At 43.5% G+C, this 56,295-nt stretch overlaps 4 protein-coding genes across 6 annotated transcripts; 1 reads left to right on the plus strand and 3 right to left on the minus strand.

Annotated features, from left to right (window-relative positions):
* Positions 1-5,456: 5,456 nt before the first annotated feature.
* LOC118382902 (T-box transcription factor T-A-like) lies at positions 5,457-9,583 on the minus strand. Its single transcript, XM_052470267.1, has 8 exons — positions 9,246-9,583; positions 8,545-8,809; positions 8,086-8,220; positions 7,898-7,959; positions 7,737-7,798; positions 7,297-7,470; positions 6,944-7,067; positions 5,457-6,633 (listed from the first exon to the last, which is right to left on the minus strand). The coding sequence occupies exons 1-8, from the start codon at positions 9,425-9,427 to the stop codon at positions 6,369-6,371; spliced, it is 1,269 nt and encodes a 422-aa protein (XP_052326227.1). The 5' UTR covers positions 9,428-9,583; the 3' UTR covers positions 5,457-6,368.
* Positions 9,584-21,534: 11,951 nt separating this feature from the next.
* LOC118398047 (nuclear migration protein nudC-like) lies at positions 21,535-28,826 on the minus strand. Its single transcript, XM_035793024.2, has 9 exons — positions 28,607-28,826; positions 28,205-28,282; positions 27,731-27,943; positions 25,857-25,955; positions 25,331-25,444; positions 24,819-25,013; positions 24,628-24,711; positions 24,109-24,227; positions 21,535-22,179 (listed from the first exon to the last, which is right to left on the minus strand). Exons 1-9 carry the CDS (start codon positions 28,676-28,678, stop codon positions 22,128-22,130), a joined length of 1,026 nt encoding a protein of 341 aa, XP_035648917.1. The 5' UTR covers positions 28,679-28,826; the 3' UTR covers positions 21,535-22,127.
* A 1,110-nt stretch (positions 28,827-29,936) lies between these two features.
* LOC118398048 (nuclear receptor subfamily 0 group B member 2-like) lies at positions 29,937-31,469 on the plus strand. The gene is made up of 2 exons (XM_035793025.2): positions 29,937-30,851; positions 31,104-31,469. The coding sequence occupies exons 1-2, from the start codon at positions 30,236-30,238 to the stop codon at positions 31,355-31,357; spliced, it is 870 nt and encodes a 289-aa protein (XP_035648918.1). The 5' UTR covers positions 29,937-30,235; the 3' UTR covers positions 31,358-31,469.
* A 1,063-nt stretch (positions 31,470-32,532) lies between these two features.
* LOC118398049 (keratinocyte differentiation factor 1-like) lies at positions 32,533-40,370 on the minus strand. Of its 3 annotated transcripts, none has more exons than XM_035793028.2 (5): positions 40,263-40,370; positions 37,993-38,892; positions 37,623-37,738; positions 37,396-37,473; positions 32,533-34,093 (listed from the first exon to the last, which is right to left on the minus strand). In XM_035793028.2, exons 2-5 carry the CDS (start codon positions 38,868-38,870, stop codon positions 34,026-34,028), a joined length of 1,140 nt encoding a protein of 379 aa, XP_035648921.1. In that variant the 5' UTR covers positions 38,871-38,892; positions 40,263-40,370; the 3' UTR covers positions 32,533-34,025. The 3 variants fall into 3 exon arrangements, with proteins under 3 accessions (XP_035648921.1, XP_035648920.1, XP_035648919.1); XM_035793027.2 differs by lacking the exon at positions 40,263-40,370 and adding an exon at positions 39,184-39,377; XM_035793026.2 differs by having other exon boundaries at positions 32,636-34,093; positions 40,088-40,343.
* Positions 40,371-56,295: the final 15,925 nt, after the last annotated feature.

The following is a 56,295-nucleotide window of genomic DNA, read 5'->3' on the forward strand; positions in this document are numbered from 1 at the left end:
CTGTCTGTCTGCAGCTACACACACATCCCATAACATAGCAGACAGATGGCCTAACTCAGCAGGACTTATTTACCACTGGAAGACTGAGCAAAGACCAGTATGTGATGCCCAATCAGCAAACATCCTCACCGAGTATCCAGAAACACTCACACATAAACAAATGCACAGGCACAGGCACAGGCAGGCACGCACGCACGCACGCACGCACGCACGCACGCACACACACACACACACACACACACACAAATATATATATTCAACACAAAAAACTTGGACATCCCACTCCTTTCAATCATAAGATGATCCAATGTCAAGGCCGATGCTACTTGAAGCCGCCATAAAGTTTATAGAGTTTGTAGTTATGTGTAAAGGTATGGAGGTATTTTGACTGAGGGGAACCTTTGCTCCTTGCTCCAGCACACAGGGTTGCAGTCCTCCGGCCTGCTGCAGTCCAACCCTAACTCGGCCAGGCCCTGCCAGCTGGATGTCACATTGCTGCTTCATTACTGTTTGCTGGTGTCCCTGTGACCCTGCAGTTTTCATTTACACCCTGGTGTGGAACCCTCCATCACTTTCCAGTCCTGGGACAGGTCCCCCGCCCTGCTCTCTGAGCCTTTCAGAGAAAGAACGCAGAGAGAGAACGGTCATCATTCAGTACATATCAACCTTACCTGATGCCTATCATGACAAAAATGGAATATGAGAGTTGAAAGTGTATACCTATGATAGGTGTTCATGGTATTGTAGTGATCCTCGCTATACAGTGCATTCGGAAAGTATTCAGACCCCTTTACTTTTTCCACATTTTATTACGTTACAGCCTTATTCTAAAATGGATTAAATTGTTTTTTCCTTCATAATGACAAAGCAAAACCAGGTTTGTAATCATTTTTGCAAATGTATAAAACATTTTTAAACTGAAATATCACATTTACATAAGTATTCAGACCTTTAACTCAGTACTTTGTTGAAAATGCACATGAAAGTAGGCTGTCATGTGTCTTTTACTGAGGAGTGGCTTCTGTCTGGCCACTACCATAAATGCCTGATTTGTGGAATGATCCACAGAGATGGTTGTCCTTCTGGAAGGTTCTCCCATCTCCACAGAGGAACTCTGGAGCTCTGTCAGAGTGACCGTCGGCCAAGGCCCTTATCCCCCGCTTGCTCAGGTTGACTGGACGGCCAGCTCTAGGAAGAGTCTCGGTGGTTCAAAACGTCTTTAATTTAAGAATGATGGAGGACCTTCAATGCTGCAGCATCTTTTTTGGTACCCTTCCCCAGATCTGTGCCTCCACACAATCCTGAGCTCTACAGACAATTCCTTCGCCCTCATGGCTTGGTTTTTGCTCTGACATGTACTGTCAACACTGGGACCTTATATAGACAGGTGTGTGCCTTTCCAAATCATGTCCAATAGATTGAATTGACCACAGGTGGACTCCAATCAAGTTGTAGAAACATCTCAAGGATGATCAATGGAAACAGGATGCACCAGAGCTACATTTCGAGTCTCATAGCAAAGGGTCTGTATACTTATGTAAATAAGTATCTCTGTTTCTTATTTGTAATAAATCTGAAGAAAAAAATACATTTTTTACTTTGTCATTATGGGGTATTAAGTGTAGATTGATGAGAGAAAAAATGTATTTAATCCATTTTAGAACAAGGCAGGAACGTAACTGTCACGGTTTTCATGTGGTGAAGGAGAGTCGGACCAAACTGCAGCGTGTATATTGCGATCCATGTTTAATCACACAACGTAACACGAATCCAAAACACAAACTCAACAAAACAATAAACGTAGTGAAAACCGAAACAGCCTTAACTGGTGCAAACTAACACAGACTAAGGACATCAAGACACTAAGGACAATCACCCACAATACAACCAAAGAATATGGCTGCCTAAATATGGTTCCCAATCAGAGACAACGATAAACACCTGCCTCTGATTGAGAACCACTTCAGACAGCCATAGACTCTCCTAGAACACCCCACTAAGCTACAATCCCACTAAGCTACACACCACATACAAAAACCCATGTCACACCCTGGCCTGACCAAATACATAAAGAAAAACACAAAATACTTCGACCAGGGCGTGACAGAACCCCCCCCCCCCTAAGGTGCGGACTCCCGAACGCACCTCAAATCAATAGGGAGGGTCCGGGTGGGCGTCTGTCCATGGTGGTGGCTCCGGCGCGGGACGTGGACCCCACTCAGTAAATGTCTTAGTCCGCTCACCTTGCGTCCCTAGATAGTCCACACTCGCCGCCAACCATGGCCTAGTATTCCTCTCCCAGAACCCCACTAGACTGAGGAGCAGATCGGGACTGAGGGGAAGCTCGGGAGTTAAAAGAAGCTCAGGAATGAAAAGAAGCTCATGAGTGAAAAGAAGCTCATGAGTGAAAAGAAGCTCATGAGTGAAAAGAAGCTCATGAGTGAAAAGAAGCTCATGAGTGAAAAGAAGCTCATGAGTGAAAAGAAGCTCAGGACAGAGGGGCTCCGGCGCCTCTGGGCTGAGGGGCTCCGGCGCCTCTGGGCTGAGGGGCTCCGGCGCCGGACAGGCGGGAGACTCCGGCGCCTCTGGGCTGAGCGGCGCCGGACAGGCGGGAGACTCCGGCAGCGGCGCCGGACAGGCGGGAGACTCCGGCAGCGGCGCCGGACAGGCGGGAGACTCCGGCAACGGCGCCGGACAGGCGGGAGACTCCGGCAACGGCGCCGGACAGGCGGGAGACTCCGGCAACGGCGCCGGACAGGCGGGAGACTCCGGCAACGGCGCCGGACAGGCGGGAGACTCCGGCAACGGCGCCGGACAGGCGGGAGACTCCGGCAACGGCGCCGGACAGGCGGGAGACTCCGGCAGAGGCGCCGGACAGGCGGGAGACTCCGGCAGAGGCGCCGGACAGGCGGGAGACTCCGGCAGCGCAGGAGAGGCGAGGCGCACTGTAGGCCTGATGCGTGGTGCTGGCACTGGTGGTACTGGGCCAAGGACACGCACAGGAAGCCTGGTGCTGGGAGCTGCTACCGGAGGACTGGGGTGTGGAGGTGGTACTGGATAGACCGGACCGTGCAGGCGCACTGGAGATCTTGAGCACGAGCCTGCCCAACCTTACCTGGTTGAATACTCTCGGTCGCCCTGCCAGTGCGGTGAGGTGGAATAGCCTGCACTGGGCTATGTAGGCGAACCGGAGACACCGAGCGCAAGGCTGGTGCCATGTAAGCCGGCCCAAGGAGACGCACTGGGGACCAGATGCGTAGAGCCGGCTTCATGGCATTTGGCTCGACGCTCAATCTAGCCCGGCCGATACGCGGAGCTGGAATATACCGCACCGGGCTATGCACCCGCACTGGGGACACCTTGCGCACCATTGCATAACACGGTGCCTGCCCGGTCTTTCTAGCCCCCCGGTAAGCACAGGGAGTTTGCGCAGGTCTCCTACCTGGCGTAGCCATACTCCCTGTAAGCCCCCAAGAAATTTTTGGGGCTGATTCCTGGGCTTCCATCCACATCGCTGTGCTGCCTCCTCATACCAGCGCCTCTCCGCTTTTCCCGCCTCTAGTTCTTCCTTGGGGCGGCGATATTCCCCTGGTTTAGCCCAGGGTCCTCTCCCGTCGAGGATTTCCTCCCATGTCCAGAAATCCTTACTACACATTTCCTCTTTGGGCTGCTCCTGCCTGTTGACACGCTGCTTGGTCCGTTTACGGTGGGTGATTCTGTCATGGTTTTCATGTGGTGAAGGAGAGTCGGACCAAACTGCAGCGTGTATATTGCGATCCATGTTTTATCACACAACGTAACACGAATCCAAAACACAAACTCAACAAAACAATAAACGTAGTGAAAACCGAAACAGCCTTAACTGGTGCAAACTAACACAGACTAAGGACACTAAGGACAATCACCCACAATACAACCAAAGAATATGGCTGCCTAAATATGGTTCCCAATCAGAGACAACGATAAACACCTGCCTCTGATTGAGAACCACTTCAGACAGCCATAGACTCTCCTAGAACACCCCACTAAGCTACAATCCCACTAAGCTACACACCACATACAAAAACCCATGTCACACCCTGGCCAGACCAAATACATAAAGAAAAACACAAAATACTTCGACCAGGGCGTGACAGTAACAAAATGTGGAAAAGGCAAGGTGTCTAAATACTTTCCGAATGCTCTATGTGAGCCACATTACAATTCTCACCAAGTGGGTTAACGCTATAAGTGTGACTTCATGCCAGCAACACAGGTTCACTTTCCTGCCCTGCCATTCGCTACATTGGTGTTATTAGTGGGATGGTAGCCATTGGAATGCACGGCCTAGACATGTAAGGGGGCTGATTAGTCGAGGCACGGGGACGTGCCTTGCTGTTCAGAGGGGAGGTGTAGCGATTCTTGCTACATAAGAAACATTACAATTCCCAACATGTGGGTTAACCCTACTGGCAAATCTGCGATGGGTGTTTGCCTTTCACACTAGCGACCCAGGTTTGCTTCCCTGCTCTGCCATTAGCTACAGTATAATACAAATGGTTTATGGTTGGGGAAATGAGGGGATGATATGGTTCAAATTCATGGTTCAAAACAACCATGAAAATGGAGAGTTAAAGTTCTAAATAAAGCCATGTTGCTTTGCATTTTATTTCTCTCCCTGGTGCGAGGCGGTCTGTCCTCCTGGCATACTGCATTTGGGGTTCATCTACTTTTTTAGTTTAATGACAGACAGGGAATTGTAAACGTGTTAGCCGTGTGTCACACCTCCATGAAGATTGTCACAGAGACACGTCAGCGATGGAAGCCCCTCAGAAGGATCCCTCAACCTGAACCGTTCCATCTCTACGTGTCATATCAATTACACAATTCACTTAGCATAGCTGTGTTGTCACTGGTATTTATTCAACACTCTATGCAGCAGCCCCAAAAGAGGGTGGAATTTGGGTGCAGGAGACCACAACACCAGTGTGAGCATTGTGTGACAGGTACTGTGTACGTTGTGTGATAACCATTGTACTTTGGCAGGGACTTTATTTTCAACAGTTACTTACTCACAATTTGTCTCTCTACGGGAAAACTGTCTTCTCGTTTGTGTGGACTGTGTGGGAGTTCTTTTTGAGTTGCGCTGGCAAAGGTTATTCAGCAAGACTTATCGGTGCCAGTTGGAATAGGTTATGTATTCACCTTAGCCCTGAAAAAACATGATTTATTCTTTCATCCCGACATGGGCCTCAGTCTTTGGCTTGCAGTTTTATATTATAAACCTTAATAGGCTGAAATGTATAGATTCAATCCCTCTTCGCCTTTTAGGAAATGGAAATGATATGATTGTAGACACTGTAATGTGGTAGTTAACGCAGAGCATGCCTAAGTTCCTCAGGTTAGGCTAATTTCATTGACACTGAACGCGACTGTAATTGACACGCTGAAGTCATATTTGAGAAAACAAAGGAACTTTTAATTTATTATTAAAATGACATAAATAAACATAAACTCCCAATGAGTCCAACAAACACAAATAAAATAGATATGTACATATGATTGCCAGGGAGGGAATGTACACAGAGCGAAGGAGAAGAGACATCTGTGCTTTCTCCTGGGCTGCAGTGGGAGGATACAAGGCACTTCTTCTTGCTTTCCTTCTTTCTTTCTTTTCCTTCAGGCCACAAAAAGCAACACACTGACTGACACTGGATCCAAAACAGTTCCATGTAAACGGCTAACAAAGAAAATGGACGTTAATTTATTTTATATACACACATATACATGTTTTATGTTAGATCAACAGATTATTTCATCCTATTTATCTATTATAATAATAACCAAACTAATTGTAGCAATAAACAGTTAAACATAAGGATTGGCCCCTTTAATAAAGTTGAGGGGGTTACTTCACAAACTTAGCTTTGTGTAGCTAGTGATCCTGATTGTCTTACGCCAGCGTACGATTGTCTTGGAGTACTCTTGTCTGTACTGAAGGACACAACTACAGTAACACACCAGCAACTGGAACAATTGTAGAGGAAGTATATTCAGATTGTCTTAGGCTTGTAACTGCACCTTGGAGAGAGTGAAGGAAACTTCCAATGGAAAAACACATGCCTCTTCCACTCAGACTAAGCTTAGAATGTCTCGGGTGTTTGGAATGGAAGATCAACCATGTCATGTTGGTAAAACACAAGGCCTGAGAGGACCCTACATCTCTCTGCTTCAGATAGATCTTCTTCTGAGTTGACTCTGCCTTTCAAAGGCGTTGCTGCTTCAACCCAAAAGTTTCCTAGCTGATGGTCAGGCAGTAGAGTGGAGATGGTGGTGATGTGGAACAGGATGGTGGTTGAGGAGAGTCAATGGCTATGGAAGCATTTTGCTCAGTAGCTCTGAGCCACAGGTGCCCAGGAGGCGGTGAGCCTGGCGATGGAGCTTTCGAACTGGGCCTCGCCCACGCCTACACCCACCTCGCTAAGGCTGGGGTCGTACATGGAGGATGGTGAGGATACGGGCAGGGAGGACGTCAGGCCTGTGTAGGAGGAGCCTCGCAGGAACTGGCTGGTCAGGCCACCAGAGATGGAGCCAGAGGAGGAGCCGGAAGGAGTTAGGGCCGTCCCGGCAACAGACCACAGACTGGGATACTGGCTGTAAGCGAAAAAGAGACGGAGAGAGAGAGAGAGAGAGAGAGAGAGAGAGAGAGAGAGAGAGAGAGAGAGAGAGAGAGAGAGAGAGAGAGAGAGAGAGAGAGAGAAAGAGAGAGAGAGAGAAAGAGAGAAAGAAAGAAAGAAAGAGAGAGAGTTTTTTTCTAACCAAGAAGATATCTGGGCCTGGTAAGGGTCTAAGCCCAGAACCCAGAATTGTTCCTGATAACATCATGTAGTCAGGTACATACAGAAAAATAAACAGTGATATCAGAAACATATATATGATCAACTATGACCATATGTTGCCATACCTGGAGTTGGATGTGGAGTTGCTGGTATGGGCCAGGGTTCCCATCCCGGTGGAGTTAGGGATCTGAAGGGCTGACCAGCTGTCATGGGTGGGCAGGGCTCCCGACGAGTTGTCCATGTAGTTGTCTAAACAATAAAGTACATGGAGAAATGACTAACAACAGCATACAAACATTTCTCTGATCAAAACAATGCATTTCCTTCAGGGGTAATTTCTCAAACATATTTTAACCAACATCTTCAAATCTGTGAAACCCCCATGCTGTATTCTATACCTATGAGTCTGACTAGTGGTCACAATAAACAGTAAACAGTGCATTCACAGACCGCTGGATTGGGTAGAGGAGGTTCTTACTTGAGCTGGAGGAGCGGTGTGGGTAGTGGCTGGGGTAGGGAGCGGCCCTGTGGCCCCTCAGGCTGGAGTACCTTTCACAGTAGGACCCTGAGGAGTGGCCAGGGGCCCCGGTGAACGGAGGGGGGCTGCTGCTGGGGCACATGGGACCGTTACCAGGTAGAAACCAACCACCAACTGGAGGGAGAGAAGAGACAAAATGGTTTGGTTAATACACTTCCTTTTTTCATACTGTTCTCTATGTACAGTTTCATTGGGGACATGGAAGGCCTTGAAAATAAAATGTATGATGATGATAATGATTTTCGGGAACATGAATAAAAGTGTGTTGGAAAATGATGTCTCATATAATGACTTGGTTTGATTGTTGGAATTGAAAGGGAGAGGTACAGAAAGAGCTTTTCTAATTTGGTTGGTGTTGTGAGACTTAAGAGAAGACTTACGTTGGGAATAACCAGACTGTTGACTGTCTCCAACATGGTCTGGCATGTCTTTATGGTCGCTTCTAAAATTGAAAACATAATATCAAAATTCGCACACAAAATGAAAAATACAGGAAAAGCGTTGTCATATTGCCGACACAATATCAGTCTCTTCCTCTTACCTCTCTTTGGCATCGAGGAAAGCTTTAGCGAATGGATTGTGTTTGATTTTCAACGCAGTTATCTAAAAGGTACATAAACATGACAACTAATATTATTTTCTTCCGTCATTGTAAGCAGAACACAATATAATGTTTTTTTGATTGTGAACAAGGATGATCTCTGTGACTGTGTAATTAAGGCCACTGACCTCTTCGTTCTGGTAAGCAGTGACAGCGATGAACTGAGTCTCGGGGAAAGACTGGCTACTGATCATCTTCTGGAGCCCTCCAACCTTCACAATGTGTATCCTGGGCTCATACTTGTGCAGAGAGTTCAGCATGATCTAGATCGAAATTAAACATTATTTTAATAATATCACTATTAAGAATCATCAAAAAAACACACACTCAAACTGAATAAGATAGAAATATGAGCCTACAGAGCCCTAACACAAAATTGTGAAGTTGATTTGCCATGAAATGAATAACGTTTTCCCGCAGAAAATGCCTACTTTTGTAATTCAGCACAGCAGGGCAGAGCATCATTAGCTCTGAGAGAGCAGGGTATGACCAAGCCTACCAAGTTGGCTTTTAAATGATTTACATAATAATGAATATGCATACTACAAATACGAACACAGAAGACGACAAAGAAATCAGGGCATTACTTGTCCTCCCCCGTTGAGTTTATTGGACAATTTGACTTTGCTAAATGAGACGGGCGCTTTCATCCAGTGCGCTCCGAAGTTAGGCGAGTCTGGGTGGATGTAGACGCAGCTAGGACTCTGTGGCTCGGGCTTGCCACCGGGAACCCACTCGCCGTTCACGTACTTCCACCGGTTGTTGTCTGCAGCCACGAAGTCCAAGAGAACTGAGTACATAGCGTTCGGGTCCAAGCCACTCACATTCGCTCTGAGCACTGGAAACATCCGCCTGTAGGTTCAAATAAAGTTGTTAAATAAACATATAGCCTAAGCAAGCCCAAATATTATGTTATGTTGGCTCAGCCGTTGATCTTTATAAATTAATTATTTGACAAACATATATATTTGCATCAATAATAGGGTTTATAAGATTTGACGACCATTGCGCGTTATACCTAATTCTTGACATGGTATTCAAGTTGTAACAGGAAAGCATATATGGCCTATAGATATGGCCTATAGCCTGGTCAATACCCTACACTATATTCTGAAAGGCTGAACATGCCTGTTGCCGATCTAACCTGTGCGCATCAGTTACGTTTAGCTTCGTTGTCGTGCGGGCTACGATCTCTCCAGATAAACTTTGATTTTAGCTAGGCAGGCCAGTAGGCCTCGAAGGCCTCATTTTGATCCGTAGCTAACAGCAAAAAACAACCATAGCCTACCTGCCAGTCTTGGTGACAATCATTTCGTTGGTTAGTTCTTTAAACTTGGTCCATAATTCTGCATCTTCTAGTCCCAGTTTAATATCCCTCTCTGAGGCGTCTCCTTTCTCGCTGCCCTTCTGAAACTCGCTCTCCACCACGCTCAGAAGGTGGTCCAGCCTCTGGTCGGAGTTTGAAGTCATATTTCCTATAGGATGAGTTCGTGTGGAGTTCCGTGAAATGTACCGTTAGAATAGGATTCACTGTTTCAAGATTAGTTTTGACAGTGAGATAAGTACTACTGGCTTCGGAGCCCAAGGCCTGATCATATAAGGCCCCCCAGGGACCACATGGGGACAAGGGCGTGGCGTTGCGTTCTAGACCACGCCCCGATGGCCTAACGGTCTGGCTTCGAGCGTCTCTGCGATGTCCACAATGCAAAATGGCCCATCATAACTGCGTCAATGCAAAATGGCCCATCATAACTGCGTCAATGCAAAATGGCCCATCATAACTGCGTCAATGCAAAATGGCCCATCATAACTGCGTCAATGCAAAATGGCCCATCATAACTGCGTCAATGCAAAATGGCCCATCATAACTGCGTCAATACAACATGAATAAATGTACCTATAGGCCTCTAGGCCTCCTTTAAACAGGGTCATGTTTGAATAAGAATAACTTTCCTTTATGTTTATAGCCTTCATGACCAAGGCCTATACATGTTCTCAAATTGTTTGGATATTCGTTTACTTTTGCATAGCCTGATACATTTTTGGAGCTGTTCATATTTCATACATTCGTTATTTATCTTAAACGACCCTCGAACGAAAAAAATACACGTTAAAATATTATTAGGCCTTATTGCCAAAACCATACAATATGTTTATGGAATTAAAAATAGTTTATTTGTATCCTAGTCTATATCATCTATCTGTCAGATAGGAAAAAACATCGTTGGATGATTAGGCCAAACTAATGTTTTGAATATTGAAATAGAAACCAAAGAAAGGAAGAGACAGGGCAACAGGCTGCAGCCACGGTGCCTTTGAACTAAGTTGTATATTTGCGAATAATGCTAATCTTTTGTTGTCCCAAATACACACGTGAGAAATGTAGTGTTGACTGTGGCCGGGCCATTAGGCTGTTCCTCTGTTCCTGTACTTGGCGAAGTGTGGATAGCCCCGAGGTGACATCGGAGATCTGCATAATGGGGCCGCCTGTCTGTTTCTGATCTCACATCCACTCTCACTAACATCGAGGAAACATTTATTCACACTTCATTGTAAAAGTATTAGAATTCTTAATCATCGGGGATTGAGTTTATAGGGAATTACTAATTGTATCCTATACCAAATGATCTGCTTATGGATGATTTTTTTCTCTCATTCTGATACCATACTCTTGAGCAATGTCAGTAGCTTAATGTCTTTTATATATAGGCCTACTTTTAAATTCTATACTAATTATCATCATTTCATATTTTGTTCCAGTTTATTTTCTTCTTATCCATTTCATTTTTTTTTACATGTGGTTTCCTGAAGATTACTCCAAATGTTACATGTTCATTTCAAGGCAGGTCAGGCCTTGAACCTGTGTCCCTCCCTATAATGTCAGAAGATTTAGGAGGGAACTTGTGTGGCTAAAGTCTTTCCTGATGAAGGTTATATTAGGTCTAACAGTTACCATTGATCCTGAGGGGAGGCAGAATACAGTGGGTCTGTGTGTTTCTGTCTGCTCTGTCTCAGGCTCTGTGATGTACTTGGAATTGAGTGGGTTCTGTGGAGCGTGACTCCAGTTTACTACTCCACTTCCTGCAGCTCTACAGAGGTCATAAATGTAAAGGGGTTCTCTCACACCTTTCCATCCCATATCATTCAACTGCCTCTTCCTTTTCCTCTCTTTATTTTGAGGCCTGAGAAGAGAGAGAATTCCACCACCAGCTACAAAATACAGGACTGTTCTCTATCCCGACCAGTCCCTCTGTCTCAGTCTGAATTTAAAATGTATTACATTTCGATTTTTGGTCACTGGCCTACACACAATAACGCATAATGTCAAAGTGGAGTTATGTTTTTAGATTTTTTTAATACAAATTAATAAAAAATAAAAAGCTGAAATGTATTCAACCCCTTTGTTTTGGCAAGCCTAAATAAGTTCAGGAGTAAAAATGTGCTTAACAAGTTACATAATATATTGCACGTATGCAATAATAGTGTATAACATGATTTTTGAATGACACACATCTGTAAGGTCCCTCAGTTGAGCAGTACACAGTTTCAACCACAAAGACCAGGGAGGTTAACCAATGCCTCGCAAAGGGCACCTATTGGTAGATGGGTATACGTTGTTTTTTTTAAAGCAGACGTTGAATATCCCGTTGAGCATGGTGAAGTTATTAAATACACTTTGGTTGGTGTATCAATACACCCAGTCACTACAAAGATACAGGCATCCTTTCTAATTTAGTTGCCAGAGAGGAAGGAAACCGGTCAGGGATTTCACCATGAGGCCAATGGTGACTTTAAAACAATTACAGAGTTCAATGGGTATGATAGGAGAAAACTTATGATGGATCAACAACATTGTAGCTACTCCACAACACTAACCTAATTGACAGATAAATAAATATTTGTTATTTTTTATTTGAGTGAAAAGAATGAAGCCTGTACAGAATAGAAAATATTCCAAAACCTGCACCCTGTTTGCAGCAAGACACAGGTAATATTTTCAAACATATTTGTGGCTGCAGCAGGTTATGGGTATGTTTGTAATCATTAAGGGCTGGGGAGTTTTTCAGGATAAAACAATTAATGGAATGGATTAAGCACAGGCAAAATCCTAGAAGAAAACCTGGTTCAGTCTGCATTCCACCAGACACTGGGAGATGATTTCACCTTTCAGCAGGACAATAACCTGAAACACAAGGCCAAATCTACACTGGAGTTGCTTACAGTTTTGACTAAAATCTACTTGAAAATCTATGACAAGACCTGAAAATGGTTGTCTTGCAATGATCAACAACCAATTTGACAGAACTTGAAGAATTTTGAAAATAATAATGGGCAAATGTTGCACAATCCAGGTGTCAAAACAAAGTATTGACTCAGGGGTGTGAATACTTATATAAATTACATATTTCTGTATTTCATTTTCAACACATTAGCAAACATTTTGAAAAACACGTTTTAACTTATTTTTTGGTTCTAGGCCTATGTATGTAATTACAACTTGGTGTTGAGTTGTACTGTATGAGTGATGTTCTACTCAACCAATAATACATCTGAAACTAAGATCAATGTAATTCCTTCATTTGTAATGTGTATCTCAATGTTATTTGTCAAATTTTGTTTCCCATAATCTCTTTGGCCTGGTCTGTTGGTGACGTGAGGGTTAAACCATCTAGTCTCCTCAGACATCGACACACGCTCACCTAGGTGAGAAATATTACAGAGGCCTGGTGCTTCACAAAGGGACAGTTATAAGGCCAGGCATATTTTCCAGAGGACTTCGTCTTCATCTTCGCTGGCCTAAATAAGTAAATACAGAGACGAGGATGAGTCAGCCCTGAGAAAGAAGAAACAACACACTAGACACACACACACACACACACACACACACACACACACACACACACACACACACACACACACACACACACACACACACACACACACACACACACACACACACACACACACACACACACACACACACACACACACACACACACACACACACACACCCTTAAGTTTGAGTCTCACGTGTCCTATGCACATTAACGTCTAATATCCTCAGCATTATTTTCTATTTGAAGACACTTTACTATAAGTTAGTGTAAACACCATTGAATCCATCTCTCCTTTATCACAGATTTCAGACTCAGTGGTCCTCTTATCTCATCTCTTATAGTATATCTGCTGTGACCACAGACTTAATTTTCCCATTTGTGTGTTTCATCCTCCTCTCTTTGTCTGTTTCAGCATATAAGGTAACATTCTACCAGTACGGTAATGACATGACAGAACATGTGACTTCCCATGCCCCTGTCATTTCACCAGCCTCTTCAACCTCCACCATAAAACTATCTGTCTGTGTTTTCCTATTTTGTTTATCACCGATAATTCAAGGTGGGTTTGAGTGGAGCGAGTGTTGGGTTTCTATTGCGGTCGTTGTATTGTATTTTAATGGTACTTTATTAGTGGCTGGTGTAACTGTGGCTCTGTGTGAATAAGCAAAGGTGTTGTTGTCCATAGGGACAGATAGTACCTGAGTGAAACACACCAATAGCCACTTCCCTCTCCCTCTCCCTCTCCCAAACCGTAACCCTCCTCCTACCCCTGTCCCTTACCCCCTCCCCCCTCCCCTCTCTGATGTGGATTGAGCCCAAAGATACGTCTGTCGCTTTGAATTTTGTTACAAGTTCAGGAAATCTAAACTTTCATTTTCTAATCATTAAGGCCTTTGAAAGAGATACAAATAATTCGTCGGGACAGTAATTTCCCCCTCTGCCCCCCTTATCGCCCCCCACCCCACCCCTACCCCCTCATTCCTCTATAATCCTTGTGGAGGTGGAGGTGCCATAGAGGAGACCCTGGGACCTTTGGGATGCTAATGCCAGCTCAACTAATGCCAGCTCAACTAATGCCAGCTCAACTAATGCCAGCTCAACTAAAACCAGCACAACTAATGCCAGCTCAACTAATGCCAGCTCAACTAATACCAGCTCAACTAATGCCAGCTCAACTAATGCCAGCTCAACTAATACCAGCTCAACTAATTCCAGCTCAAATAATGCCAGCTCAACGAATGCCAGCTCAACTAATACCAGCTCAACTAATGCCAGCTCAACTAATGCCAGCTCAACTAAAGTCAGCTCAACTAATACCAGCTCAACTAATTCCAGCTCAAATAATGCCAGCTCAACGAATGCCAGCTCAACTAATACCAGCTCAACTAATGCCAGCTCAACTAATACCAGCTCAACTAATGCCAGCTCAACTTATGCCAGCTCAACTAATACCAGCTCAACTAATGCCAGCTCAACTAATACCAGCTCAACTAATGCCAGCTCAACTAATACCAGCTCAACTAATGCCAGCTCAACTAATACCAGCTCAACTAATGCCAGCTCAACTTATGCCAGCTCAACTAATACCAGCTCAACTAATGCCAGCTCAACTAATACCAGCTCAACTAATGCCAGCTCAACTAATACCAGCTCAACTAATGCCAGCTCAACTAATACCAGCTCAACTAATGCCAGCTCAACTAAAACCAGCACAACTAATGCCAGCTCAACTAATGCCAGCTCAACTAATGCCAGCTCAACTAAAACCAGCACAACTAATGCCAGCTCAACTAATGCCAGCTCAACTAAAACCAGCACAACTAATGCCAGCTCAACTAATGCCAGCTCAACTAATACCAGCTCAACTAATTCCAGCTCAAATAATGCCAGCTCAACGAATGCCAGCTCAACTAATACCAGCTCAACTAATGCCAGCTCAACTAATGCCAGCTCAACTAAAGCCAGCTCAACTAATACCAGCTCAACTAATTCCAGCTCAAATAATGCCAGCTCAACGAATGCCAGCTCAACTAATACCAGCTCAACTAATGCCAGCTCAACTAATACCAGCTCAACTAATGCCAGCTCAACTTATGCCAGCTCAACTAATACCAGCTCAACTAATGCCAGCTCAACTAATACCAGCTCAACTAATGCCAGCTCAACTAATACCAGCTCAACTAATGCCAGCTCAACTAATACCAGCTCAACTAATGCCAGCTCAACTTATGCCAGCTCAACTAATACCAGCTCAACTAATGCCAGCTCAACTAATACCAGCTCAACTAATGCCAGCTCAACTAATACCAGCTCAACTAATACCAGCTCAACTAATGCCAGCTCAACTAATGCCAGCTCAACTAATGCCAGCTCAACTAATACCAGCTCAACTAATACCAGCTCAACTAATGCCAGCTCAACTAATACCAGCTCAACTAATACCAGTTCAACTAATGCCAGCTCAACTAATGCCAGCTCAACTAATACCAGCTCAACTAATACCAGCTCAACTAATGCCAGCTCAACTAATACCAGCTCAACTAATACCAGCTCAACTAATACCAGCTCAACTCAGGCTCAGCTTTGACACGACAGATGCTGAACTTTCTCTGTAAAGTGTCTGCTTCTGACTGGGGATACTGTCATAGGATACTGTAGTAGACTTTTCATGTTCTGTCATGTTATTGCAGAACTGTTATATCTGTTACCTAATATCCTGAAACAGACCAAGAGAGGAGGGAAAAAAGGGGAAATAAAGTCTGTGGTCACAGCAGATATACTATATGAGATGAGATAAGAGGACCACTGAGTCTGAAATCTGTGATAAAGGTGAGTGTCGTACTGTTACAGAGTTGACACAAACAGAAATGTATTTGAGATGTCTCTTATGCAACACAATGATACATTGACATGTCTTTATACAATATTTACAGTAACAATGACTTTTCTAGGACTACTGTCCATCCCTTCCCCTCTACAGTAGGCCATTTAAACTGGAACAACCATTTCAGTAAAGGGTCCAAAATGTAACTAAATGACTGGATACGTTTAGAAATGTCACGTATTCTCCCTCTCCGGCATCTAGGTCATCAGGCTGCTGATTATCCCGCACACCTGTCACCATCGTCTTGCACACCTGCGCCTCATGAAACTCACCTGGACTCCATCACCTCCTTGATTATCTTACCTATATCTGTCCATCCCTTCTGTCAATTGTGCTGAAACACAGTTTCACAGATTGTGGCTTTGGATTGATGATTTAGATGTTGACTTATGAAGTGGATAGCGCCAGGGGCACAGTCTTAGTGTATCTCTGGTTCCTCTAACCTAGAAGGTGTCAGGATCAGCAGGTCAGGTACCCAGGGTGACAACATGACTGATTTACTACTTGTTGTAATGTAAGGTAGCCTAGCAATACACTGCTGTTTCATGAGATGTTTTCATCTCATGTTTAATCAAGAAGTGTTTGATATATAAATAGACTAATATTTTTTGAAGTATAGTAGGGCTCCAGACAAACGTTTTCCTCCCGGGTGCCACTGGAACTAGTTTGGGACTTGAATACCAGTAAAGTAGTTCACTGCTGGAATGTGAGAGCGAACGTCTGATTATATTTTGATAGCTTCTATACTCTCACAGGCCTGTATACTAGCTCAGAGGGGGAAAGTACAATAATTACAGGTATATGACTAAGGAAAATCCTTGTTCTACTGATATTTACATATGTATAAAAAAATGTTTTTACTTTGTTATTTTTACTTTGTAAGGCTATAACGTAGCAAAATGTGGAAAAAGTTAAGGGGTCTGAATACTTTCCGAATGCACTGTATGAGCAGCTGAGGTCAGCAGACACTAGCGTGTGAGAAAACAGTTAAATCTGCTCAGTCCAGCCCCTAGCTGTGCCATCTCTCTCTCACACACACACACACACACACACACACACACACACACACACACACACACACACACACACACACACACACACACACACACACACACACACACACACACACACACACACACACACACACACACACACACACAATCATTGGTCATGTGTGGGTAAGTCATAGTCTGTATTTCCTGACTGCATTTTCTAAGAACCCAAAAGCCTTTCCACTCTGGATATTAGGTGGCTGTGTTATATACTGTCGGTAAGGAAGGAAGGACATGAGCTGGCAGGGTTAGGTATGGGAGTAGTGAGAGAGTTGGTGCAGAGAGATCAAAAGGACAGAAGCGCAGACACACAGACAGATAGTTCTGACAAACATTCAAATGTGGTAACCACCACCATGCATGTATTAATGGTGGCAGATATCAGGACCCCTGAAGACGTTATTTACCCAGAAGAGTGATGGGGCGGGAGCCCACAGAGCAGACACATCACTGAGCACTCTCCTCCTGTTGCATCACTTCCTCTTCATAAATGCAAAATTACATGTTCACACGATACAGTGTCAGCAACTGATTAATGTTCTATGATCCGTTAGGATTTCTGTTAATCTATTAAGACGCCTTTGTCACCACTGGCATACAACCGACTAACAACACCATTTATTTGTATGGTTTTCTGGTGTTCATCCTGGGACACACATGGTTTAAGATAGTCTGTTGCTGAGTAGTTGAATGGAATCTTTAACTCATCTTTGTTTAAAGAGAAAGTGCTGTAACACACAATGCTGATCAGCTTCCCTATATGTGTTCAAGGTTTTCCACGTAGGAAGGAGCCCCTCTCTGGGTAGCCAGAACCAAAGCCAGGACAAGAGCCAGCCAGGGCACCAGCCCAGCGTCTTGTCTGTCCGGCCAGTCTGAGGGGGCTAACCAGAAGCTGTAGGCCAGCAGACTATAAAATGGGGTAAACAAAGGGGTTGGGCTGAAGCTGGGGGATTTTTACTGCATTCCCACGCCAGCAGCAGCAGCAACTCACTGAGAAGTGCTACCTGGAAAACGCAGGCACGCAGGCAGGCAGGGAGTCAGGCAGGCAGACAGACAGGGCCCCCTCTCCCCTCTCAGTCTACACCCATCTACCCCCATTCTCTACTACCAGCTGCAGGAGTAGACAACCAATCCAAGGCGAGTGCTGCAGCCCAGGTGTACAAACACTAAACACAGACCCAGATCAAAGGGTCTCATTAAAGGATAATAGATAGACCCCCCCCCCTTCAGGTTTGTACCACAGCAGGAGTCTTCTCTATATCAATCCCCTTCCTTAGGATACACCTGCTAGAGCTCCCCCTACTGTCTGGTCAACGCAGGGGCAAGACAGTCACTTCGAGTCAGGGAATCTATCAGGATCGCAACACTGCCCCTCTTGGCCAGTTATTATAGGTGGTTTGCTTGTGAACAACAGCTATACAACTCTACGTTACTATCACCCAGGACTTTACGTGTTGCATTTGTATACACACAAATAAAGACACACAGCAGTACTGAGCTAAATAGATTGTCCGGAACGATTATTCACTCTATCCAGCAATTTTGGACAGCAAATGCTAACTGGTACTTGGCAGCAGTGGATTTCTGCCTATCCATGTATTCACCCACACTTGTGAGTGAGCAGTGGAACTGTATAGGCCTCTTATAATAAGATAAACAAATGGAAAAATATAATCAACCAGATGCTGTGTCACTATTACCCAAATGTGCTGGGTATTACATCAGCTTTACATAGCAATGATAAATATTCACAAGAGGGTAGATACTTCATAGCAGAATCATCCTTAAGAATGTGTGTGTCAACTCAGGCAGGCTCTCAAAAACAAGCTGTAAACAATTACAATCAGAACACAAAAGAAAGAGGCACTGTCGCATCGTTTGATTTAGATTCAGAAAGCTTTACTGATAGGTGTCAGTGAGTCAGTCAGGTCAGGCCTGGGAAAGGTCTGTCTGTCTGGACTGAACGGACCTCAGAGGCCCATACCAGCTCCTGTGTGTCTTTGATGGGGAGGCCCTCTCTTTGTAGTCGGCGTGTTAGTCAGTAAAAGTAAAGGGCTTAAATGGTCCCTAACAGGAAGCAGTTTACATGGTGACGCTCAAGCTGCCTGTGGCCCCTATTGTTCCCGGGCCCCTCACCACTTCATTACTATTTCCATAAGAAAGGAACAGTAATTTACCCTTTTCTTCTGGTCTCCCTTCATCTTGGTGGAGTGCACCTCTCTCTCTCTCTTCTCACTTTTTCCTTCTCTCGTCCAACCTACCCATTTATCGGGTGGAAATCTAAGGGCTGGTTACGTAATCTGTAATCTAATCTAATCTAATCTAATCTAAAGCATTTCAAAATCACGGAGACCAGTTATTAAAGATTATAAATCAATCAAACTGTATAATGTAGAAGCATTTGTCTGTTTTGGGATGAGAAGTAGGACTAACTTGTAAAGCACATTGACCTGAGAAAGTCAGCTCTGTCCATTGATGAAAGAGAGGTTGTTATGTGAAACTTGATGTCTTCTGAGGAGTTTAGCATAACTGAGCTGTACACAGAGAACAGTTTCAAATCCTGACTGACTGAAGGGACACTGTGACCGACCACTCTGTCCTCTGACCATTCTGTCCTCTCACCTGGATGGAGAGAAGGCTAGTGTAGAGAAGTCTACCAGCAGAGTTACAGAGACCATTGTGGAGAGCGTTCATAGGGTTTCACAGAGAGAGAGAGAAGGAAAGATACTTTCAAGACAATATAGAAATATTGGTCATCCACATTATAAGGCATGGATGGTGTTCAAAACCAGAAAAGTTGACTATATAGTGAATCCCAGCTGTGGCAAAGCACATGAAGGAAAGAAACACCCCCACCCCCCCTCAAACACACAACCCACCCCATACTCCACCCCACCATCCCCTTCCCCTGCCCCTTATCCCACACTTTGAACTCCTGAAGTGAGAAGGGGAGAAATGCAGCGAGAGCAGAATTCATCTATGCGTAGAAAATGATGTGTAACAGCTCCAGTTAATCCCATCAACCTTGGCGCATGGACACATCCTGGGACACATGCAAACACCGATCAAACATGTCCTCTCTCGCTCACGCCTGGTAGGATCCCCCAGGATCCCCATATATCCCACTGGGTGGGCAAATACCCCTGAGTCTCCTATGGTAGCCCTCAGTCCTGTAAACCTGTGAACGACCTTAGTATTACCCACAGATATAATGCATGACACGTTTGGATCACAGAATGACATGTGTTTAGGAGTGTTTGCATGGTTGAATGCGGCAGATTCTGTTTTCAGCCCAACAGTAGCCCTGTCCTGCCCTGCCACTCTATTTACAGGAGTAGGTGGTTCCCCCTCACTATTGAATGTTACTTGTCAACATGAGGTGAAACAGTCTGTCATTATACCATCCAGGGTGGTTCTAATTCCAGCCATAACACCTCTATGGTTCTATCTCTCTATCTCTCCCTGTTCTCCGAGTGTCTTAGCCGGAAGGCTGCTTGTTGTTCCTCCAGTCTGAGAAGGGGAGAGCGGCCGGCAAACGGACCCCCTCAGTGAGCAGGGCTGTTTTACCCACGGCCCCATGCAGACCCTGACAATAGAGCCAGGCTGGAATCCTCATCTGACCTATTGTTGCAGGGGGAGCCAGAGAGGCTGGTTGAGGTCCAGAGTATGTATTCAAAATGTGTCTCAGAGAAGGAGTGCTGATCTAATCATTATGATCTAAAAGGCTTAACAGATCCAAGATCTGCAATCCTACTCTGAGACGCTTTGCCTCCACCCGAGCAGGCCTCCTTATTACTCTGTGACTGTATTTGCTTTGGAGATGATCTCATCCCAGGTGACCCTTTATAGGTTACTGGCTCCTCTTAATGATACTCTATTCCTTTACAAATCCATCATTTTTGGTTTGACATACTACTTATATACACTACCGTTCAAAAGTTTGGGGTCACTTAGAAATGTCCTTGTTTTTGAAAGAAAGACACATTTTTTTGTCCATTAAAATAATAACAAATTGATCAGAAATACAGTGTAGACATTCTTAATGTTGTAAATGACTATTGTGGCTGGAAACAGCAGATTTTAATGGAATATCTACATAGGCCCATTATCAGCAACCATCATTCCTATGTTCAAATGGCTCGTTGTGTTAGCTAATCCAAGTTAATCATTTTAAAGGGCTAATTGATCATTAGAAAACCCTTTTGCAATTATGTTAGCATAGCTGAAAACTGTTGTGCTCATTAAAGAAGCAATAAAACTGGCCTTCTTTAGACTAGTTGAGTATCTGGAGCATCAGTATTTGTGTGTTCAATTACAGGCTCAAAATAACCAGAAACAAAGAACTTTCTTCTGAAACTCGTCAGTCTATTTTGGTTAGAGCCAGTTTGCGCTGTTCTGTGTTGTATGAGATCACCAGTTTCTTGGCAATTTCTCGCATGGAATAGCCTTCATTTCTCAGAACAAGAATACTCAACACCTACAAGTTTCATTTCAAACACAGTGAATATGTCAGTCAGTTGGGAACCCTTGGGCCTGAGGCTTGGAAGTCCTCCAAATTCAATACAACTACCTGTTAACCTGGCCTTCAACTACGGTTTACAATTGTACACTTTCAATTCATGGGTAATAAAAACATGAGAACAAATAAAAAATGTGACATTTGCTGCATCTCGCAACGTCTCTGAAAGCTCGTTACATTTCACAATGAACTAAATGCCTAATCTGCATCGTAGCTAATCTCACATGGTATTTCAGTTATTTTTCTCTTACATTAAAGTACTGATGATGCCAGATTTCAATGAATGTGGTTTGAATTCATTTATTTTAAAAGAAAAAAACTCCAAACACTTCTTTAAAACATCCAGAACACAGTAACAAATGCAACACAACAAAGATGGGAGTTATTACAGTCGTCAAGTTTCTGTCAGTCACAGGAATGAGACAAATAAGAACCCATCACTTTAGGACTACAGAAATGGGAAGACACAGAGAGCGAAAGGGCGATGAAGACAGAGAGCGAAAGGGCGATGAAGACAGAGAGCAAAAGGGCGATGAAGACAGAGAGCGAAAGGGCGATGAAGACAGAGAGCAAAAGGGCGATGAAGACAGAGAGCAAAAGGGCGATGAAGACAGAGAGCGAAAGGGCGATGAAGACAGAGAGCGAAAGGGCGATGAAGACAGAGAGCGAAAGGGCGATGAAGACAGAGAGCGAAAGGGCGATGAAGACAGAGAGCGAAAGGGTGATGAAGACAGATAAAGAGAAGAGAGATTCAATTCAAATGTAAGATCCGCGCCGGAGGTTGGTTTTGATGAGGATTCATAGTCGTCGTTTTCCTGGGCAGAGTAAGAGTGCAGAGGGGTATGGAGGGCTGGCTGGGGAACGACAGTGACGTCTCTTAGCTGAACTTGGCTTTAGAGAAGTCCATCTCTGGGTGCTGCGACATGAACCTGGAACACAATGACAGAGGGGGGGGTCACATCCTAGAGTTTGAAAAGTGAGAGTAGACTGGTTCCAGGCTAAAAGGGTTTGGCAATGACAACGATCATAGGCGTTTGCAAGACTAGCCATGTTTAATAGTCAGATTACACTGGATAAACTCATCCCAGCATTGAGCCCAGTAAAATGAGTGGAGGAAGCCAAGCTGGTACCAGCACAGTGATGTCCACTTCAGTGCATGTGTAACTGACATTGTGTGATACCGATAGGTCAATATTTTCTTCGCAATATTGACCTCTCCCTTCGTTTTCTCACCTCCACAACAGGCCGATGCAGATATATTTTAAGGCTTTTAAATCGCCCGATACCGACATGGTTAAAAGAACACCTTACAAAGTAACCACATCAGACTCTAACGCCCATTTATAAAGGATCTCCTCTATTGTGTCACACAGTAATGAACAGAAGTCTAACCATAGTAAGTGTACTAGATCGTTTGAATAGGACACTTTCATAAACAGAGGAAGTGTGAGACATGGCAGAATGACATCACACATATAACCAGCCAACCCATCATTGGCCTCGCCTCGTCATGACCAGGACAGGGGGTAGAAGGGATTAATAACATGAACTTTGATAAGAGTCTGTCCTCAACATCCATCTCTGATGGCTCCTTCCCTTAAATAGGGTTTCTAGTAAGCCACAGGTGAACATGGGTAACCTAACGCTGGCCTTGCTCGTGACTAGGACTAGAAGGGGTTAATAATCTCCACAGTGATAAGAGAATGTCCTGTACATCCATCTCCAATGGTTACGGCTCCTTCACTCTATCCCGTACACACCCCTTATCACTGTGTAATGGTTCTTCTACCTATACTAGTCTAGTGAGTCATACAGAGATCATTCAGTCAGTATTTGCCAACTATCACTAATGCACCTCACATTGCTCAGTCACGTCACTAGGAAGGACATGGTCATTGTCTGGTCATGCAATCTGTCGAATACAGAGCATATTCATAAGACGACGCAGTATGTAAAATGCATAGAACTTTGTTATTGATTTTTTTTTTTAAATAACAGGGCACAAACTATGCAATCCACCTGCTCATAACAAAAAGGTCAACAGTGGGAGACATGCACATTGAGACTGACTGTACAATGATGGCCGAGCACTACTCAAAAAACACACTGCATAATCCACCTGCTGAAAAGGAGTGCACTGGGTGACACCGGGCATTATGATGGTCGAGGAACAAGTAGTGAGGTCAGCTCTAGTCCCGGACTCAGTTGGGAAGCTGGTACAGACGTCTCACTATCTGTTTATGGCTGCAATGATTGTGTGACCTGACCTTGACAGGAAACAGTAGGAGGCAGCCGCTTTTACATTCACCTTTTCCTCGTTTCTATGGCTGTTAAACTATCCAGTATATTGGAACATGTTTCACAATAAAAATAAATGCACCAAGTAAACCTATAGAAAGTAAACAGCAGACAGAACATTGTCTTGTCAGTAGGTATATAACATGACGTACTTTTCTAATTTTTATTTTTCAATTCTGTCAGTAGATTACCAGTAGTTAAGTCCCAGTGATTATTGGGATAGGTCAAACATTTCACTGTCTATGTTTTTATTTTCTTTATTTAACTAGGTAAGTCAGTTAAAAATAAATGCCTTATTTACAATGATGGCCTACCCCTGCCAAACCCGGACGACGCTGGGCCAATTGTGTGCCGCTCTATTGGACTCCCAATAACGGCCGGATGTGATTCAGCCTGGATTCGAACGAGGGACTGTAGCGATGCCTCCTGCACTGAGATGCAGTGCCTTAGACCACTGTGCCACTCTTGAGCCCAATGTTAAGAAAAGTACTGCACTACTTAAACTATGTCATGATGGACATGCTATATGATGGTGCTATAAGCAATGTGCTGAAAGCTACTTTTTGAGGATGTCTTGTTTCTTCTGCTCTTCGGAGGTGGGTAGACCCATGGACTTCTGTCTCTGATCGTACATCATCTTCTCCACCATACCACGGGTCTCCCCATCCAGATCTGACAGCTGAGACAGCAGGGAGAGATAGAGGGAGAGATAGAGGGAGAGAGAGAGATGGAAGAGGAGTGATAGATGGAGAGTGGAATATAGAGATAGAAGAGGAGCGATAGAGAGATGGAGAGAGGGAGGAATAGAGAGATGGAAGAGGAGAGAGAGAGATGGAAGGTGAGAGGTTAGGAATATAGAGAGATGGAGAGAGAGAGGGAGGAATATAGAGAGGGAGGAATATAGAGATGGAGAGAGAGGGAGGAATATAGAGATGGAGATGGTGAGAGATGGAGAGTAAGGGAAAGAGCTTTAGTAAGTGGGAGATAAATTACCCTTTAATCTTTAAATAAAGGAGAATAATCACATGTTCTCTTGCAATATACAGTGAGCCTCGCATCGGTAGCTTGGCATTGGTTACCTTCGAGTTCTCTGGACAGATCTTCTTTGTATTGAGTTCTGGATCCGTGGTCACCATCTTATTCCACCACTCCATCTTGTTGATCTGAAACAGACGCAAGGCATGATTTAGTTTATTAAAAGGTTTCAGAGTGAAAGAGATGTTTAATCTCAATGAAACCCCTTGTAATACAAGAGAAATAAAAGCAGTACCTTCTCCAGGTGAATGGTGACCACCTTGCCGTCCTCAATGAGCCAGGAGCTCTCCTCCACCTTGACGTGGTTGTAGAGCTGTCCATCAATCACAGGAGGATGGCCCTTCAGACCCACCTTCAGCATACCACGCTGGATGTCCACCACCACATCCTTCCCCTTCATACGGAACTTCACATCAAAAGGCACCATCAGCTGGGGGGCGGGATAAAGGGGAACAACCAATTAGAATGAAGGCACCATCAGCAAGCAAGATAAAGAAGAACACACAGAATGCCCGATTACCTTTTCTGCCCAGATTACATCTTGCCCAATACTAACCCAATCCCTAGCAACTGGGGGCAGAAAGATAACCATCCGCTCTGAAATAGAGGAGTTGCCCAGCCCATGCATAATGTGCAAAATGAACAGAGAGCACAAAATACCCCCTTCATAGTTAAACAATCATGCTCCAGTTAAACTTTAATATCCATGCACTAGGGGATACTAAAACCAAAGGCAAATAAACTCACGTCCACTTCAGACAGGGATTGTGTCCAACGATAGTTGGCCAGGTCAGCTCCATTGCCTGCATTAGGTTTCATCTTGTCCTTGTCTTTCTCATCTTCTTCTCCATCGGAATCAGTCTGGCAGAAATCAACAAGTTATGAATTAGCTTCAATTGCCTTCAACATGCATAAAATACCCTTGTGCTGTTAAGTACAGTGCCTTGCGAAAGTATTCGGCCCCCTTGAACTTTGTGACCTTTTGCCACATTTCAGGCTTCAAACAAATATATAAAACTGTATTTTTTGTGAAGAATCAACAACAAGTGTGACACAATCATGAAGTGGAACTACATTTATTGGATATTTCAAACTTTTTTAACAAATCAAAAACTGAAAAATTGGGCCGAATACTTTCGCAAGGCACTGTATATGCATACGTTTTCTCCCCTAGTTTATTTCCCAAGTGAGATGCCCCGCCTATATGATAGCAGGGGAAACAGTCTCACTACAGCTCATTTTTCTACTGAGGCATCCCAACCAAATCTCTTACCTCCTTCTCTCCCTTCTCTCTCCCTTCCTTCTCAGCTTTCTCAGGTGGAATTTCTGCATTTGTGTTTGTGGCCTCTTTCTTCTCCTCTTGTTTCTTTTGCTGAAACCAAGAAAAGAAAAAGACAGACATCAAGCGTCATCAAGACAAAGACTAGGATGGTCCCCGATTTTAAAAATAATTGGTTTACAGAGAGTTGTCTGTTCTTTACCAAGAGTTGTCTGTGTTTTGTGCTCATGCACATAATTACCCGACCTTCCCCGGTAAAACTAACCCTGTCTGAATTGGGTACAATAGAGCCTGACCTATAGCATATCATAATAACATCAATAAACTGGTTATAACAAACTCTGAACACCATAACACGTGACAGCAAAATGGATGCAGAGGACGTGACGAATAAAATTGAAACTGGGGGATGTTTTCTGGTTGCTCAGGAGGTAAAGGGAAAATCTGATGTGTGGAATAAATGTGACTAGTTGTGTAAAATCCCAGAGATCAAGAAAAATACGGTAAGGAGCAAACGCTGCATGCATATTATGTGTGTTAAACAGGTGCTGTATCGATTACAATATGATTTTTCTGACCGTTTGGAACAGTGTAAACACTAAATAAGGTAAAAGCGTACCAGAGAGTCTGCTCTAACATTTTTATGTTAAGCCTTTATTACAGTAAAGACTAAAAACAGTCGCATTCATTCATGAATGCAATTTCCCGAAAAGGAAAAGTTTATTTATTGCATAAGCTAATTATTAAATGCTCGCTTTAGTGTATTTAAAAAAATGTAATGCTTGATTGCATTTCAAATCATGAATGACTCGTATGCTGTGTGGTGACATGAACAAATGAATGATTGATACAGTAGCCTATAGAAGTATTGAAATATAGGCCTAAGTTAATTACAGTAATAAGACTAAACAGGATGCCCTAGAGCTCGATGGGGGTTATACAAGGCTGCTATATTAATCCTACATATGATAATGACATTACTTATCATCATAATAATAACAATGAGATCAAGAAAAAGGTGGGGTTTTATTATAAATATAATTTCCCCAACAATTTAGAACAGTGTAAAGACTAAATCAATTATAAATAATACTATGAAGGCTGTTCTAACTAAAATTACAGTGAAGCAAAGATTAAACACCGTCTAATTTGTGAAATTGTTTACTTGACATGTTGAGTGAGGCTTGGTAGTCACGGAATCAGTAGGATATTAAACAAACACTCAAACAGGCAACAGAAGCAAGATCTGTCTTATTTCTGTAGATATATTGATGATTTATAAAGACAGGCACATTTAACAGTTAGGCTATTGATTATAGACCTAATTAAGTTGGGGTTTCCTCTCTCCTCACTTTTCTTAGACAATAAGGGCTGTTTTCTTCTCTCCTCATTCTGCTGCTGTTCTCCACAGCATTGTTCTCAACATCAATATGTTGGTTAACTTTGCAATTATACACATAGCAACATGGTCTAGGAAAAGGCACCAATTCAACAGCACATTGCTGTGTTTCAGAACCATGGAAAGCAACTGGTAAAACACACATTTGTTATAAAATAATGTTATTTTTATTAGTGTTGCACCATTGTTCTTATGTAATATAAACATATACAATTTCAGTTTAATATGTCTTAGACTGATGGACTGTGCCATCTCCAAGGCCTCCACAATGGATCAGTTCACTCAGTGTGAATCAGACGGTTGATATTTTCTGCTACTGCTCGACTAAAGAATTCTCAGTCCCCCAACAGCCTATCGACCAAACAATTGACCAGTCGACTAAACGGGGTCAGCCCTAACAAAGACAAACCGTTAAATCTAATGTGTATAGCACATCAAACATTCATAAGTGACAACACGTTTTTCTTACCTTGTCGATTTCAGACTGAAGTCTCTCTGCCTCTTCGTCTGTCAGTTCTTTGATTTTGGGCTCGCCGTCTGCTATCTTATTTTTCTCCTCTTCTTCAGCTAGCTTAGCAGCCCTCTCTGCCTTCTCTCTCTTCTCCTTCTCCTGTCTCTTCTCCTTCTCTCTGTGGGCCTTCAGGGCAAGACCGCTGTGTTGGGCAAACGACTCCTTCACCAGCTGGGGACAGAGGTATTATTACTAGGTAACACAGCCACAAAGTCATAAACCCCTCTTATTTCTACTTATTTCTTATCCCTGCAAATCTAATTTTAAAAACGGATCCTAACCCCAATCCTAACCTTAAAACACCCTTAAAATGTTTACTATATAGCCAATTTTGACTTTATTATTGTGCTAGTTCATAAGATTAGACATATTAGTTCAGCATCTCTTGATGTATGCATTTTTGTTCTGTTAGGTATCCAATTTTGGACTCACCTTCTCTGGTGCACCTGCCTCGCCACCCGTGAAGAAGTCTGTTTTACGCCGGAGGAAGCTGAAAAACGTGTTTACTAACTGTTGGACGAACAAATATTACATTAGAGATGATATATAGCCAACCTGCGCCTTATATGACTCACAAGCCTATTTGTTATGGCTTTACTAACGGTACCACACCAACATGCCTAAACACAGCCAACTAGCCTATGGTTAACGATTGCGCTACTGGTTTGATATTTAATATATGCGACTAAAATTAGCTACATGTTTGTGGTGTTATATGCATGGTACAAACGCTGGACATTTTCCCATCCCCATATAGCTAACTTAATTAGCCGGCTAGCCAGTTGTTGATGAATTTGTTAGCTAATGTTAGCATGCTATCAAACTGTAATTTACCTCTTGTACACCTCCTTCGTGCTGTTGTGCCATAACAAGCAACATCCCGTCATACTTTTCATCATCACCCATTTTCTGTTCTAATATATATATATATATCCTTATATATATATATATAAACTTGTTTGAAAATATAATTTGAAACGGACAGGCTAGCAGCAACAGGGAGCAATGTAAAGTCACGTTGCTGTACTACTTCCTGGAAACAAGCACCGCCTTGTTTCTAAGAGAATGGAAAGTTTGATGCAATGGGAGGCCAAGCTTTTAAATGACAACCAAACAGCCAATTAGATCGTGTTACATGAACGGATATGGGCATATTCAAATTTTGACGGGGGGAAAATAGGAATATTCTAGATGAGAAATTAGTGTTTGATTGATGGCAAAAATATTGCTAATTAATTATGCCATAATTATCGTATATTCATTTTATTTCACGATTGCATATTATTTCTTCGTTAATCTGTTAGAACTGTGCATTTGAATAAATTAAAATGTATTTATGGAAAGACATTTTTACATGCAAACACATGATTTGTATGCTCAAGGATAACATTCTGATTCTGAAATTCTTTATTGTAGCCATTATAGCTCATTTCCCCACCTCTGAATCAGCAATGATCCTATTGAAAATGTTACATATAATAGTTGTAGAACATCTTTCTAATTCTAACCCTCATTTATTGTCCATGATAGTGATTTAGCCGGAGATATCGCTGATGAATAGATGTCATTGACCAACAGCTCTTTGACCCAGATAATATATCTGTGGCGCCATGACTGAACTATTCAAATAAAGTGAAATAAGGGTCACAATGGCCATCACACAGAGTTATGTTGAGTGATATGCAACATGAGTGGAAAGATTAATGTTTTCTATGTTGCATAGCCTATTTGCAAAAACACATGCAAGGCCAAAAAGAAAGTATGCTATTGATCATGATAATAAAATTATATCTATCTATGTGATTAGGATCTAGGCTACTTCTGTTGTTTTCCTAAAATTATGTTACTCTTTGTCAATACCAACATTAATGCTGCTATCCTATGATTCCAAGTCTGCATTTACCCCTTAACTAGCACGTAATCGAAGGCTGAACCAAGGCTGTGTGTTGGGGTAGCAGTCTGTATGGGAGCATTGACCCTGTCCTTGGTAGCCTGGTACAGGCTGAGTTAGTAACTGCAGGTAAACATGATAAATGTCATTGACACCATAGCGCAGCCGGCTTCCTCACGTCTCTCCCTCCCTGCAGGGCAAATGTCACAGTTGTTATGAATACGCCCTATTACCTCGCTCCACGTGGATAGAACCTAACGCAGCGAGCAGAGCAGTCCAGGGTCACTCTGTTGTTCTCGGGTGTGTGTGTGTGCTCTGAGGGGGAGGGGTCAAGGCTGACTTGTCACACACAGATCAGAGAAGCGTGTCCTATCTTCCTATAAATAGGACTTGGGCTACTGGAGTTGTTTGACAGTCAGAGCTGCTGATCACACTGCTGGACAATATTTCAAAGAGAGAATGTGGATATTCTCACCTCTGTAGCATAGCTCTGTAAAGCCTCCGCACTGGGGACATCTTATCATCTACTGATTGATTGATACTTTATTGATCCTCAAAGGAAAATTTATCTCATGTTTTCACTTGAAGAGATGAAGACCACCTGTCACTGTTCAGGTTACCGGGAGCAACAACATCAGCCTCACACCATCCTGTACAATATCCTGAGCTGGGCGGAGAGTAACTACAACAACAACAACAGTCTGATCAACAACAACCACGTGAACCAGTATGACTACAACATGATAATGCCTCACAACTGTCATTGCGAGCGGCGACGGGCAGTGTGTCTGAAGAACCCTGAGGGAACCTGTCAGGTGGCGTCTGATGTTCTGGTCAAAACCATCCGCTTCATGAAGAGTTTACCCTCCTTCAGTCAGCTTCCAGTGGAGGATCAGCTATCTCTGCTGAGAGACTGCTGGGTGCCCCTGTTCTCTCTGGGCCTGGCCCAAGAACGGACTGTGTTCGAGGTGATGGATGTACCACAAGCTAGCATGCTGAGGAGGATTCTCCTTAACAGTCAGGGGCCACAGAGTGAGGAAGAGCAAGAGGAGGAAGATGAGGGGAAGAGGTCTCTGCCCATGCTGGCTGGGGTGCATAAACTCAGATCCTGTCTGAACAGACTGTGGACTCTGAATCTCAGCCCAAAGGAATATGCCTATCTGAAGGGTGCTATGCTGTTCAATCCAGGTAAAGCTCTTCTTCTCCTTCTTCTCAGCATGATATGGTGTACTGTGGAACTCCAAATCTACCTGAACTGACATTCTATTCATTTCATTCGATTTAAATATTTGAAGCAATCAATGGCATAATCAATGATTATTTAATAATCTAACATGACAAATGATGGTATACAGCTTCACTCTTCTGTCACAGTGTTAAACTGCTGATGGTGGAATACAGTTGAATTGACATTCCATTTACCCCAATTCCTCTTAACAGACGTCCCAGGACTGAGCACCACTGTATTTATCAACAGTCTCCAACAGGAGGCCCAGAGAGCTCTACAGGAGGTTGTCCTGACCCTTCACCCAGGAAACTCGGGTCGACTCAGCCACATCCTACTATCGACTTCTGCCCTACATGCTGTCAGCGAATCACTCATCACAGAACTGTTCTTCAGACCTGTTATTGGTCAGGCGAATCTGTATGACTTGTTAAGTGAGATGCTGTTTATGAGACAAGAGTACAGCTGAAAGTTTGTGAGTGTGTATGGTGTATGTGTGTGAATGACATTTTAGCGTATTTTCTACTGACAAATATGAATGTGAAGATTGCAACTAAGCAATAAAAGTTTTATAAACAAAATGTTTCAGTTTCTCTCTTCTATACACATATTTAATCACTCTTCTATCATTCATTTCTGACAATTTATCAGTGGTGTGATAAAAATAAATGAAGTGAGAGCTACTGTATTTTCCACTGATAGAAAAATCATGGACTAATTGTACTGGCTCTTAGCATGATATGTACTCTGGCTCCTACTAGTGGTTTCTGACATGCAACTACAAACATGTTGTACTGCATACCATACAGGGAAGTACATAATGGAAAGTACCAAAAATCCCTTGAGTGATATTACCTGGAATTGAACATGTCAACGCACGATAAGGGAGACAAAATGTGGCATTAGGCCATGTATTAATACTCAACTAGCTCAACAATGTGTAAACAGTTATCCATTTCCTATAAACCTACCTCTTATCAATTTCCTGTCTATGGCCAGAACCAGATTAACCTGTTTTACATGAACAACCAAACATGTAGTCAGTCATCCTGTTACAGTTATTTGGTGGCCTGTATTATTTTGTCCTCGACAAAGATGAAAGTAATCCCCAGGGGGCACAAATGAACACCCCACGCATGATAAGGGAGACAAAATGTGGCATTAGGCCATGTATTAATACTCAACTAGCTCAACAATGTGTAAACAGTTATCCATTTCCTATAAACCTACCTCTTATCAATTTCCTGTCTATGGCCAGAACCAGATTAACCTGTTTTACATGAACAACCAAACATGTAGTCAGTCATCCTGTTACAGTTATTTGGTGGCCTGTATTATTTTGTCCTTTACAAAGATGAAAGTAATCCCCAGGGGGCACAAATGAACACCCAGTCAAGTGTGCACTTGCCAGAGATGTCTGTGTAGCGTAAGTCTTAAATGTGGGCCTGTTCAACATGGCAAAGCGTTACAGAACATTCAGACAAAAATGTATTGAGTAGAATCAAAAATATGCTTGCCTTTCATTGTAAGAAAAAATTATTGTGTCAGATCTTTTCAATCTTCGACATGCTAAAAGTTTCACCTCACAGAACTCCCATTTGCTCTCACAGTCTGCATGTTGTCAGACATTCTTCCATTTTGATACATCAACACTATAGAACTGAGGTGAAAATAGACGAAGAGTATTGTCTGTGATTATTGTGTGACTCAAGTCTAGTCATGCGAAGGGAAAAGGCTATTTAGAAAGAATGAAGACCCAGGCATACACAGAGCTTAATGTCAACACACAAAACGTAGGTCTCTGACTTCTATTGGTGAGCTAATGAAAGGTGAGGTAGTCACAGTTTGACATATTTTTTAAATTACAATGTAAGTCATTAATTTACACACGCTTAGAGTGGCAGATCCTAAATTCCACATAAACCCACTTAGTCTCCCCTTGTGCAGAACTAAAATTAGACTTAAGTGGAAGTTAGAATTTTCCCCATAGAGAACAGCTCATATCCTTTATACCAACCACAATAAAACATTAGCCAAAATGTGCAAGAATCGCATGGCATTAACGCCAACACAACTTCATTTGTATGTCACTTTTTTTTATAGTTTTATATAAAATCACAGAATTGCATACATTATAAAAGTTAATTTCACATATGTACTCATTGAAGTCTACAATGATAAAATGTTACAACATTAGCTGGGCCACATGCTCGCTAAAGACTTTGAAGCATAACCAATTTTAAAGCAATCTCAACATATTAGGATTAAAGTTATGTATAGTAGAACGATTTTCCCATGGCATCAAAAGATACATCTACAATTGTATTTCACAGTCACCAATAAGCCAATAACAACATCCATTGTCTTTGAGGTGTTCTTTCTTCATAAGTTCCGAGTGGTTTTTGGCCTCCAGTACATTCCAGGTTGGTTCTTGGTGTACAAACCACTGCATTATTCACATGGGTTAAACCTTACAAAGACTAAGACCGTCAGGTCCAAACACAGCACAGTAAAACCGTGGCGCAATCATGTGTGCGGTTATCTATATTTCTTGGGTCAGTTTACTTTACCCTGCAAGTCCCTGGATGCAAGTACACTACCTTGAAACTGGTTCTTGTGTCAGTGTTGGGAGTTGACCTGATAAAGCAGAAAGTGATCAAACAGCAGTGGAGAGTGGGGTTTCATATTAACACAGATAGTTGTTATTCAAGGATAAAGGGACATACAGCACTAAAGTAATATGAGGGCGATAAGAAGAACGGACATCAAAACAGGAGGAGCTTCTGGAAGGGTCTGATAAGTCTACAGTAACTTCTCTCTGAGACAGACCAACCCCCAAACACGGACGCAATATGTCAGAATCAAATATACATTCACCACCCTGAGTGCATTATAATCCTTCAAAATACAGATGACACGATTCATAGTATAGTCTTCAAAGTCATGGTCTTTGGAGTAGTTTGCATATGTGTAATACTCCTCCCACCTAATTTACCAAGTGCAATTGGAGTGTGCAATCAAGGTCCCAACACGGAATTCAATAGAACATACAATACATGTGTAACTATGGGTCCCAACCTCTCCAGCTGGGGACTGGTGAGATGCTCCATGGCATCAGGAGTGTTGAGGATGGGTCATCATGTTCTGACCGTGGTCCAGGGAAGGGGCATGCCAAACACAGAGATCTGATGCTCAGAACTTTCAGCTTAAATCAAAATATAAAGGTATGAGATATATAATAGAACAGACAAACTTCATTGTCAACGCAATGAGGAAATTTGGCTTCAAAGTTCACACATAAAATGCAAATGACAAAGTAAACATCAGGAGTACCTTGTCATCAACTTATGTGCAAAATGAAGTTAAGTCCACAGGTTTAGTAATATATACATAATTGGTTCAGAACCTTCATCATCAAGAACAACTTGTCATCCACATGATTCAATTAGGTTCATATTACAGCATTTGGTTTATAAAACCTATTTATTTGTGTCTGACAAAGACAATACAAGTCTGACTTGCCCAAGGAGCTACAACCTTAAGACAACCAATCCACCTCTGGGATAGGCTTAAATAAATAGGATGTTCACAATAAAAAGTCACGGAAAGGAAGTATCTAACAGGGGAAGAGATAACGTTGGATATATGCCACAAGATTCACTCTATTAGATCTCTCTCACTCAGATACTAACCCAACCGGTTTCAGTGTTTCCTAAATTTGTTTTGTGCAGCGGTGGCAAAGGTCATGGAAGGGGGGGAATCACTGGGGAACTCCAGTCTGGATCATTTTTATGTAGGACTGTGAGAAGGTACACTATATATTTTTTAAAAAAGTATGCGGATACCCCTTTAAATTAGTAGATTTGTTTATTTCAGCCACCCCCTTTGCTGACAGGTGTATAACATGGAGCACACCGCCATGCAATCTCCATAGACAAACACTGGCAGTAGAATGGCCTTACTGAAGAACTTAGTGACTTTCAACGTGGCACCGTCATAGGATGCCACCTTTCCAACAAGTCAGTTCATTAAATTTCTGCCCTGCTAAAGCTGCCCCGGTCAACTGTAAGTGCTGTTATTGTGAAGTGGAAACGTCTAGGAGCAACAATGGCTCAGCCGCGAAGTGGTAGGGCACACAAGCTCACAGAACTGGACCACTGAAGTTCATAAATATCGTCTGTCCTCGGTTGCAACACTCCCTACTGAGTTCAAAACTGCCCCTGGCAGCATAATAATTGTTTGTCGGAGCTTCATGAAATTAGTTTCCATGGCCGAGCAGCCGCACACAAGCCTAAGATCACCATGCACCATGCCAAGTGCCTGGCAGTAGTGGTGTAAAGCTCACGCCATTGGACTCCGGAGCAGTGGAAACGCGTTCTCTGGAATGATGAATCACGCTTCACCATCTGGTAGTTCGACAGATCAAACTGGGTTTGGTGGATGCCAGGAGAACACTAGCTGACCAAATGCATAGTGCTAACTGTAAAGTTTGGTGGAGTAGGAATAATGGCCTGAGGCTCTTTTTCATGGTTTGGTCTAGGCCCCTTCATTCCAGTGAAGGGAAATCTTAACGCTATACCATAGAATAACATTCTAGACGAGTCTGTGCTTCCAACTTTGTGACAACAGTTGGAAGGGTAGGCCCTTTCTTGTTTCAGCAACAGAGACGGTTTGTCAAGATCGGTGTGGAAGAAATTGACTGGCCTGCACAGAGCCCTGACCACAACCCCATCGAACACCTTTGGGATGAATTCGACTGCGAGCTAGGCCTAATCGCCCAAAATCAGTGCCCGACCTCACTAATGCTCTTGTGGATGAATGGAAGCAAGTCCCCGAAGCAATGTTCCAACATCTAGTGGAAAGCCTTCACAGAAGAGTGGAGGCTGTTATAGCAGCAAAAGGGGGACCAACTCCATATCAATGCCCATGATTTGGGAATGAGATGTTCGATGAGCAGGTGTCCACATATGTTTGGTCATGTAGCGTCATTTCTGGTGACATTTTATAAGGGCAAGCTACTCCAAAAATAAAATCAATTACATAATGTAGTTATCAGGCCCTACACCCAAACAAGGGCACTGCGTTCATCCCCCTCTGGCCTGCTCGCCTCCCTACCACTGAGGAAGTACAGTTCCCGCTCAGCCCAGTCAAAACTGTTCGCTGCTCCAGGCTCCCCAATGGTGGAACAAACTCCCTCACGACGCCAGGACAGCGGAGTCAATCACCACCTTCCGGAGACACCTGAAACCCCACCTCTTTAAGGAATACCTAGGATAGGATAAAGTAATCCTTCTCACCCCCCTTAAAAGATTTAGATGCACTATTGTAAAGTGGCTGTTCCACTGGATGTCATAAGGTGAATGCACCAATTTGTAAGTCGCTCTGGATAAGAGCGTCTGCTAAATGACTTAAATGTAATGTAAAATGTAAATTTTGTTAGATACTTCTCCCTCTTAGCTGAAAAACCTTTTTCAAAGCCATTTTGGCTGTCATACTATTTGTTCAAATAATGGGAATTTGTTGCGCAATGCAGAAGTTAACTCCTTCCGAGGAATATGTTGCTAGGCATCCCCCCTGCAATTCAAATCAAATTGTATTGGTCACATACACGTGATTAGCAGATGTTATTGCGGGTGTAGCGAAACGCTTGTGCTTCGAGCTCTGACAGTGCAGTAATATCTAACAAGTAATAGCTAACAACATACACCACACACAAATCTAATGAATTAAGAATATATACATATGGATGAGCGATGTCAGAGCATTGCCGCTCTGTACGTGTCTAACGCTTCGAACACACCGACCGCGGCGTTGCATTTTGGTACACCAGAATTACATTCATTTCCAATGAAACGCTGCGTTTGCCTTGCAGCATTGCGTTGCAGAGGCGGTTGCAGTACGTTCGGGGTGTGGTGCATAACGTTGGATTTATAGAAGGTAGGCGTCAAAATGTATGCGAAGACGGCTTGACAGAAATGGTGAATGTTGAACTTTTGTTGCACACATATCAAGATGATGCTGCTTACTATTTTGCACTATGGCGCTGTCGGTGTGTTCGAAGCATTAAGCCAGTATGAGAAACGTGCTAACAAACGTTTGTGCTATGAAACGAAATAAATACTGCACTCTGACCCACAAAGCAAGGAAATTGAACTTGAAAAAGTAATGAGTTTTTTTGGGAATTTACAGCTGCTGGTAAGTAATGATTCTGCTAGCTTCTGACAAGACTTACTGCATCTTTAAAAATATATACATCAATTATATTTTCTATAAACTTTGTCTGGTTATAGTTATTTAAGTTTACACTGAAAGCGGTTTTCCATCCCCTCAAATTTTCCGGGGTGGTTGGCAACAATTTATCAGTGGCAATGTGCTGCTGCTAAATGAATACAAGGGAAATACTGCGGTTTCAGTAAACATGTGTCTTGAAGGACTCTAACCCCATCATAACAAGCGCTTAATGATGACTACAATAACACTGCACAGCACACACGTCAAGTCTCTTACCTGCTCTACTGTTGATCCTCATGTTCCTAGCATTCATATCAGAATCTGTCTCCTTGGATATCTGGATACAATAATCATCTTCAACGTAAAAAACAAAAAACAAACAAAGAGTGACAGTCAACTAACAGTGTAATAACAAATTAATGACAAATTAAGTATCACTTCAATAAGTACGCAAAATAAGGGGAAAGCTGTTGGAAATGTTTATCCGTAGAGAAGTTGCTTACTGTTATTGCTGATGGTTGATGCTTGATAGTTGCTCATGGTTTCGTTACCACTGTCGGATGTTCTCCTCTGTGACTTTTTGCACTGAGGTCTCTTCTTGCTCTTCCTGGTGCTGATCCTGATAAAATAGAATAGATAAATGGTATATCAACTTTACTGTCCATTTTACAAAGTAAATGTATTAATTTGCTGTCGCGATACGCAACTGCTTTTGCGCGCGCACACACAACCACCCATACGTAGAATGTATGCACACATGACTGTAAGTCGCTTTGGATAAAAGCGTCTGCTAAATGGCATATATTATTATTATTATAAACACGTTGTGCCCTTGATCAAGGCAGTTAATCCCTACCAGTGAATGGTAGCTACCTGATGATGCCCTTGACCAGTCGACACTCTGCATCCTGCTCATCAAGCTGATGCTCTTCGGCCAGGTCACTGATAAGCTGGCTGATTTCACTGGTCTTCTTCAAGAACACTGAGTCTGAGGTGCAGTGGGCCAGCTCCTCGATCTGGTACTCGGAGTACAGCTCCAGAAGCTTTTGGGTGATCAGAGAGTCCACATCACCCACACTCAGATCACCCATATCCCCCTCATTCCAGGAGTAGGAGGGAGGGCTGTACCGTCTCCCTCCTCCTCCACCTCTTCCATTGTGTAACGGAGGCCTGGTAACGACCACAAGCTCCTTCTCCATTGTGGAAATGTGCACTTTGACCCCTCTGATGTAGACGTCCTCCGACCAATCAGAGTCACCACCACCACTCTCCTTACTGGTTTGGGGGTCGTTGGTCCCAAGGTGGCCCTGGAGACCACGGAGGCTGACCTTCTCCCGATCGTCATCTGGGGAGCTCTCTCTGGGACTAGGGGCCAGGATGGTGCTCCGACACACCCTGTAGAGTCCACAGGTCAGCACACTGCACACCCAGCTCTTACAGCTTCCTGGGGAGGAGTGGGCACAGGGACCACAGCCCTGACCCCCTGAAGGAGAGTCTCCAGATCCGGGGATGAAGCCAATGGTCTCCTCTGCCTCCCTGCTCTGCGCGTCCCTGCGGTTGGCCTTGTGGTATGTCACCTTTGGCCCCTGGTGCCTGTCCTCCACCGGGTCCACACATCGCTCCTCATAGCAGGACTCCAGGCTGGTGCTGTTGCCCCGGGAGAGATGATGTTTGGGTCGCAGAGGGACGAGGCCTTTCTGGCCCCCTGGCTCGGACCAGGGTCTGGGGCTCCCTGTGCTGCTGCTGGGCATGGTAGTTAACTAGAGCCAGGGCCTGGGGAAAAAAGAGGAAAAGGAGTGGGGTTACATTTATAAAGAACATTGCTTAGCCCTGTCATAATAATCAGCGCCTTCCGACGAAGTAAGGTGGATGTGAATCAATAGACAACAACAATACTACATGGACATGAGGTCAATGCCTGACTATATGACATGTCAAATGTATGCTGCAGGGCCTTGGTATGGCAAACCAAACTTGAAACATAAGTCACATGAGGCTGCAACCCCTGCCAATCCAAGAAACTATATCAATCATCACATATCCCTTAGTGACAAGCGAAGTTACCCAATCTATTCCGTGGATGTTGTGTGTATGTAGCCTACAAGATGTAGGGCTCAAATGAGTTGTTTTAAAATCAATGAGACACAACAAGATTAAATACACAAACTTAAACTTGGTTCAATTTCAGCCTTATTGGCGTTTGGCCTACACTACAATGACCCCTGCCCGTTTGTGTTCTAGCCCAACATTAACCCACTTGATTCATCTAAATCCAAGGGCTTGGTGATAAGATGGGAACTTGATTCAGGTGTGTTATTACTGTGATATGCCAGAAAATGGCGCCCTGGGTCTCCAGAACGGCCTAGTCTATACGTTCAAAACCTTCTTTCACAGAAAGTAAACACGCCATTAATAATGGCATTATGGAAGCCAGCATGAGGACGGTGACAGTCCATTCAATGTAGGCTGCTGAAATTGGCCAAAATGTAAACAAATGTGTCATAAGGTGAATGTCAATTTCAATTTAAAAACGGCTTTACAGGGAGTTGATATTAATTAAAACAATCCCTGAACAGTTGTTTGATAAACCGGCCGGGCCTACTTCATATAATAAAAGGTTACTAATTTGCTGACACGCAGCAAAACAGCTTGTTGAGCAGGACGACGACGTTTTCAGTCGATTTATTTGTATTTATTTTACCTTTATTTAACTAGTCAAGTCAGTTAAGAACAAATTCTTATTTTCAATGACGGCCTCGGAACAGTGGGTTAACTGCCTGTTCAGGGGTAGAACGACAGATTTACAGTCTTATGTCAAAATAAGTTACAATAATTGTCAAGGTGCCATTTCCAAAATGCATATCCAATCAAGTATCGTATGTTGTTCTATCTGTAGTGTATTGCTAAAGTTACACCTGGGTTTACTAATTTGCAGTATGCGTTTCCGTTTAAGCTACGTTTTACTCACGGCATGGGAAGAGTGATCGCGGATCTTTCCACCGAGTTTTCTTCCGTAAAGTTATATTCCTCAAAGAGCAAGAGCATTTGTATTATACTTTTCTTTTAAAATTAAATTGCCCACAAAACACACGCGGTATAGTTTCGTTTCCCAAATTCCTGCTACAGCATTTATTTATTTTTACCTGCGAGACAAGGTAAACCAAACATAAACTCAACCAGAGAGTAAGAGGCGAAGCAAGATGGTTTACTCCGCCCAAAATCTGTCCACGAAAATAAATCCACGAAGAAATGTAAAGAGTGTCGAATTTGGTCAACAAAAAAATGGAATTGCTCATATCCCTAGTCATAAAATCCTATAGGATTATGGATTTTTATCAGATTCTCACTATCCTATAGGTAAACTCAGCAAAAAAAGAAAGGTACATTTCAGGACACTGTCTTTCAAAGATAATTAGTAAAAATCCAAATAACTTCACAGATCTTCATTGAAAAGGGTTTAAACACTGTTTCCCATGCTTGTTCAATGAACCATAAACAATTAATGAACATGCACTTGTGGAACGGTCAAAAGTTAGGACACTAAAGAAGCCGTTCTACCGTCTCTGAAAAACACCAAAAGAAAAATGCAGAGGGTCCCTGCTCATCTGCGTGAACATGCTTTAGGCATGCTGCAAGGAGGCATGAGGACTGTAGATGTGGCCAGGGCAATAAATTGCAATGTCCGTACTGTGAGACGCCTAAGACAGTGCTACAGGCAGACAGGACGGACAGCTGATCGTCCTCGCAGTGGCAGACCACACGTAACAACACCTGCACAGGATCAGTACATCTGAACATCACATCTGGGAGACAGGTACAGGATGGCAACAACAACTGCCCGAGTTACACCAGGAACGCACAATCCCTCCATCAATACTCAGACTGTCCGCAATAGGCTGAGAGAGGCTGGACTTGTAGGCCTGTTGTAAGGCAGGTCCTTACCAGACATCACCAGCAACAACGTCGCCTATGGGCACAAACCCACCATCGCTGGACCAGACAGGATTGACAAAAAGTGCTCTTCACTGACGAGTCGCGGTTTTGTCTCACCAGGGGTGATGGTCTGATTCGTGTTTATCATCGAAGGAATAAGCATTACACCGAGGCCTGTACTCTGGAGCGGGATCATTTTTGAGGTGGAGGGTCCGTCATGGTCTGGGGTGGTGTGTCACAGCATCATCGGACTGAACTTGTTGTCATTGTAGGCAATCTCAACGCTGTGCGTTACAGGGAAGACATCCTCCTCCCTCATAATTGCAGCATGCCTCATGTGGTACCCTTCCTGCAGGTTCATCCTGACATGATCCTCCAGCATGACAATGCCACCAGCCATACTGCTCGTTCTGTGCATGATTTCCTGAAAGACAGGAATGTCAGTGTTCTGCCATGGCCAGCGAAGAGCCCCTGATCTCAATCCCATTGAGACGTCTGGGACCTGTTGGATCGGAGGGTGAGGGCTGGGGCCATTCCCCCCAGAAATGTCTTGGAACTTGCAGGTGCCTTAGTGGAAGAGTGGGGTAACATCTCACAGCAAGAACTGGCAAATCTGGTGCAGTCCATGAGGAGATGCACTGCAGTACTTAATGCAGCTGTTGGCCACACCAGACACTGATTGTTACTTTTGATTTTGACCCCCCCTTTGTTCAGGGACACATTGTTCATTTTTTGTTAGTCACATGTCCGTGGAACTTGTTCAGTTTATGTCTCAGTTGTTGAATCTTGTTATGTTCATACAAATATTTACACGTTAAGTTTGCTGAAAATAAACGCAGTTGACAGTGAGAGGACGTTTCTTTTTCTTGCTGAGTTTATAGGATTTTATGCAATTGGTGGTTCTAATCCTGAATGCTGATTGGCTAAAACCGCTTTCCACCCAGTGTCTATTCCACAAATTACCACTGGCTAAATCTATGACGTAAAAATGCCTTTTTACTCTGTTCCATCTGACTGTGCAATCCACTGTCTCATCAGCCCAGCCAGACAATTTATAAATTTGATCTCCACTATAAAGATGTGATAATGGCGCCGGGGAGGGGATGGATGCCATTTCATGGGCTCTTAACTAACCATGCTATTTTGTTTGCATTGTTTGTAACATATTTTGTACATAATGTTGCTGCTAACAGCTCTTATGACATAAAAGAGCTTCTGTACATCAGAACACGATCACTCACCTTGAACTGGACAAATTATTTTTCTTTAATGGGTCGGATGAGAGGGATTTACTCCAGACACCCGACGAGGCCCTCTTCCCCATCATTCACAAGAGAAAAAGACAGATATCGTGGAAGGAGATCGGGGTGCCTTGTAAGGAACCGGCGACGAAAGGCAAATCTGCCTTTGCCAACGTACAATCGCTGGATAATAATGTGAACAAACGACAAGCATGTATATCCTACTACCGACGGGACATTAAAAACTGTAAAATCTTGTGTTTCACCGAGTCGTGGCTGAAAAATGACATGAATAACATACAGCTGGCGGGTTACTATATCGGCAGGATAGAATAGCAGCCTCTGGTGAGACAAATGGTGGCGGTCTATATATTTGTAAACAACAGCTGGTGCACGATATCTAAGGAAGTCTCAAGGTTTTGCTCGCTTGAGGTAGTCTCTCGTGATACGCTGTATACCACACTATCTACCAAGAGAGTTTTCAATTATATTCTTCGTAGATGTCTATTTACCACCACAAACCGATGCTGTCACTAAGACCGCACTCAATGAACTGCATACACTCGTAAGCAAACAGGAAACCGCTCATCCAGAGGGCGGCACTCCAAGTGGCCCGGGACTTTAACGCAGGGAAACTGAAATCCGTTTGACCTCATTTCTACCAGCATGTTAAATGTGCAACCAGAGGGGAAAAAACTCTAGGCCATCTTTACTCCAATCACAGAGATGCATACAAAGCTCTCCCTCGCCCTCGCCCTCCATTTGGCAAATCTGACCACAATTCTATTCTCCTGATTCCTGCTTACAAACAACATCTTAAGCAGGAAGCCTCAGTAACTCAGTCAATAAAAAAAGTGGTCAGGTGAAGCAGATGCTAAACTACAGGACTGTTTTGCTAGCACAGACTGGGATATGTTCCGTGATTCTTTCGATGGCATTGTGGACTACATCACATTAATGTCTGGCTTCATCAATAAGTGCATCGATGACTTCATCCCCACAGTGACTGTACGTACATACCCCAACAAGAAGCCATGGATAACAGGCAACATCCGCACTGAGCTAAAGGGTAGAGCTGCCGCTTTCAAGGAGCAGGACTCTAACCCAGAAGCTTATAAGAAATCCCGCTATGCCCTCCGACAAACCATTAAACAGGCAAAGCATTAATACAAGACTAAGATTGAATTGTACTACACCGGCTCCGATGCTCGTCGGATGTGGCAGGGCTTTGCAAACTATTACAGACTACAAAGGGAAGCACAGTCGTGAGCTACTCAGTGGCACGAGCCTACCAAAATCTAATCTATGCTCGATTTGAGGCAAGTAACACTGAAACATGTATGAGAGCATCAGCTGTTCCGGACGACTGTGTGATCACGCTCTCCGTAGCCAATGTGAGTAAGACCTTTAAACAGGTCAACCTTCACAAGAACGCAGGGCCCGGCCCAGGGTCAGGCTCCGAGCATGCGCTGACCAACTGGCCTTTTCAACCTCTCCTTGTCTGAGTCTGTAATACCAACATGTTTCAAGCAGACAACCATAGTCCCTGTGCCCAAGAACACTAAGGTACCCTGCCTAAATGACTACCGACCCGTAGCACACACGTCTGTATCCCTGAAGTGCTTTGAAAGGCTGGTCATGGCTCACACCAACACCATTATCCCAGAAACCCTATACCCACACTATTTTGCATACCGCCCCAAACAGATCCACAGATGATGCAATCTCTATTACACTCCACACTGCCCTTTCCAACCTGGACAAAAGGAACACCTATGTAAGAATGCTATTAATTGACTACAGCTCAGCATTCAACACCATAGTGCCCTCAAAGCTCTGCAACAGGATCCTGGACTTCCTGACGGGCCGCCCCCAGGTGGTAAGGGAAGGTAACAACATATCCCCTCCTGTACACCCTGTTCACTCATGACTGCACAGACAGGCACGACTCCAATCCCATCATTAAGTGTGCCAATGACAGTGGTAGGCCTGATCACAGACAACGACGAGGCAGCCTATAGGGAGGAGGTCAGAGACCTGGCCGTGTGGTGCCAGGTCAACAATCTCTCCCTCAGCGTGATCAAGACAAAGGAGATGATTGTGGACTACAAGAAAAGGAGGACCGAGCACACCCTCATTCTCATTGACCGGGCTGTAGTGGAGCAGGTTGAGAGTTTCAAGTTCCTTGGTGTCCACATCACCAACAAACTAACATGGTCCAAGCACACCAAGACAGTCATGAAGAGGGCGCGACAAAACCTATTCCCCCTCAGGAGACTGAAAAGATTTGGCATGGGTCCTCAGATCCTCAAAAGGTTCTACAGCTGCACCATCGTGAGCATCCTGACTGGTTGCATCACTGCCTGGTATGGCAACTACTCGGCCTCCGACCGCAAGGCACTACTAAGTGTAGTGCCAAGGGCGTTGTTAAAGGGGGAAAAACAGGAATGATTCAAGGGGCCCCTAAATGTTTAGAAAATTATTTGTTAATCATTTAAAAAATGTTAGACAAAAAATCTGTGATGACAATTATAACATATAACCATAATCAGATCAGGAATCTCTACCCAACCATCCCGTTTGTACCTCCCCATAATGCACATGGCTTGGTCCATTCTCCACGAGGAGAGAAAAACAAAATACAGCAGGTGTGACAGTTGCTCCGGCATGTATCCTAAGCATTCAGGAAAGATAACCACTATGCCCCCCTCAAAATCAGAAAAGGAAAGAAAGGAATCAGAGACAAATGCAGCCAAATTCAGGATAAAAAGAGCTACCACTACCAGCTATGGCTAGCTAATTAGCTATTGTTTAGATATTATTATAACTCTATTCCCCAATATTTGCGTGATATTTGTTAGCTAGCTAGACTAAAATTAAAACCTAACATGTAGCCTACCTATCCATACTGTAGATGCTACCACTACTACTGCTGTAGACAAAGATCCCAATATGTGTCTACTACATGAACTTGAAACAGCAGACCTTGGAGGTGAGGCAGTTATTTTGTAGCAGCTACAGCATAACTAGACCATTTTTTAATTGTAAAGTTAGGCACATGATGACCTAGACACACTTTCTTAGTAGGGTAACCTTTGTAGGAGTGAATATTAAACCCAACATTCCCTTTGTTTACTTCCTAGTGCCTTGAGAGCTCCAGGTAGGCAGAATCTCAGCAGAAAGCTGTCAGACAGACTCTGATGCAGAGGAGAGCAGGGAGAGGAAGAGGATTTAAAGAGTAGCAGCAATGCCAGTGAAGGACTGACAGAAGAGATTGAACAAGCAAGTAATAAGGGAAAGGAAGAGTATGGACAGATTTGAAGTGAGGAAGATGAGGTTTTAGATGAACCAGTATTGTAGTCAGAGACAGTACAAGACCATGATTGAGAAGCCATTGTTTCCAGACTAGCCAACAGGTGTGGTGAGGAGACAGAACTGTATGAAATCATCCCCCCAGACTCAGAAGGCAAGCCATTCCCCAACTATTTACAGTACAGTAAGTCAGCAAATGGAAGAGAAAAGGTGTAGAGAGACTGGCTTATTTGTGTAAAGGAATTATTATATTGCATTCCATGTGTTCTTTTTTCTCATGAGCAAGGTTAACCTTCACCCAGTTCTCTGAATAGTAAGGATGGCTATAAGGATGGCTATAAGATATCATCAGTGAAATGGCGAAGAATGTTTGGCAAACTACCAGAGCATGAGGATGGTGTCTCACAAGAACTGTTACTGGAAATGGTTATCACTGCATTGTCGGAACTAGAAGCACAAGCATTTCGCTACACTCGCATTAACATCTGCTAACCATGTGTATGTGACAAATAAAATTTGATTTGATTTGAATCTGCAGCAAACCGTAACAACAGCTACAGGTATAGACAGTCAGCTACAGGTATAGACAGTCAGCTACAGGTATAGACAGTCAGCTGCAGGTATAGACAGTCAGCTGCAGGTATAGACAGTCAGCTGCAGGTATAGACAGTCAGCTACAGGTATAGACAGTCAGCTGCAGGTATAGACATTCAGCTACAGGTATAGACAGTCAGCTGCAGGTATAGACAGTCAGCTGCAGGTATAGACAGTCAGCTACAGGTATAGACAGTCAGCTACAGGTATAGACAGTCAGCTGCAGGTATAGACAGTCAGCTGCAGGTATAGACAGTCAGCTGCGGGTATAGACAGTCAGCTGCAGGTATAGACAGTCAGCTACAGGTATAGACAGTCAGCTACAGGTATAGACAGTCAGCTGCAGGTATAGACAGTCAGCTGCAGGTATAGACAGTCAGCTGCGGGTATAGACAGTCAGCTGCAGGTATAGACAGTCAGCTGCAGGTATAGACAGTCAGCTGCAGGTATAGACAGTCAGCTGCGGGTATAGACAGTCAGCTGCAGAAACAAATTCAGTCAGAAATGTATAAAAACAGAGACTTCTAGAAAGGATTGTGGATGTGACACTGTTCTTAGCATCTAGGATTCTGCCATTCTGGGGGAAAATCACTCAATCTTGAGGATGTGCATAATGGTCATTACCTAGGCTTACTGGAACTGTTGTCAAATTATGACCCGCTATTACGTCAGCACTTACAGAAAGTCAGGGACAAAAAGAAAGGAGCACGACTGACTCATTACCTCAGCTCTGAGAGCCCAAACGAGTTCATAGGAATATGTGGTCCAAGGGTTTTGAAAACAATACTTCATGAAAGAGAAGATGCGATCTATTACTCAGTTATATATGATGCAACTCCAGACATTTCCCATACTGGGCTAAATGTATTATTGCTGAGATATGTACACGAAGATAAAGTTCAGGGAACAGGTGAATGGGAAATAATTGAACGTTTTCTTGAATTAAAATACTTTGCTAGTTAGACAGGCAGTGACATTTCTGAAATGATTTTGAGTGCATTGGAAGGGCATGGTATTGACATAGCAGACTGACATGGTCAAGGCTATGGTGTCAGGGGAAGTGAAGGGAGTTCAAGCACACATACTGCAAAATAATCCACTGGCCACATACTCACCTTGTGCCTCCCATACTCACCTTGTGCCTCCCATACTCACCTTGTGCCTCCCATACTCACCTTGTGCCTCCCATACTCACCTTGTGCCTCCCATACTCACCTTGTGCCTCCCATACTCACCTTGTGCCTCCCATACTCACCTTGTGCCTCCCATACTCACCTTGCGCCTCCCATACTCACCTTGCGCCTCCCATACTCACCTTGTGCCTCCCATACTCACCTTGTGCCTCCCATACTCAATCTTGAGGGTGTACATGCAGCTCACATGCAGCTCAGTCGTGCCAAGAAGTATCAACCTATTTTGGCTGTGTGAGTCGTCTTTACAATCTGTTCAGTTCCAGCCCAGAGTGATGGCCATTCAAGGAAAAGACTGGCTGCTGTCAGACACACGATGGAGTGCACGTATTGCTGCGGTCCGACCAGTGGCAACTCATTTACCGTCTATCGTCAAGGCCCTAGACATGCTTCTTGCTAGCTGCAGCCTGACAAACTAAGCCAAATCTGAGGCAAAAGGTCTGAAAAGCTACTTCATGTCTTTCAAGGCAATTTTCCCGCTCACTTTCTGGGTAAACGTTTTGCAGTGTATTGAGAATAGAAGCCTAATTCTTCAGTCAGGAAATAATTCTCTGGACACTGAAACAGCTCACATTAAGGCAGTACAGAAAGAAATACAGGCTCTGTGTAATCAATGGGACGCTCTTCTGGCAGAAGCCTCCATGGTGGCAAATGAAATTGGTGGAACTACTCAGTTTCTCAGTGAACAGAGGAACTGCCAGAAAAAAAGAAAACATTTCCCTGATGAGACTGAAGATGACATAGCAAACGAACAGAAGTTAGACGCAGGATTTCTCAAAACAGTGTTTTATGTGGCTCTGGATAGTATAATCAGTCATTCGGACATGCGCTTCCACACGATTGCAGCTATATACGATGAGTTTCACCAATACTTACATTTAGGAAAATGACTGAAAACCAAATGCCAAATGTATGTATATTGCCACAAATTGAGAAACAAGAACTCCAAAGATCTCACAGATGGATTTGAAAATGAAGTGCCAGTTTAAAGACGTTATACAGAGCCTTGCAAAAGTACTCAACCCCCCCTTGGCGTTTTTCCTATTTTGTTGCATTACAACATGTCATTGAAATAGGTTTTTATTTGATTTTCATGCAATGGACATACACAAAATAGTCCAAATTGGTGAAGTAAAATTTAAAAAAAAATCTTGTTAAAAAATATATAAAATAATAACAAATGGAAAAGTGGTGCTTGCATATGTATTTTGCTATGATTTTTGCTATGAAGACCCTAAATAAGATCTGATGCAACCAATTACCTTCAGAAGTCACCTAATTAATTAAATAAAGTCCACCTGTGCTCAATCTAAGTGTCAAATGACCTGTCATATGATCTCAATATATATACACCTGTTCTGAAAGGCCACAGAGTCTGCAACACCACTAAGCAAGGGGCACCACCAAGCAAGCACCACCATGAAGACCAAGGAGCTCGCCAAACAGGTCAGGGACTAAGTTGTGGAGAAGTACAGATCAGGGTTGAGTTAAATAAAAATATCAGAAACTTTGAACATCCCACAGAGCACCATTAAATCCATTATTAAAATATTTAAAGAATATGGCACCACAACAAGCCCACCAAAACTCACGGACCAGGCAAAGAGCATTAATCAGAGAGGCAACAAAGAGACCAAAGATTACACTGAAGGAGCTGCAAAGCTCCACAGCAGAGATTGGAGTTTCTGTCCATAGGACCACTTTAAGCCGTACACTCCACAGAGCTGGGCTTTACGAAAGAGTGGCCTAAAAAAAAAATGTTGCTTAAGAAAAAAATAAGCAAACAAGTTTGGTGTTCGCCAAAAGGCATGTGGGAGACTCCCCAAACATATGGAAGAAGGTACTCTGGTCAGATGAGACTAAAATTGAGCTTTTTGGCCATCAAGGAAAACACTATGTTTGGCACAAACCCAACACCTCTCATCACCTCGAGAGCACTATCCCCACAGTGAAGCATGGTGGTGGCAGCCTCATGCTGTGGGGATGTTTTTCATCGGCAGGGACTTTGAAACTGGTCAGAATTGAAGGAATGATGGATGGCGCTAACTACAGGGAAATTCTTGAGGGAAACCTGTTTCAGACTTTCAGAGATGTGAGACTGGGACGGAGGTTCAACTTCCAGCAGGACAATGCCCCTAAGCATACTGCTAAAGCAACACTCGAGTGGTTTAAAGGGGAAACATTTAAATGTCTTGGAATGGCCTAGTCAAAGCCCAGACCTCAATCCAATGGAGAATATGTGGTATGACTAAAATATTGCTGTACACCAGTAGGAACCCATCCAACTTGAAGGAGCTGGAGTAGTTTTACCTTGAAGAATGGGCAAGAACCCCAGTGGCTAGATGTGCCAAGCTTATAGAGACATACCCCAAGAGACTTGCAGCTGTAATTGCTGCAAAAGGTGGCTCTACAAAGAATTGACTTTGGGGGAGTGAACAGTTATGTACACTGAAGTTTTCAGTTTTTTCATCTTATTTCTTGTTTGTTTCACAATCAAAAGTATTTTGTATCTTCAAAGTAGTAGGCATGTTGTGTAAATTAAATGATACAACCCCCCCCCCCCTAAAATCTATTTTAATTCCAATTTTTAAGGCAACAAAATAGGAAAGATGCCAAGGAGGTGAATACTTTGGCAAGGCACTGTATATTGCCCCTTTTTCAGATGTTTTTTCTCATGTAAATGCCATCCCCAAGATGCAGCTACAGAGCATTTTTGCAGAGGTGTGCATTGCACTGCAAATCTTCTGTACAATGCCTGTAACCGTTGCTGGAGGTGAACGTGCCTTCAGTAAGCTGAAACTTATAAAGAACTATCTAAGATCCACTATGTGCCAAGACAGGTTGAACAGCCTTGCCATCCTTTCAAATGAAAACCAGTTTGCTAGAAAATGTTACTTTAATGACATTATAAACAAGAAGGCTCAGCGATGGGCTCTTGGTGCAGTGGAACCTCTGAGTTTTGTTTACAGGGAACAAACACAAGGACAAATGCCTTAACTTGTTCTACCCAAGCCTGCCCGGGGACGGGCAAAATACTGTTTCAGAGGATCTTCTGCTATGGTTTATCTCCTGTTGAACTTACTCGGAAATGCCCACATAATGTCTTGACACAACAGTTGCAGTTTCACAGATTCTTGTTCTCTGTAGGTACCACATTGATGCCTGCAGTTGACATAGTTCAGGATTTATTTTTATTTTGGTTATGTAGGCATATATTTAGGAATTATGCATGAGGCTGTCACGAGTCCTACCGAAGGTGGCTCCCCTTCCCATTCGGGTGGCGCTTGGCGGTCGTCGTCACCAGCCTACTAGCTGCCACTGATTTCTTTCCTACCCCTCCTTGTGTGTTTATTGGTATCACCTGTTTTAGTTTGTTGTAATTAGTTGGGCTTTATTAGTCAGCCGGCCCGCCCATTTCTTTGTGCGGGATTGATTATTGTAACCCTGGTGTTTGTTATTGTCGAACATGTTGGTTTATGTTTGTGTATAGTGCTGGACTGTTTCGTTCCCCGTGTCTGGGACATTTTGTTTTGAGCACCCAGTGTTTAGTGGCGTGGCCGTGGGTCACCGTGTGTGCATTAAAGGAGCACTATATTGAACTCTCTGTTTTCCTACGCCTGACTTCCCACTCACGACACCCAGTACCTTACAGAGGCAGAAAAGGGTTAGCCTTGTTTATAAGAATTGGTAATAAATTATTTATCTGAAACATGGCTCATTGGTAAATTCTTCATTAAAACTGACGACAATTAAAAAACAAGTCACCAATTGTGTAGTTATTTATAATAAAGCATCATGAAAATTTCATGACAGACAGTTTTTGTTAACATTAGGAACCAATTTTGTTTTGCAATACTGTTAATATAGGCAAAGGATGAAGATAGAAACTAGAATCTGCACAATTGTAGTATAGAGCAGCAGACGCTTATAGTTAGTACATGTAATAACACATTGTTCAGTACCTGAATGTCACAAAGCTGATGTCACAAAGTGCTTTACAGAATCCCAGCCTAAAACCACAAAGAGCAAGCAATGCAGGTGTAGAAGCACAGTGGCTAGGAAAAACTCCCTAGAAAGGCAGGAACCTAGGAAGAAACCTCTTCTGGCTGTGCCGGGTGGAGATTATAACAGAACATGGCCAAGATGTTAAAATGTTCATAGATGACCAGCAGGGTCAAATAATAATAATCACAGTGGTTGAGAGCCTGCAACAAGTCAGCACCTCAGGAGTAAATGTCAGTTGGATTTTCATAGCCAATCATTCACGGTATCTCTACCGCTCCTGATGTCTCTAGAGAGTTGAAAACAGCAGGTCTGGGACAGGTAGCACGTCCGGTGGACAGGTCAGGATTCCATAGCCGCAGGCAGAACAGTTGACACTGGAGCAGCAGCAGGTGGACTGGGAACAGCAAGGAGCCATCATGTCAGGTAGTCCTGAGGCATGGTCCTAGGGCTCAGGTCCTCCGAGAGAAAGAAAGAGAGAAAGAGAGAATTAGAGAGAGCATATTTAAATTCACACAAGACACCGGATAAGACAGGAGCAGTACTCCAGATATAACAGACTGACCCTAGCCCCCCGACACATAAACTACAGCAGCATAAATACTGGAGGCTGAGACAGCAGGGGTCAGGAGACACTGTGGCCCCATCCGATGATACCTCCGGACAGGGCCAAACAGGAAGGATATAACCCCACCCACTTTGCCAAAGCACAGCCCCCACACCACTAGAGGGATATCTTCAACCACCAACTTACCATCCTGAGACAAAGTTGAGTATAGCCCACAAATATCTCCACCACGGCACAACCCAAGGGGGGGAGCCAACCCAGACAGGAAGATCACATCAGTGACTCAACCCACTCAAGTGACGCACCCCTCCTAGGGACAGCATGAAAGAGCCCTAGTAAGCCAGTGACTCAGCCCCTGTAATAGGGTTAGAGGCAGGGAATCCCAGTGGAAAGAGGGGAACCGGCCAGGCAGAGACAAAGTTGGTTGCCAACTGCCATTGGAGAATTTGTCCTCAGAGATAAACATTGGGTTGTTACTTTACCTGAAATACATATGGTCCTTTTCATTGCTGGATATTTGTAGAATTTCTACCCATTTTGAATAATTCGAAATTGTGTGTTCTCTACACTGACAATTAATCGATAGATAAAAAGTCCAAACCTAGTTCGTTTTAAGTTTGTTTTCATTGATTAATCTGTCCTCTTTCATCTTTCTTCTTGTGATTTTATATGGCAGTTGGCAACCAACTTTAAGGTACATTACCACCACCAACTGGACTGGAGTGTGGACCTCATTCATCTTTTAATCACCCACATAGCTACATCAGAGATGTTTATACTAGCCCAAGATAGACCACAGCCTGTCATTTCCAAAGGGAGCAAATGAATCATTATGGGCCGAACAAGCAAGGCGGGCAGAGCCAAGCACGAGATAGTTTTAGAAACAAAGAATAATATTGAGATCAAATGTTTCATTGATGAAAAAACGAGCAGAATGTCGGTGAAAATCCATCTCGCCCCATCTCCCACTGCCGACCATTGAGCTTCCTCAAACCATCATATTTGATAGTGAGTGGAAACGCCAACCAGATGCTTCACGTTTATACATCTGCCAAAATATCTGTCTCATTGATGTATCTGTGGTTATATGCTTGTAAAAACCAATGAGTAGATGGGAGAGGCGGGATTTCAGGGCGTCAAGTGAACCAAGTTCTATTTTTAGAGACTGGCTAGCAGTTTGGATTAAATGATTGAATAACATGTATGTGTGTACATTTATTTTTGCTAGTTAAACTACACTGCACTCAACACCGCCTTTTTGGTCAGCATGTCATGCTATCTACATATTACTGAAGCTGAGACACACTGCACAAGCAAAAATGGTAGTGCACCCTTTCAACAGTAGATGGCACCTTCATCACATCTATAGGGCATGGAAATGTTGGCCCTACTTTCCACACAGTAATCTCAATGCCTGCCCACTGGTCTCTAGGGTTCAAGGATGGCACAGTAAATGGCTAAATAATTCCTAACACAAAAAAACGTACTGTTGATTGAATGGTTTATTTGAAATATTTATCTAAATGCAGTCATGCAAGTGACTCATTTCCCAAGTATCCAAGCATTTCGCTACAACTGCAATGACGTCTACTAAATATGTGTATGTGACCAATAAATGTGATTTGATTTGAATGAAAGTCAAATCAACTGAAAATACATAAAACAAGACAGGTAGAATAATATTAATTATTCAACATTTTATTGAAGTCCAAAATAACATCAGTTTTGAGTCTCACCTAGAAGACATGTAGATTAGTAGCAAGTCACACAAAGCATCTGAAGTGCTTGCTGAAAGCATTCAAAATCGTGTGTTCTCTACACTGAAAATAAATCCACAGATAAAAAGTAAAAACCTAGTTTGTTTTTAGTTTGTTTTCCTTGATTAATCTGTCCTCATTCATCTTTCTTCTTCTGATTTCATATGGGAGTTGGCAACCAACATTAAGGTGCATTACCACCACCAAATGTGAACTATTATAAAGTTTTTCTAACATCCAAAGATGCTTAGTGATATGTCAACCCATGGTCTCTCATACTAGATCTCTGGACTCTAATGTATGTAGTGCTGGGGCCTTTCTGCTTGGCAGGTGCAGTATAGTTTGGCTGTGGCTTGTTAACACTTGAGGAGTGGGGTTTGGAGTGACTAAAGGAGGAGGCACTACTCCCATTGTGAACAGGGTCTTGGAGCCAATGGATTCAAGCTCCACTGTAGTGTTCTGGGATGTTTTAGATGGTGGCCAGGGCAAAGTGCTGAGGGGTTGTGGAGGTGCTGCTGGTCCCACTATTTTAATTATTTATTTAACCTTTATTTAACTGAGCAAGTCAGTTAAGAACAAATTCTCATTTACAATGACGGCCTACACCGACCAAACCTGGACGGATTTCACTGCATTGGGTGTACAGATGGGCTGATAGCTTTGCCTGGGCTAATAGCTTTGCTTGGGCTGACTGGGGGCAGGGGCATTCTGGATGTAGGTTGAAGAACTGCCAGCCTAGGCAGAACTGAAGAGGCCGGAGATTGGCCCACTACTGGCAGCATAGCTGGGCTGGTAGCTCCTCCTCTGAGCAGACATTTGTCTGTGCTTGCTTTTGGCAGGTGTAGTGCTGCTTGGCTTCTGGCTGGTGGCAAGGACATTCTGGCTGTAGGTTGAACCACTTCCACCCCTGTTAGAGGTAACAGGTTTTGGCTTGGTGCACCAGGGGTAGAGCCAGGCTTGTAGATTCCACAGGAGTTTCCACTTTGTGTAGAGCTCAGGCAAAAGAGACTTGAGGTAGAGGCTCCATCTATTTTAATGGCCAGAGGTTTGGGCGTATTGACTGGAGGTTGAACCACTTGACGCTTTGGGAGAACGTTTTTGGCTTGACATTTTGGGAGAAGCTGGGCTAGTAGTTTTTTATTGCACTCCTACATTGAGTAGAACCAAAACTCAGAGGACCTGCTCTGAATGACGTTTGGGACCACTTGACGGTCAGGTGTGTAAGACGATTCCCTTCCAGACTGGACAGAAACTTCTATTGGTCCTCTGGAAACCAGGATAGATGGCCATAGCGGGTGAGGTCCTGGTCATAGCGGGTGAGGGAGGTGGTGTGGGTAGAAGCTTGAACACTGTGGCAGGGGGCTCCTCTACTCTGAGTCTGGACACAACCTTGGTTGGGTTGGCTGGAGGTGGAAAATCTTATTCCACTCTGGGTAGAGTCATAGTGGTTAGGAGGAGATACACCAGTACAGGGTTTCATATTACTGGAGACAGAGCCAGCTATACCAGGGACAATACCTTGAAACCTAACATAGCCTTGACCGTAGTGGCTTGATGTGGGGGTGTTGGCTCTGGACTTGTAGCTTCCGCTTTGTGCCACAGAATTCCGGGAGGTTGTTTTGAATCATTCTGAACTGATTCAGAGCAGCTGTATGAATTTCTTTTAAACATTCTGGCTTGTAAAGCCCCGCACAGACTCTACAATTTTAGCTGTCTTGTGCCACGATTTTATCAGCTCAGACCAAATTTCAACGTCGTGGGCAAATTCTTAAACCGTAAATGATTGTCGGACATCTTGGCTCGTTCAGTGTGATAGGGTCTAGGTCTGCTGTATAAGTACCACTATGTGTGGTCGTCGTAGGCTCCGATAAAGTTCTGGCAGTGCCATAAGTTTTTAGTCTATATCGTATAGTGTCGCTGGTGTTATGAGACGATCCCGGTGACTGACCAATAGGAACACGGCAGGCACTTGAGTATGCACACAATAATATTATTGTGAGTAGAGTGCTGAGGAGGAGGAGTCTACCATGTCCGGAAGCGACTTCACCATTCACTTTCTGTATTCAGGGTTCACTCAAACATTATTTTAAGCTTGGTTTTACTATTGACAGTTACAGCTGATTTCTAGATTGTATATATCGATTCGCTCTCCTTAAATATAAGTCATCTGATTTATTTGTTTCAGGCTCTGAAATTATTATAATGACTTTTTACACCTTTTCGTGATATCCAATTGGTAGTTACAGGCTTGTCCCATCGCGGCAATTCCCGTATGGACTCGGGAGAGGCGAAGGTCGAGAGCCAAGCGTCCCACAAAACACAACCCCGCCAAGTCACACTGCTCGCTCAACCCGCAAGCCAGCCGCACCAATGTATTGGAGGAAACACCGTACAGCTGGTGACCGATGTCAGCTTGCATGTGCCCAGCCTGCCCCAAGCAGTTACTAGAGCGCAATGTGACAAGGACATCCTGGCCGGCCAAACCCTCCCCTTACCCGGACGATGCTGCACCAATTGTGCGCCACTTCACGGGTCTCCCGGCTGCAGCCGGATGCGACACATCCTGGGATCTAACCCAG

Source organism: Oncorhynchus keta, chromosome 19 (genome assembly GCF_023373465.1).
Source record: "Oncorhynchus keta strain PuntledgeMale-10-30-2019 chromosome 19, Oket_V2, whole genome shotgun sequence".
NCBI classification, from domain to species: domain Eukaryota; kingdom Metazoa; phylum Chordata; class Actinopteri; order Salmoniformes; family Salmonidae; genus Oncorhynchus; species Oncorhynchus keta.

Excerpts from the sequence above, each read along its gene's own strand:
- LOC118382902 (XM_052470267.1), bottom strand. The coding sequence starts at position 9,427 with ATGACTTCAAACTCCGACCAGAGGCTGGACCACCTTCTGAGCGTGGTG. Across the intron at positions 8,221-8,544 it reads AACTCAACGGGGGAGGACAA|ATCATGCTGAACTCTCTGCA; the intron begins GTAATGCCCTGA and ends ATTTCGATCTAG. Across the intron at positions 7,068-7,296 it reads ACACCGCTCCTCCAGCTCAA|ACAACTACATGGACAACTCG; the intron begins GTAAGAACCTCC and ends TTTATTGTTTAG.
- LOC118398047 (XM_035793024.2), bottom strand. The coding sequence starts at position 28,678 with ATGGGTGATGATGAAAAGTATGACGGGATGTTGCTTGTTATGGCACAA. Across the intron at positions 25,014-25,330 it reads AATCCCTGTCTGAAGTGGAC|CTGATGGTGCCTTTTGATGT; the intron begins GTGAGTTTATTT and ends CCCGCCCCCCAG. Across the intron at positions 24,228-24,627 it reads TCTGTCCAGAGAACTCGAAG|CTGTCAGATCTGGATGGGGA; the intron begins GTAACCAATGCC and ends CTGCTGTCTCAG.
- LOC118398048 (XM_035793025.2), top strand. The coding sequence starts at position 30,236 with ATGTTTTCACTTGAAGAGATGAAGACCACCTGTCACTGTTCAGGTTAC. Across the intron at positions 30,852-31,103 it reads TGCTATGCTGTTCAATCCAG|ACGTCCCAGGACTGAGCACC; the intron begins GTAAAGCTCTTC and ends TCCTCTTAACAG.
- LOC118398049 (XM_035793028.2), bottom strand. The coding sequence starts at position 38,870 with ATGCCCAGCAGCAGCACAGGGAGCCCCAGACCCTGGTCCGAGCCAGGG. Across the intron at positions 37,739-37,992 it reads CTGGTCAAGGGCATCATCAG|GATCAGCACCAGGAAGAGCA; the intron begins GTAGCTACCATT and ends CTATTTTATCAG. Across the intron at positions 37,474-37,622 it reads ATCAACCATCAGCAATAACA|ATGATTATTGTATCCAGATA; the intron begins GTAAGCAACTTC and ends TTTACGTTGAAG.